The sequence below is a fragment of the Bubalus bubalis genome, chromosome 16 (genome assembly GCF_019923935.1).
Source record: "Bubalus bubalis isolate 160015118507 breed Murrah chromosome 16, NDDB_SH_1, whole genome shotgun sequence".
NCBI classification, from domain to species: Eukaryota; Metazoa; Chordata; class Mammalia; order Artiodactyla; family Bovidae; genus Bubalus; species Bubalus bubalis.
The window spans coordinates 56,814,442-56,885,621 of NC_059172.1; the positions used below are offsets into that span (position 1 = coordinate 56,814,442).

At 48.4% G+C, this 71,180-nt stretch overlaps 1 protein-coding gene across 2 annotated transcripts; it reads left to right on the plus strand.

Moving 5' to 3' along the window:
- Positions 1 to 16,403: 16,403 nt before the first annotated feature.
- TMPRSS13 (transmembrane serine protease 13) lies at positions 16,404 to 49,146 on the plus strand. 2 transcript variants are annotated; one of them, XM_006044715.4, is made up of 14 exons: positions 16,404 to 16,572; positions 27,976 to 28,210; positions 29,281 to 29,385; positions 32,057 to 32,095; positions 32,201 to 32,323; positions 33,239 to 33,368; positions 35,204 to 35,296; positions 36,228 to 36,271; positions 37,318 to 37,480; positions 38,705 to 38,877; positions 44,151 to 44,249; positions 46,521 to 46,663; positions 46,815 to 46,967; positions 47,667 to 49,146. In XM_006044715.4, exons 1-14 carry the CDS (start codon positions 16,552 to 16,554, stop codon positions 47,691 to 47,693), a joined length of 1,548 nt encoding a protein of 515 aa, XP_006044777.1. In that variant the 5' UTR covers positions 16,404 to 16,551; the 3' UTR covers positions 47,694 to 49,146. The 2 variants fall into 2 exon arrangements, with proteins under 2 accessions (XP_006044777.1, XP_006044778.1); XM_006044716.4 differs by lacking the exon at positions 32,057 to 32,095 and having other exon boundaries at positions 16,406 to 16,572.
- Positions 49,147 to 71,180: the final 22,034 nt, after the last annotated feature.

The following is a 71,180-nucleotide window of genomic DNA, read 5'->3' on the forward strand; positions in this document are numbered from 1 at the left end:
CACTGAAACCACGTTGAAATATTATCATATACTCATTAGAATAGCTGAAATTTAAAAGACCAACAATAGCAAGCATGAGTGAGGACGCAGAGCAGCTAAAACTGTCATATGTTGCTGGTGGGGATGCAAAAATGGTACAACCACTTTGGAAAGCAATTTAGTTTTTCTTACAAAGCTAAGCATAAACTTACCATATACCCAGAAATTCCACTCCTAAATATTTTATACTCAAGAGAAATGAAAACATGTCCATACAAAGAGGTACATGAATATTCATAGAAGCTTTATTTATAATCTCCAAATTGGAAGCAATCCAAATGTCAACCAACTTGTAAAGGGCCAAGTTATATGGATTGCAATTATATGGATTGCAGTATATCCATATAATGGAATAGCACTAGCAGTAAAAACAAACAAACAAACAAAAAACAGACTACGCTATATGCCAAAACATGATGTTGACTGGAAGAAGTCACACATTTAAAGAGTGCATACTTATGATTACAATTTATATGACATTCTAAAAAGGCACAAAAAAGTGAATCCGTGGTTGTCAGGGCCTGGGAGTGTGGACAGAGGATTGATTGAGAAAAAGCATAAGAGAAACTTTTGGAAAGATGGAAATAATTGTTTATTTTGAATGCAGTAGCAGCTATGCAACTGTAATATTTTTCAAACTCATCAAATTTCAAACTTTAGAAAGTTGAAGTTTATGGTACATAAATTACACTTCATGATATCTGTTTTTAAAAAAACGAATCAGATCATGCCACTACACTCCCCCTACCCACTCCACTTACTTAAAAGAACATGATGGCTTTTCATTCTTCTTGAAATAAAATTTAGACCCCTGTCTGGACTAGATCTGACAGACAGAGTGCCTGATGGACTATGGATGGAGGTTCCTGACATTGTACAGGAGACAGGAATCAAGACCATCCCCAAGAAAAAGAAATTCAAAAAAACAAAACAACTGTCTGAGGAGGCCTTACAAATAGCTGTGAAAACAAGAGAAATGAAAAGCAAAGGAGAAAAGGAAAGATACACCTATTTGAATGCAGAGTTCCAAAGAATAGCAAGGAGAGATAAGAAAGCCTCCCTCAGTGATCAATGGAGAGAAATAGAGGAAAACAATAGAATGGGAAAGACTAGAGATCTCTTCAAGATAATCAGAGATGCCAAGGGAATATTTCATGCAAAGATGGGCTCAATAAAGGACAGAAATGGTATGGACCTAACAGAAGCAGAAGATATTAAGAAGAGGTGGTGAGAATACACAGAAGAACTGTACAAAAGAGATTTTCATGACCCAGATAATCACGATGGTGTGATCACTCACCTAGACCCAGACATCCTGGAATGTGAAGTCAAGTGGGCCTTAGAAATCATCACTATGAACAAAGCTAGTGGAGGTGATGGAATTCCAGTTGAGCTACTTCAAATCCTGGAAGATGATGCTGTGAAAGTGCTCCACTCTATATGCCAGCAAATTTGGAAAACTCAGCAGTGGCCACAGGACTGGAAAATGTCAGTTTTCATTCCAATCCCAAAGAAAGGCAATGCCAAAAAATGCTCAAACTACTGCACAATTGCACTCATCTCACACACTAGTAAAATCATGCTCAAAATTCTCCAAGCCAGGCTTCAGCAATACGTGAACCATGAACTTCCAGATGTTCAAGCTGGTTTTAGAAAAGGCAGAGGAACCAGAGATCGAATTGCCAACATCTGCTGGATCATTGAAAAAACAGGAGAGTTCCAGAAAACATCTATTTCTGCTTTACTGACTATGCCACAGTCTTTGACTGTGTGGATCACAATAAACTGTGGAAAATTCTGAAAGAGATGGGAATACCAGATCACCTGACCTGCCTCTTGAGAAACCTGTATGCAGGTCAGGAAGCAACAGTTAGAACTGGACATGGAACAACAAACTGGTTTCAAGTAGGAAAAGGAGTCTGTCAAGGCTGTATATTGTCACCCTGCTTGTTTAACTTATATGCAGAGTACATCATGAGAAATACTGGGCTGGAAGAAGCACAAGCTGGAATCAAGATTGCAGGGAGAAACATCAATAACCTCAGATATGCCGATGACACCACTCTTAAGGCAGAAAGTGAAGAAGAACTAAAGAGCCTCTTGATGAAAGTGAAAGAGGAGAGTGAAAAAGTTGGCTTAAAGCTCAACATTCAGAAAACTAAGATCATGGCATCCAGTCCCATCACTTCATGGCAAATAGATGGGGAAACAGTGGAAACAGTAGCTGACTTTATTTTTCCAGGCTCCAAAATCACTGCAGATGGTGACTGCAGCCATGAAATTAAAAGATGCTTACTCCTTGGAAGGAAAGTTATGACCAACCTAGACAGCATATTAAAAAGCAGAGACATTACTTTGCCAACAAACGTCCATCTAGTCAAGGCTATGGTTTTTCCAGAGGTCATGTATGGATATGAGAGTTGGACTGTGAAGAAAGCTGAGAGCCAAAGAATTGATGCTTTTGAACTGTGGTGTTGGAGAAGACTCATGAGAGTCCCTTGGACTTCAAAGAGATCCAACCAGTCCATCCTAAAGGAGATCAGTCCTGGGTGTTCATTGGTAGGACTGATTTTGAAGCTGAAAATCCAATACTTTGGCCATCTGATGCAAAGAGTTGACTCATTGGAAAAGGCCCTGATACTGGGAAAGATTGAGGGCAGGAGGAGAAGAGGATGACAGAGGATGAAATGGTTGGATGGCATCACCAACTCAATGGACATGGGTTTGGGTAGACTCCGGGAGTTGGTGATGGACAGGGAGGCCTGGCGTGCTGCGATTCATGGGGTCGCAAAGAGTCGGACACGACTGAGCGACTGAACTGAACTGAACTGTGGCCTATGGGACTCCAGGACCACTCTTTCCCTTGTTCTTTCTGCTTCCACGATGCTGCTCTCTTTTCCACGAAGCTCTTCCTTCTACCTAGAGTACCGCCTCCGATTCTTTCTCATTATCCAGGACCTTCCCTGACTCCATCGCCCAAAGCAACCCCTTCATTCTGCTCCATTTTATCAATTTTCTTTCCATTGCTACATGAAATGATTGTGCTTGTTTACTTTTTCTTGCTTACTGTTTGTCTTCCTTTTTAGAACTTGAGCTCCATAAGGACAAGAACCTCATTTGTTTTCTTCACTAGAATTTGTTCAGATTTTTTCACCAGATTTGTTCAGAATCCTCAGTACCCAGCCCAGGCCTAACACACAGGAAGCTCTCAAAATTATTTGTGAAAAAGTTTTTTTTTAAGGTTAAACACAGAGTTATCATATGACTCACCAATTCCAATCTTGGGTATATACCTGAGAGAATTGTAAACATGTGTCCGCACAAAACCTTGTACGTAAATGTTTGTAGTAGCATTATTCATAATAGCCACAAAGTAAAAATAACCCAAAAGCCCATCAACTGATGAATGGATCATTGAAAGGTGAAATAAACATGCAACAGAATATTGCACGTGTGCATGCTAAGTAGCTTCAGTCATGTCCAACCCTTTGCAATCCTATGGATTGTAGCCCACTGGGCTCCTCTGTCCATGGGATTCTCCAGATAAGAATACTGGAGTGGGTTGCCATGCCTCCTCCAGGGGATCTTCCCAACCCAGGGATCGAATCTGCATCTCCTGTGGTCCTGCATTGCAGGCGAATTCTTAGCCTCTAAGCCACTGGGGAAGCCCTGCAACTGAATATCATTTCACAAGAAAAAGGAATGAAGTACTGATACAAGCTACAGCATGAATGAACCTTGAAAATATTATGATGAATGAAAGAAGCCAGTCACAGAAGATCACATCCTCTGTGATTCCGTTTATATGAAAAGTCCAGAACAGATAAATCTGTTGAGACAGAAAGGAGATTAGTGGTTGCCTATGGGGTTGCAAGAGGTAAGCTGAGGAGAAATAGAGAGTGACTGCTAATGAGGGGCGATGAGTGTTCTGAATTCACTGTGGTGATAGTTGCATAACTCTACACACTGTAAGCAGGCAAATTATTAGGGATGTGAATTCTATCTCAAAGCTGCAATCTTGTGTGTGGGGGAGGGGTCAGGGGGATGAATTCATGAATCTGCTTCTTCTGATCACTTCCTGGCTCTTAGGGGAGACAAATCAAGTAAGACATGCCCCCATGAGCTGGTCTGTGTGCTAAGAGCTGGTCTGTGTGTGCTAAGTCACTTCAGTCATGTCCGACTTTTTGCAATCGTATTGACTGTAGCCCACTTGGCTCCTTTGTCCATGGGATTCTCCAGGCAATAATACTGGAGTGGGTTGTGGTCCCTCCTCCAGAGGAACTTCCTGACCCAGGAATCAAACCCGTGTCTCTTATATCTCCTGCAATGGCAGGCGGGTTCTTTACCCGCACCACCTGGGAAGCCCATGAGCTGGTCTACCCTGCTCTATTCTGGACATTCACAGTGATGCAAGAAACGTGCACACACATGTCCCGTTCCCCTCTGGGATTCCATCCCCATGGAGCATCCCTGGATGCTACGGGACACCTCTTGGAAAGGGTGTCCTGGAGGGCCGCACAGGATCCAGGCCCAGATGAGACTGCTGGAATTTTCTCTCCAGGTCTCTGTGCTAGAGCAAAGCATTCTCTTAGTCACTGGGCTCCGTCACCCCGCCCGGGGTTAATTGCCCCTCAACCTCTGCGTGTGTGTCATCCACACATGTGGATGATTACGCTAAACTTGGGGCTGATGACTTGGCCCACGTTGCATCACACCAGTCTTGGCCCAGTGAAGACTGGGAGAACTGGCTCTCCCAGGTGCTCGGGGTGAGTGGAAAGCCAGGGCACTCAGCACTGAGAGGGAGAGGGGACAGTGGTGGCACACAGGGCTCTCTGGTCTTCCTCACTCCTCACCCCAAAACTGGAACCCACAGTGGGTGGAGCCGTGGTGGCTCAGGCCAGAGCTCAGGATGGCTGGCTGGTTGGCCTTGTATTTGGCCTTGAAGCATTGAACTTAGTATAGGAAGGTCTATGGTTTGAACCAAAGAAGCCTTGGGCAGCCTTCAGGCTCCAAGATGTGGGCAGAGGCCTGGGAAGAAAGGTAAGGACAGGAAGTAGGTCTTTAGAATCCTGGCCTCTCAAAGCTCTGCCATAAGATGTCAGAGAGTTACCCTGCAGTAGTTTAAGAGAATGATTCAGAAAAGAGGATCCCTGAGGTTCTTTCAGTTCGGACATTCTGAAAGCCTGATGGTGAACGCCCACTGAGCACTTAGTCTGTGCCGTGGCCGTTTATGTCCTGTCTTAATTCATCTTCACATAACCCTATGAGGTGTAGCCTAGTCACAGTAATTTTTCTTTGTGATAGGGAGATCAGTGGAGGAAATTTAGTTATTAAGCAACTCCTGATAGACACATAGTAGAGAGTCAATAAGGACTTGTTGAGACTTCCAGAACAAACTTATGGTTGCTGGGGGAAAAGGACAGGGGGAAGGGAGTTAGGGGGTTGGGATGGATATGTACACATTGCTGTATTTAAAATGCATAACCATCAAGGATCTACTGTTTAGCACGGGGAATTCTGCTCAATGCTACATGGCAGTCTGGATGGAAGGGGGTTTGGGGGAGAACGGATACATGTATATGGGTGGCTGAGTCCCTTCGCTGTCCACCTGAAACTATCACAACATTGTTTGTTAATTAGCTATATCCCAATACAAAATCTGGAGAAGGAAATGGCAACCCACTCCAGTATTCTTGCCTGAAGAATTCCATGGACAGAGGAGCCAGGCGGGCTCCAGTCCATGGGGTCACAAAGAGTCGGACACGACTGAGTGACTCTCACTCAATACAAAATAAAAAGTTTTCTTTAAAAAATAAAGACTTGTTGACTGACTGGTTGCTTAGATTTATCCTAGACATTGTGAGGTGATGCAAAAGAATTACATGTCAATTAGTGAGTACTAATTGTGTGTATTCTTCTGGAAAATATTGTCCAGTCTTGGAAGAGAGACCAAACTTCTACAGGTTTTTTAATGTTGGCAATTAATTCAGGTAAAAGTAATAGTGTCCAAATTCAAGAAAATATATTGTGAAATAAGAAGAAATATATATATTGGTCTCTGCTCCCTCCAATTCCTGTCACAGGGCTCCTGCATCCCTTGTAAATAGAATGCTAGGAGAATCTTTTGTTTTAGTGTTTTAGTCTTTGACCTTGGTTCTTGACCCAGAGTTCCTAAAGTTCTTTTAATCTCCTGGGTGATACGAGTGTCTTTTGTTCTAATGAGGCAACTCTGGGTGGACTCTTGAGCCTTCCTGGATGGGGGCTGGCCACCAGAAAGACCGAGTCATGATGAGAAGCTTAGACATTTCGGCCCCACCCCCTCATTCCCTAGAAAGGGCAGAGAGGCTGGAAACAGGGTTGACAATTGATCGTGCCTACCTAAGACAGCCACCATAAAATCCCAATAGTCTGGGGCACGGGGAGCTTCCAGGTTGGTGAGCGCTGGGAGGGTGAACGTGGAGACAGAAACTCCTGCCCTTCCAGACCTCACCTGTGTATCTCTTCATCCGACTGCTCATCTGTGTCCTTTACCATACCCTTTAATAAAAGGTAAGTGTGAGTAAACATTTCCCTGAGTTTGGTGACTTGTTTTAGTCAGTAACTGAATCCAAGGGGGAGGAGGTCATGAGATCCTCCAGTTTGCAGTTTAAGTTGAACAAAAGTTGTAGGTAAGCGGAGACCTTATTGCTTGCAATGGTATCTGAAGTTGGGAGCAGTCTTATGGGACAGAGCCCTTAACCCGTGGGATGTGTCAGAACTGAGTTAAATCATAGCACATTCATCTCATGTCACAAATTGCTTGGTGTGGGGAAAAAACCCACCTTCTGGTGTCAGTGTTGTGGGTAAGGTAGGAATGGGGAAACACAAGATGAACACCAAGTTTTTCCCATCACAAACACCTTAATCCAACTAGAGAGAAGCTAGTTTTCAATATTTGTTTTAGATTTTCTAAAGATGGTGAAAAGTTCCAATATTTAAGGTTATTGAAAAAGTTGTGCTTAAGAGGAATGTTGTATGATATAATATACTACCATTGTATTGAGTGTTGTCTCATTTAATCTTTGAAACTCCATGGGATAGTAATAGGGTATCATTATTCTCTTTTGCAGATAGAGAAACTGAGATCCAGATAGTAAACTTGTAAGTAATATAACCTGAATTTCACTTTAGGATATATATATTTTAAGCCATAGTCTAATTTACATCCTTAACCATTATAGATAAAATAGTAGCCTCACTCAGAAAACCAACCATAGAGAAAATTGGAAACTTCTCTATACAAAGAATTGTCAAGTCACAGTTGTTTTCAGACACGTTTCCAGCACTTACTAGCTATGTGTTCTTGGGCAAATTACTTATCCTTTTTGAGCCTTGATTGCATCTTCGTCTGTAAAATGGGGATAAAAGTATCCATTCGTAAGTTTGATGTGGCAATCGACGGAGACACTGCCCATAAAGAGGATTCAATACACATTAGCTACTCTTCCGGCAGCAAAGTCCTGAGATGGGGAGTGTGAGGATGGAAGAGAATGAGGCTTCCATGAAAGGGCAAGTGTCATGAGGACAGGCACCATGCTGGGCTGCTCCTGCTGTTTTAGTGGCCAGAGAAGTATTTGGTACATGATAGGTGCACAGAAAATTATTGTTTACCAATGTAAAATAGTTAAGCAAGATTTCAGGGGCTGAGTGGTAAATGGAAGGGAACATATTTCAGCAATATGATCCAGGCACTGGGATCAAACCAGGCCATCCTAAAGGAAATCAACCCTGAATATTCATTGGAAGGACTGACGCTGAAGCTGAAGTTCCAATACGTTGGCCACCTGATGCGAAGAGCCAACTCATTGAAAAAGACCCTGATGCTGGGAAAGGTTGACATTAGGAGGAGAAGAGGGCAACAGAGGATGAGACGGTTGGATGGCATCATCTATTCAACGGACATGAGTTTGAGCAAACTCCGGGAGATTGTGAAGGATAGGGAAGCCTGGTGTAGTCCATGGGGTGGCAAAGAGTAGGACACAACGTAGCAACTGAACAGCAACAACAGCAACAACTACCTTTAACGTAGTGGGTCCTGAGCCTTCTGCTCTGACTCAAGAAAGGGAACCAAAAGGTGCTACAAATAGTTTTGGATACTGCCTACTAGAGGGTGGTTCAGAGGGTAGTCACAGCTCCGAAGGTCCATGGAATCTGGATGTTTTGGGGGAGAATTTTGGAAACTAGCTGGAAATCTGGTCTTGTTCTGTGTAATGCCCACCATTCAGTGCTTCAAGGGTCTCCATCAGGAACCCCTAAGCCCCTTTAGTTTTCCCTCATTGTAGGAAAATTAAAGCTAAAAAGAAAACCCCAATATGAACTTATAAATCTTGGAAGGCTGAACTGAATTCTGGGCACATTTTAGCACTCAAAAGCATTGAGTGAAGACAAATTGTAGGCAGATGTGTTTATACATAGTTTCAAGCTGATGGGAATAACGTCTTATGCCCTAAAAGTTTACTTCAGTGTTTCCCATGAGCCATCTCACACTATTACTTGATCTCAAAGGGGAGGGCAGAGAAGACCTTATCTTTGCTAGGTCACAGCTGAGAGAACTCAAGTGGAGTGATCTGGCCACATTTCCACTTCTGGGGAAGGAACTGAGCCAGGGCTGGACCTGGGTCAAGGTGTATTGTCCCTAAGCAGTGTTCTAGGTTGGATATACAGACAGTTTCAAGGGAAGTTTTGCCTTCATGAACTTTTATGTTGATCACAGTTATTAGGGGCATAAGTGTGAAGTGCACAGTCTCTCAGGCACTTTGGCTGCAGCTGGGCTCAGCCAAGCCACCAGCCTGGGGACCTAGAGACCCTCTGGGCTTTCCTGAGATTGTTACCTGTCCTGTTCATGTAGGAGTGCTGTCCTAAGGGCTAGAGGAGATAAACAAAGAGAAAGGGCTTTGCAAATGTGTTTTTTAATGTGTTAATATCCATGAGGAATAATATCTATAATAATATCCATAAAGGAAAAAACTCATATTCCTATAGATTAATTTGATCTAAACTGAGAAATCTTTTGAAAGCCAAAAAAGCAGAAAGGCTCATGCTTTCTTTCCAAACTCTGAATAACCTATTGGAGAAAAGGAATAACATAGTTGCGTGCTTGAATATCTAAATTTCCTCAAAGACAGAGATAACAAATTTATGTTTACAAAAGGGGGAAGGAAGGGAGGGGATAGTTAAATTAGGAGTTTGGGATTAGCAGATACAAACTACTATGTATAATAGATAAACAATGAAGATTTACTGTGTAGCACAGAGAACTGTTTTTAATATCTTGTAATAAACTATAATGGAAAAAAATCGGAAAATATATATATACACATATATATAAAACTTCCTCATTTTCTATATACCAGAAGCTAACACAACATTGTAAATTAACTATACCCCCCCCTCAAAATATCTAAAGTTTCTCATGTTGTCTAGATTTAAAGTCTGGATAACTTTGTATCTTTTTAAAAATAATTCATATTAGAAAAGCCAAAAGTTCAAAATGCACACTGTTTCCCTTTCACTGGGGAAACAATATAAATGTCTATCTTTTGGTGACAGTTGGCAAAACGCAGCATGATTAATCTGGGGACCTGCAGGGCTTCACCTTCAACGACTTCGCACTTTTCATCTGCTGTGATAAAAACACATCTGAAGCAGCTGAAAAAACGAAGCTAGGAAAAGAGTTATTTACATCCAAATGAAGTCGTCCTTTTAAAATACTCTGAGTTGTAAAGAATAAAGGTTCTAACAAGCATGTACATATTTAATTCTTTAAACTTTATTATCAAAATAGCATATTGATACTTAAGAAAATTTAAAAATATGATGACCCATTACACTGGTCTATTACAACCAACACCATCATGGTAAGAACATAGATGTAAGGCAGAAAATCTGGATTTGAGCATTAGCTCCATCCTGCATAAACTTTTGACAGTGGCAGGGTTATTGACTCTCTGCTTCCTTGTTGCAAAATGAGATTGTGTTCTGAGGACAGAATGAAATCATATTCATGCAAGTGCTTTGCAAATGAGAGTTATTATTTCTTGGTGCTCCTTTTATATTTAACCATGAAATATATATATGTGTGTGTGTATATATATATATATATATAATTTTCCCTTCAAATTCTTATTTACTGCACATTGCACCTGTTTTTCTTTCTTTCTGGGTTCTGACCACCCTTCTGTTCTTGTCTTTCTGGACAAACTTTGGCGGCATTTTCTTCTTTCTTGGACTGTGATTCTATTTCTCTCTGTGAGATTTTCTGTTCCTCAGCTCTTCTGCAACAATCTCCACATTGCCTGGTCCCCTTCATTGACTCCCTTCTCTTGTGCCCAATCTCTCTGCTTAGAGATTCGGTTCTCCAGAGTTGAAAAGGACCTCACTTTTTAGAGGTAAGGAAGCCGAGACCAGGGGCCCCTGGTAAGAAGTTGCTTAAGAGTAACAGAGCAGCAACAGAAGTCCAGTCCTGAGTCTTAGCCCAGGGCTTCCCTCCACCACACTTTCAGTAAGGATCCTTCTCTCTGGGCTTCGGATTCAAAGCATGGATCTTAACCCTCTCTATACCTGCTCAATGGAGAAGGAAATGGCAACCCACTCCAGTGTTCTTGCCTGGAGAATCCCATGGACGGAGAAGCCTGGTAGGCTGCAGTCCATGGGGTCGCATAGAGTTGGACACGACTGAAGCGACTTAGCAGGAGCAGCATACCTGCTCAAAGCAGTATTTGCTGTTCAACCAAATTTAGAAATGATATCACAATGGATACTATTTATTGGTGGGTACTATGTACCAAGGCCTGTGCCAAGTGTTTTATACAAATGATTTCAGTGAGTGGGCATAAATACTTTATTTGAGAGGAACTGTTATCCCCATCTGAGGAGACTGAGGCTCTGAGATGAGGAGTAACTTCCCCGAGGACACAGAGGTAGTACCCGAAGAGCTGAGATTCTATTTGCTGTTGTTCAGTCTCGAAGTTGTGTCTGACTCTTTGCAGCCCCATGGACTGTAGAACGCTGGGCTTCTCTGTCCTTCACTATCTCTTGGAGTTTGCTCAAATTCAAGTCCATTGAGTTGGTGATGCCATCCAACCATCTCATCCTCTGCATTCCCTTCTTCTGCCTTCAGTATTTCCCAGCATCAGGGGCTTTTCCAGTGAGTCGCCTCTTCACATTAAGTGGCCAAAGTATTGGAGCATCAGCTTCAGCATCAGTCCCTCCAATGAATATTCAGGTTTATTTTTTTTAGGATTGACTGGTTTGATCAAGGGACGCTCAAGAGCCTTCTCCAGCACCACGGCTTGAAAGCATCAATTCTTCGCTTCTATGCCAGATCTCAAAGCCTGTTGTACAAACCACTCAACACTCCCTGCTCTGAATGTTCCTTTAAGGCCTCTCACATTCCCCCTGGCAGCCCCAAGGTGCCAGCCTGTCTTCCTGCCTGTCTCTCACACCTCCTGGAATCTCACCTCCTCCTCCTTAAAGCCTTCTCAGATGGATCAGAGAGGAGTAGAGGCGTTGCTGCTGATGTGGGAGTCTCGTGGTCACAGCAGTGTCTCACTTGGTCTCACGCTCTGTAAGCATTGGACCAGCTGTGCCCAGGTGGACCCAGGTTGCCTCTGCAGGGCATACCCTCCACCTGCCTGTCAGCGCCACCAGTCTGTTTGAGATGCTTCAGTCCTGTGGAAAAATTAGCAGCAGTCGGTGGGTGGTCCTGGTGAACCACTGTGTGTGCTCAGCCGCCCAGTCACGTCCCACTCTTTCTGACCTCATGGACTGTAGCCCGCCAGGCTCCTCTGTCCATGGGATTCTCCAGGCAAGAATACTGGAGCGGGTAGCTATTCCCTTCCCCAGGGTATCTTCCTGATCCAGGCATCGAACCTGGGTCTCCTGCATTGCCGGTGGATTCTTTACCACCTGTACCACCTGATTTTTTCTCAAGGAGGAGCCCATGTAAATATGACTGTGGGGGCCCTGGCTCTGGGCCCACATTTCAGGGGGGCCAGAGCAGCCATGGGCCCGATTTTGGAGAAATTCGTGAAGGGAAGAAGACCTTGACATCCCTTCACACCAGGAGCAAGCGAAGGAACTGGGTGTGTTCAGGTGGGCAGAGTGCCGACTCAGAGGGTCACCAAACCATTCTGCCGAGTGTGAGAGGGGCTGTCGTGCTGAAGCGGGACTTGACTTCTGCTGGGAGGGGGACTGGGAATTCGGAGAGATGGGTGTGGGCGAATCATGAGGAGGAGCAGCTGCGCCAAATTCTTCTTTGGAAACAGGTGGCACCAAGGACTGGCTCCAGATGGTGCCTCTTCCGCTCCCATCTGGGCACAGCTGGGTGGCTTCCAGGGAAGGGCATCACAGAGGGTCCATCTGAGAGGGCTTGGCTGCTGTAGCCTGGGACATCCTGAGGACAGGCCTAGCCTTCCTCACTGCCCGCTGTTAGAGGGGGCGGGGGCCAGACTATGCCAAGGTAGCCCAGGGTTCTGCCAGAGGCTTCTTCCCTAGTTTATCCCATCTAATCGTGGATTTGGGGTGACGCTAACCACCCCAGACAGTGATGGCAGCTGTGATGGTCATGGGGAGAAGACCCGTGGCACCTCTCTGCCTCCTGTTGATCCTGCACCAGATCCAGGGGGTAGCAAACTCCACGACTAAGGGGAACACTGGCTCCTGGGTTGAGGGTTCCAGACCCTTTGAGGCACTCAGCTGTGGGGTCACTAGGTGGTCCTTTGGCCATGCTCAGGCTTCCTGCCCACCTTTCTTTTCTAGGTATGCCTGGCCTTCCTCCCTCTGCTCTCCCCATTACTCAAGCCAAGAGGCCCCTTATCTGTAGGACATGGGAAGCCTCAGCCATGCCCCACCAGCCAAGTCCCCTACCAGTCTTCCTCAGTCTTCTGGCCCCCGAGGGGCCAGCTGGGACCAGGAACATCATTTAGGCACATGGGTTATTTCTTCTCGGTTTGGAAAAAAGTACCACCACTCTACCCAGCCTCCCCTTATACTATCTGGGAACATCCTTAGCCAAGTACCTGGTGTTGATCCGGGCCAGTGGCCCTGCTGGTCTGGACTCAGGGATGGGGGATGGGGAGCAGGGGCTGAGGGGGGAAGTACAGACTCTGGGGTGGGACAGGTGTCTTGACCCAAGGGGTCTCTCCTGGTGACTTACTCCCTTGAGGGTGGGCTTGGTGTCTCCTCTCTGCCTGGCCTCTAAGTATGTGGTCTGTGTGTCCTGGCTTCCCTTAGACCTGAAGGGAAACCCCTCTGCAGAGCTCTGAGTGATGGAGAAGCCCAGAAGTGGGGTGCCTAGGAGGGAGGGCACTCAGAGTTTCCACAGAGGAAGCAAGGTAGAAATTCGGGAGTGAGGCTGCTGAAGGATTCAGGAGCCAGGACCATTGGCAACCAGGTGCAAATAGCATGGCTAAGAGCCTCGATTCCCAGACTGTAGCCCTAGGAAGGAGCGCACAAGGACCTGGGTAGTGGCAACTGGAGCAGCTGTGAAAGTGGAGTGCCAAGAGTTTAGTCTCAAAATAGTAGTGGGATTTCTGTCACTCTTCACGCTCTTGGGGTTGCCTTGAGGCACTTGCTTGCTTGCATGGATGATATATTTTATGTGAAACTCCCTCCACCCTGAAGGAAAATGACCCAGAGGCAGGAAAGGACGAGGTTACGGATGGTCTGGGGTCCCCACTGCAGCGGAGATGAATGGTAGAGCAAATGAACACCTGGGTCCATTGCACTGCTTGCCTCTGGGTGGGAAGTGGTCAAGGTCAGGTCCCTGGTCAGAGAGAACTGAGGACGGTGTGACCAGGTGTCTTCCTTCTATGGAGACAAGCAAGTGCAGAAGCCGAGGGCAGAGATAGGTCTTCCCCAAGGCCAGTTCTGTTGGGGGAGAGTCCAGACCTTAGGCCAGCCCAGCACCTACCCCTCTGGAAAGAGGAGAACTACCAGTGAAGAATTTCAAGCCTCAGTGTCCCTCAGCCCCATCTCGCAGGCCCAGCACATGTACTGCGTGTTCCCCTTGACCCCGGGCAGGGTCCCGCCCTTCTGTTCTTTGCCACCCACACCCCAGCAGCTACTGCGGGGCTTGATGTTGAGCCATCAGCACTGATTGAGCTGAACCAATGGCTGGTGGAGCTTTCCACGTGGATCCTAAGGCTTGGTCAGCAAGGACGCTGAGACAACCTGTGAGATGGACCCAAAGAACAGAGCAAGAAATACAATCAACACCTCTCCAGAGCCTCACAGTGCTGGGCGTATTCTCTAGGGGCGGACGTGTCACCACCGTCTTCCAGAGAGTGAATCTGAAGACCTCCAAGTTCACATAGCTGGCCTTTATCTCTGAGCTGGGGTTCCCATCCCCCCAGGCTGGCCCAGAACCCCAACTCTGAGCTCTTACCAGAGGCTGATGGGACCTTCAGGGAATGACATGAAGTTAAGGGTGACCCTGGGAGGCCAGTGGTCTGCCTGGGGGACAGAGTGGGGGTCCTCAAGTCTGGTGCATGGAAGGAAAGGCCCAATGCCAGTCTCCAGCCTTAGTCCCTGGTGGCCTGAGTGGGGGTGGGTGCCTCCCTAGGAAAGAGGGAAGACAAGGCCCAATTTGGCATCTCCTTGGGAATGGCATGCTGCGATTCATGGGGTCGCAAAGAGTCGGACATGACTGAGCGACTGAACTGAACTGGGAATGGATAATCACATGGGAGGAGTCCCTCTACCATGGCAGGCTGGTAGAGGGAGGAAGAAGGGGATGGGGCCAAAGCTGAGTTCTTTTGGAGAGCCAGGGCAGTGACACCCCAAATCACCCAAATCTGGAGATCCCTGGGGTCTCTGCCTGGGCCCTCCGGAATGCCTCTCCTCCATCCTTCTGCCTCTGAATTCGATTTCCCTCAAAGCACCTTTGGAGCCAATGGTTTCCAATCTGATCTAGAACTTTCCATTTTCCTATATGTAAATGGAGAGAATAGTAGTCACATCCATTGTTGTTGCTTGAGTGTCCCCTCAATGAGGCCCTCCCTGACCTTCTTGTTTCGAATTGTAATTTTGCCTCCCCAGCCCTCTCAGTCTCCTTCCCTGCCTGGTTTTGCTCTATGACCCTCTCCCTTTTCTAACACACTGTATCTTCTATCTATCACCATCATTATTATCTATCTGTTTATTTTTTTAATTATTTTTGTCTGTCCCACCCTCCAAATGCCAGTGCCATAGGGCAGGGGCCTTCACTTATTTTGTTTATGAGTCCCCAGCACTTAAAATGGTGCCAGGAACATAAGAAGCCCTTAACACGTATTTGTTCAATGCATGAGTGAAGGATGGGTGAATAGGATTGTTGCAGGGATTAAACGCATCACTGTATGTGAAGCATTTGGTAGGATACACAGCACCTTATTATTTCTGCTGTTGCTTTTGTTTGTTAGATGTGACTTGTACAGATTCCTCAGGCTCTTGGCTCTCTGGTTGTCCGTCTGTAAAGTGAGGAGATTGAATCACTAGATGAACTCTTGGCTTCCTTCAGGCTCTAAAAGATCTGCAGTTCTATGATCTTTGTGCTCCAAATACTCAGAGTCTGGAAGGTTCTTCCTGAAGCTCGCCTTCTGCTGTTCTCAGCAGCTCAGCTGGGTGTGGAGGTGCTAAGTAACCCTTTCCGGCTCCTCTTGCTGTTTCTTTAGACTCGACTTCTTTTGACAGTATAGGGCAGAGGTATGGAACCATGAGTCACCCTAGGATTTCTTGGAACCTTTTCCCTTCAAAACATTTGTATGTTTTATTTGCACTGGTTTTGATGTCTTGTTTCATAACATTTTATCATTTTCAATAGAGGCAATTCATTATGTGCATAATTAGAAGCCGTTTGATTTAATTTCCTTTAGCGTTTTTATAGAAATAAGCAAAAAAAAAAAATTCTTTTTGCCAGACCACATGTCCTGATTTGAGATGTGGACATGCGGTCCTTGCAGATGAAGGTTCACACTGTCCTGCCGTGGTGGGCCTCCGAGCTTGACCAATCCCCATGGGGACAGGATCATACCTCAGAGGGCTCAGAAGCACCTCTTTTAGGAGCCGAGGTTGGCAGGGCTAAGATCATCCTCACAGGTGCTGCGAGGACATTTTGGGCCATTATATCTCTCCAGAATCCCCTTCTGAAAGAGGCAATCTGGAACCCCTGTTCTCCCCCACAGCTGACTTTGTGGGGGCAGCTTTAGGAATAAAGGTAGCTTCATCCTCCGGGTATTTGGCATTTGCTGAGTAACTGGGGAGGCCTTGGAGGAGGGGCAGGGGACAGGTCTGGCTAGTTCTGCGCTGTTGTTCATACACGGGATTACTTCACATGTCCCAACCAGCTTCCCCACCCAGCTGCGGGGGGGGCGGGGTGGGGGGCGGCACTCAGTTCCAGCCCCCTTTTTCCCTACATGCCTGGGACGCCAGAGGCCAACATGGATCTTCCCTTCGACACCAGCTGAGTCCGGAGGCTTCAGCCCTTGGGAGACCATGGAAAGGGACAGCTGCCGGGTGAGTGCGTCTGGGGACCTCTGGCCGGAACCTCCTAGCACAGGAAAAGCAGGGAAGGTTCTGGCAGCTAGGTGTGGCATGGGCACCCGTGTGCGCCTTGGGTTTCAGAGGAAATTGAAGGTGCCTTTTCTAGGAGCTACTTGGCAGCTACTCGGGCAGCCTGCTTTATCACAATTCGTAGAAGGGGCCGCATGGGAGGAGAAGCTGATGGGATTTGGAAAGCGGTCAGGAAGCACCCCCCTGGGCTCTGTGGCTGGATCCCGGGTTCCCACTCTGTGGTCCCTGAGAACCCCAGCCAGTGTGTGTGCTCTTGGGAAGTCTTTGCTGGTTTGAGAATCACAAAAAAATTATTAATAGCATTCTAACCAAGCTTCAAGTTTATCTTGGGTAACTCCCTCACTAAACCATCCTGAAAAAGGTGACTTTCTATGTGCATTTAAGATCTTCAAGGGGCTTTTTCAACTTCCCTTGGTCATTATTTTGAGCCTCCATAATTGTCACGCTTGGAAAGTGTTCCTTATGTCTAACCATGATTCCTTCTGCTACAACCAAGGTGACTTTCCTCTTCTGCTTTTGGTGGTAGAGAGCAGCCAACTGTCCTCTGCGGAAAAGCCAGCCATGTACATCTGAAGGCTTCCAAAGCTTTGGTTCAACAATTCCTCAGCTCAGCTTTCTTTTCTTGAGGGACATTCCTCTTGTGCTCTAACTTCTCCTCGGGTCTTATTTTCTGCTCATCTCCACCTTCTGTTCTCTATTGATGTGGTGGAATCTAGGACTTGGGGAAGGATGGGCCACCTCTGGAACGGAAGCCTATGTTCTGGTCAACAGTGGGCTTGTGGTCCGTTCTGAACCCCAGAAGTGTTTCTGCACACTTTACCATCATCTCTCCCGTCATTTTTTTTCCAGCTCCTTCTTGACTTTTCTGTCCCAGGTTTTCTCTCCTGCCCTCTGCTCTGGACTTCTTGGCTCATGTCTCTGCCTCACCAAGGTCATTTGACCCTAGGCTTCTGGGGGTCATTGGAGCCTCTGGTGAGCAGTAAGGGTAATGCAGAGGGAGTTTTTGTCTGAAGTATGGGGAAAGTGAACCCGTGGTCTCAGCTGTGGGTCATGTTCCTTGATAACTTGCTGGGAACCTAAACCTCATGGCTCCTAGACAAGAGGGGTGAGAACAGAAGCTACCAGAAGGGTCAGTCCCTGGGACAGGGTGATGGGTGGGGGGTGATACCTGCTAGGAAGCTCACCTCTCCAGAGTTAGGGACCAACATGGAAGGTCACGGGAGGGGCATAGGATGGAGTGCAGGCTTTTCATTATTGATGGAATAAATGACACACGTATGGCAGGTGCCATGTTCACTCTGGGAGGCTGTCCTAACTTAACTTGGAATGAAAGAACTGAACAATTGCTTCCTTAATTAGGGTTCTTAGACTTGTCCCTTTATTTAAGGTGGAACTGCCAAGATTGTGAGCCTGAGGAGGGGACAGAGAGAGCTTCCTGAGGGTTTTAATCTTATCTGCAGTGGGTTTCTTAATACAAATGAAATTGAATAAGAGCAAAGTGGGAGTAATTGATCATCCAAGGCTGTGCCTTCTCCCTGAGGACTCCGTTGTAGAAAGATGCATTGTACTTTTTGACCATCAGCTTCATAGAGTAGTGAGAAAGATGGTGGCCAATGCACTTCGGCCTGATGAAGCTTCTCTGTGAGCTGGTTGGGACTTCAGGGGAATCTTGGAAAGAAGGCAGAGAAGACTCGGAGCTTCTTTGTATTCAAAGGAGAAGCTGTAGGGTGTGGTGGACAGAACACTGACTAGGTTCCTGGTCAGCTGTGACTTTGAACCAATTACTTAACCTTTCTGCACCTTAGTTTCTTCATCTGTGAAATGGAACCAATGTAGTATCTACTTCAAGAAGTCTTAGAACAGTGTCTTTCACCTAATAAGGCTCTTTGACGAGAATGTCTAGCATAGTTAGATACATATAGATATAGAGGTAGACATATATTCATAGCTAAGATTTATTGTCATCTTCATCATCATTGTCTAGGGTCTAGTCCTAGTTCCTCTAAATTTGGACAAATATCTTCTGTTCTCTGTTCTTCAGTTTCCCCACTTACAAAATGAGAGGGTTGGACACATTGCCCCAAAGCCCTTTCCTGGTTCCATGACAGTCTCTGGAATCACATAGAGTGGAATTACAAATGTGCCACAATGGAGATGCACATTTATTCTTAAAAAACAGTGTGTATTTTGTGTTTTTTCATAAGGCATCACATTCTTAATCCTTAAAGAAGTGTCACATTTATTAAAGAAAGACAGAAATAGACCCACTGATAAAGCAACAATTCTCTGTAGACTGGATTTTCCCCTCCTGGGTCTACTTAAAGTGGAGCAGGTTTTCCAAGACCACGGATGCAATGGACTTGAGAATGGCTGGAGATCCCAAGTCTGGTCCAGGATGAGGCAGCCTCTCTACAGAAGGCTTGTCAGGTTCCCAAGATGGCAGACAGTAGGCTTAGGTGACTCTGCCATTCCCTAGACCCTAAAGTGTGGGCACCCCCTAGGACCTCTGGCACCTGCCCTTCGTCCCTGCAGGTATGCAGCCCTCACCTGAGACCTCTGGGTTCCGTGTTGGCATTGGTGCTGAGCAGCCTTCCACCAAGCCCATCCTGCCTTGCCTCCCCCTGTGTTGTCCCTGTGATCTGGCAAATGTGAGCGTGAATGTTGGGGGGTGTGTGTACGGGGCTCCAGGCTGGGTGCTGGGCAGGAAGACTGAATGATGTAACAATAGCCACTTAGCTTAAGTGTCTTGGGTACGTGTTTTGGCAAAACAGCTTCCTCTTGGTACGGCAACAATGGGGGTGGATGGTGCCCACCCAGGCAGGGAGGGTGCTGAACTGGGGCATGAGAGAAGCTAGCACAGGGAACCCTGGGCTTTGTCAGCCAAGTGGAGGCCTTGGTAATGCCAGGTAGAGTCTGTGATAAGGTAGCAATACCCAGGACTGCCCACGGGGCTCCCATTCATACCAACCCTGAACTGTGTCAACACACTTGCATTGGCAGAGAGGGGACATAAGGAGAAACTGAGGAACCAAGTTCCTGGGAAACCAAACATTGTTTGCTTGGCAATAGGGAGTACTCAATACTCTTTGAACTATTTAATTAATGAATGAATAGGAAGGTGTTTTGATTTTGGCCTAATAGGGATCCCCAGCTTTTTCAAACGTTTAAGAGGCATCATAAACTAGAAGGAATTTTGGCTCCCAATCACGCTGGCAATTTTCAAGTTCTTTGTAGCAGCAGCCTCTTTCATTCAGATGAAATCTTATCTGGAACCCATTGTTTCAAACTGAAAAGTTAATCTGTTCTGTTTGAAGTGGGATAAAGGACTTGAAGACTTTTACTTACTAAGCTGGATTCCAAGGCGTCTCCACAGAACTTGGGATGCTCTGTAGAAACTTGTCTGAAAATGGCTGGTTGTTTTTTTTAATGTATTTTTAAATTTTTTATTTTGCATTGGGGTATACCAGCCCAGTAACAAACAACATTGTGATAGTTTCCGGTGAACAGAGAAGGGACTCAGCCATACATATACATGTATCCATTCTCCCCCAAACTGCCATCCCATCCAGGCTGCCACATAACATTGAGCAGAGTTCTCTGTGCTAGACAGTAGGTCCTTATTGGTTATCCATTTAAAATGTGGCAGTGTGTACATGTCCACCCCAAACTCCCTGAGTATCCCTTCCTGCCTTCCCCCTGCCCCACATGCCCCAGAAACCATAAGGTCAGTCTCAGAGGGTGAGTCTGTCTCTGGAAAACAGCTGATTGTTCAATCCCTTCATTGTGTAAAGTTGCCAGCTCCAGAAAGGAATGCCGTTATCCCTCAGGTCACAGAGCTGGTTCAGAGCAGAAGCAAGATTCCCTGGTGCCTTCGGTGCATGGGCCGAGGGGCGCCTCACAGCTCCGGCTCCTTGTTCTGGAGCCCAGTTTAATTCCAGGCTGCCTCAGGCCCAGGAGGCTAACATTTTTTGTGTGGGGCGGGGAGCAGGTGCTGGGAGCTGGGTGGGAGGAAATAGGGAATCTGCCTGTGTTCTGAGGGCCCTGTATTTGTGGGGTTTCTCCGGGTCCAGGGAAGGGAGGGGAGGAGTCAGCCCTGTGTACTGGAGATGCGATGAAGTCTGGCTTGGGCAGTGGGAATGGAAAGAACCCTGAACCTCTCTGATCCAGTCCAGTTCATGTTGGAGGGCGTTCAAGCTCCCCTGACGTGGCCCAGGGGCTCCCCAGGCTCCCAATAAGCCAGGGAGCTTTTTGGGTGTTGTTAAAGGGCTCCTGATCTTTCTTGGTATCCTGGCTTCTGCAGGGGTCTGGGACCATCTCTTCCTGCCTAGCCTGGAGTGCTGGGGTGCCCACCCCTCGAACCTCCCTGATGCTCAGGATCCCTGGAAGAGCAACACTGCCACAGGGGCCTAAAGCTAGTGAAGAGTCCTTCCTTTTCTGAACTTGTTAAGGGGCGGGCAGTTAGGGAGAGCCTGGAGGTGGTCAGCAGCCTGAGGACAGGAGTCAGAAGGTCCGGATTCTGATCCTGGCGCTGCCCCCACCGGCTGTGTGACCTTCGGCAAGTCACACTGCCTTTCTGGGCCTTAATGACCTCAGCAGTAGGAAAATGGGTTGGACTAGGGGGATTTCAAGATGCTTCTAGTCTGTAGGCAGCCTAGAGCACAGCCCAGGGCTAAGGAGGGAGGCTCAGTCAGTCCGGGCTGGACTTGAAGGGCCCTGATGGACCTGCCCTTGGCCCTGAAGACATGTTCAAGTTGCTGCAGGTGGACCTTTTTTTTTTTTAATAAAAATTAAATTTAGTTTTAAAAATTGGAGTATAATTGCTTCACAATGTTGTGTTATTGTCTGCTGTACAGCAATCTGAATTAGTTATATGTATACATATATCCCCCCTCCACCCGCCCCCGGCATGCTGCAGTGCATGGGGTCGCAAAGAGTCAGACATGACTGGGCAACTGAACAACAACAAATCCCCTCCCTCTAGGCCTCTCTGCCACCCCACCTCTCCAGGTCATCACAGATCACCTGGCTGAGCTCCCTGCGTTATGCACATGGCTGTGTATATATGCCACTGCTGCCCTCTCGGGGCTTCTCAGGTGGCACTAGTGGTAAAGAACCCGCTGCCAACCCAGGAGACGTGAGAGATGCAGGTCGGGAGGATCCTCTGGAGGAGGGCATGGCAACCCACTGCAGTATTCTTGCCTGAAGAATGCTATGGACAGAGGGGTCTATGGGCCACGGTCCATGAGGTCGCAAAGAGTCGGATACGACTGAAGCGACTTAGCACCAACCAGCACGACTCTCTCAGTTCGTCCCACCCTCTTCTTCCCCTCCTGTGCCCACAAGTCCGTTCTCCACGTCTGCATCTCTATTGCAGGCGGACATTCTTAAGTCTAGCGTGAGATGTTATTAAAGGGTACTTTTCCCTGTGCTGCCCGGGGCTCTGAGTGACGCACAGAGTGCAGGCTGTCGTCTGTGGGTAAATAACTGTCGCTGCAGAAAGCCCAGGGCACAGTCCACAGTGGCAGCCACATAACTGCTGAGATGAAGCAATCTGAGAGTGACTGTGACATCACTCAGCACGGCCAGAGGCCCCTGCCTCCCTGGCACCTCTGGCTGGGCCTGCAGGAGATGCAGAGAGGCCAAGGGTAGGACATACCCGGGGGCTTGTTAGCTCACTCCCATCCCCACCAGGTAAGGGGCCAGGGCAGAGCTGCGGCAGGAAACCCTAACCCTGACCCAGGAGCCATGGTGACTCTACCCCGGACGCAGTTGGTACAGAGGGCAGGTCTCTAGTTTTAGTCCCTGTTCTGCAATTAGACAAGACGTACCTGAGCAACTTTGAGCAAAGCATACAAATAATTAGGGCCTCTACTTTCTTGTCTGTAAAATGGGCATAATAATCCTCAGCAACTCCTGGCCAGGAAAGTGCTTGGAAAGAGCCCCAGGGCCCAGGGCTGGGCCTGCTCTTGTCAGCCCTCTCCCTGGCCCATCCCCACTGCCTTCCCGCGGACCCCGGCCCTGCCTCCCTCCTCCTGCCCCAGAACATCTTGAGGGGACTGGATGAGTTTTGAGTAGGGGTCCCTGGGAGCTGCAGAGACACAGGCAGTTGGCATCAGTGGCCACCTGGGATGTAGGCCTGGTCCATAAGATGGTGAGGGTTCATAGCTCTATTTACTGAGGGGGTAAACCCAGAGACCATGCCAGGGGTGGATAGGGTTAGATAGGAAGAAATGCCTTAGGATTGGCAATGCTAAGCCAGGGAAATGGCCCTGAGTCACCCAGGCTTCAGCTCTGCCCTGTCCCCCTCCCTCCCAGGGAAGGCAGAGGAGCCTCTGGTCCGCAGGTAGGTTGTAGAGAGCCTGGGCCTTGGTCCTCTAAGTTCCATTCCTGGGTCTGCTGCTCACGGGCCAAGGCCAGGAGTCAGGCCGGTTCAGGCCCGGGCTCTGCACCTTGTGTCCAGGACCGGGGGCAGGAAGTCTCCTCCCCGATCTGCCCTGAGGGTGAGGTCAGGCCTCCAGGAGGGATGCTGGAACCTCAGCAACTGCTCTCCAAGAATTGAGGAAAGGAAATGAGTTACTGCTCTAGTAGGCTAGACATCAGGAAGGACTTCCGGGAAGGTGGAGTGTCAGGCAGTCAGCGGCCATGGAACCTCCTGTTCTGGGGGTCCCAGAAAATGAGAATACCTAGCATGTCCTGTGATGTCTGGAGTCAGGAAGACGGAGTCAACGGCCTGTCTCTGACGCTGTGTTCCTCTGGTCTTGGGGTCGCACTTTCATCCTCTGTCCCTGCTAGGGGGACACACTTGGGTGGCTCCCCACATGGGCCGCTCTGTCTGGCACCTGGAGGTCCCTGGTCCGCGGACTCAGAAATTCTCCGCCTGCCTCCTACCCTGTCCGACATTAGAGCGCTTGTGCCCCTGGGGCCTCCAGCCCCTGCTGGGGTATCACTCTTTCTCCCCTTCCCCCAGCTTCTCCTCCACCCCCAGCTCCCATCTCCCAACCCTGGGAAGTCTTTGTGCTGGGCCACCAAGGCCCAGAGTCAACAGTTTGAAAGAGTCTGACTGGAGACGACTCACCCTTCCACATGGCTCCTTGGGCACCGAGCCCCTGGGGTTGGTTCCATCTTACAGGTCCCACCTCCCTCTAGACTCAGAGAAGAGGGACCCAGGTAGGTCTCCTGCCAGGACCCCAGGGCTCAGCTCATCTCTGCTTCCTGCTGGTCAAGGCCTAGGGTGGGCAAGTTGGGACTTACCTGTGAGTGAAGCCAGCATCGGGGACAGGGACCCTGCCTCCCATGGCTGCTCTCAGCCTGCTGCTCTGCCTCCCTGGCCCCTGTTCCCTCCAGCCTCCCCCAGGTCTACGCACCCCCATCTTCCTCTGGGCCTTCGCCACTGCAGGCCTCTCAGCCCTTTCTCTCTTATGCAGCCCCTGCCCATCATGATGGGGTAACAGGATCAGAAGCTTGTGATCAAATCCCAAGACCACTAATGCTTTTAGAGGTTTTAGGCATGCTCTTGAGTCCCTCTGAACCCCAGTTTCCTCATGTATAAACTGGAGATAAAAATTTCTGTCCAGCTTGTTAACTAAGAGCCTTGTTAAAAATGGAATAAAGGGTATAAAAGCTCTTTGCAAATTGTAAACCCTGAAGAAAAGCAGGAAGTTACTGTGGGCCTTATTGATATTCTGGGGCCAGATTCTACTTGCTCTGAGGGGGCCTGGTGAGAATCCAAGCCCATCAATTAACTGAGATGTGAATTTGGGCATATTCTCAACCACGTTGAAGCTCAGTTTTGAAATCTGTAAAATGGAGTTAATAATACCAACCACGAAAGCTGTTATGAGGTTGAAATGGGATCAAGTAAGACGTCTGATGGGCTGTTAAATTTGTTACAGTGATGAGCATTTATAAACCGGGCTCTGTCATGTTGATTCCTTGCTTATCTGGGGGAAGGAGACAAGATCAGTCCCATTTTGCACGTGGGGAGACAGATTCTGAAGGGTTAACTCACCTGCCCGAGCCAGTTAGGCATGGATGTCGTCATATTTGAACACAGATTTTTCCATCTGAAGCCCAGTATCTTTAACAAACAAACAGACACCTACCCACCTGCCATCACTAAGCGTGACGGTCACCAAGCGCTTACTCTACATTCATCACCCATCACTGCAATGCTATGAGGCAGGGTGACCAGCTCACTGTACAGATGAGGAAACCAAGATGTACAGAAGTTAAGTCACTTTCCCAGAATTACCACCTGGCTTCAAGAGTACTGGAGGGCTCCTGACTACCAGGTTCCACCCAAGATCCTGACAGACCACTGGGACCAACACTGTTTCCCACCAGAAAGTTCCACAAGGTCGAGATCCCTATAGAAACCCCTGGCTGCACCCCCAGATCCCCTCTGGTGCTCCCAGCCCTGCAAGGCCCCAGGCCCGATTCTCAGGCCACGTCACAGATGCAGAACAAGCAGCCCATGCACAGGGTTCAGAGAGAAGATGTGCCAGGAGCCTCCGGCTGATGACTCAAGGAGGCAGGGGACTCAGATGCACGCAGGTTTGTGGCAGTTCCGGACTATGGGGTTCTGGGCAATCTGTGCTCTGGGCCTTGGATTCCTCATCTACAAAATGGGCTTCTAAATGTGTCAACCTCCCAGGGATGGAGCGAGGACCCCAGGAGGCCACAGATACGCAGGTTTATTGTAAACCTTAAAGTACCACTCACTGGGAGCTATTATCATATTATTGTCTTGAGTTATGGGAATTTCCCCTGAGGTGGGGATAAACTTATATTATGAGCATCACAGACGGAGGCCTGGTAGGTCAGTGGGGATGCCGCCATGCCAAGGTCCCGAGCAGGTGCTGAGGCTTGGGTGACTGGTGGGAAGGAAGGACGGGACCCTGCCCAGCCTGAGCTTGTCCCTCTCATGGTAGGACCTTGGTCTGGTCTTTGTCCAGTTCCCTCTTTCTCCAAAGATGAGCTCACCCCACCTTGTAGCCCTCTGGTCATGCCCCAGGGCTGTTAAATCTCAGCATGGTGGGTGCTGGGTGCGCCAGTGCAAAGGGGGCGAGGAATGACCATTTCCTGCTGGACACAGGCCAGAGATTTCCTTATCTCATTGAATCCTCAGGATGATTAGACCTATTCTACAAATTAAGAAAAAGGAAAGTTGAGGGACTTGTCCAAAGTCGCACCTCGGGTGAGACCTAGGACTGGGGCCCAGGTCTGCCTGACACCAAAGCCAGTGCTGCGAACAGAGGCTTGTGCATTTACACACATTCTCCCCTCCTCTCCCTGCTCCAACTCCTGTCCTGTTGTCCTTGAGGCTTCCGGGGGCATAACCTGTCTTTGTTCTGTGGAGCTCTAGCCTCTAGACAATGCGGGTAGGAGGGAAATTTGAGCTCTGGTTCACCTGGATCAGCAGCTGCTGCAGGTGCTCTTCACGTCCCTAAACACACACGCGTGTGTCGCTCTACTGGCTGGGGCATCTGGACCATGTGTATTTACCCACATCTGTCAGTGAACCCCAGTGACTAGTGACTCCTGGGATAGTCGCTCCTGGTCCCTGCCCCTGGCAAGCTGAGTACAGTCAGGGACGTGACATTCCTTCTTGGATTCATCTCACAGCCTCCAGAAAAACAAAGAAGTAACTAAATCCATTACCTCTGACTCTTAGAAGATGGAGTTTAAAAAAAACTAACCCTGTCTGGTAGGCTTGATAGTGTTGACTTGAGTCTGATGTTCTAATAAGCAGAACTTTTTAGTAACCGGGCTGCTTACTAATAATGTCAAATGCATTTAAGCACAGTGGTAGGTGAAAGATGAAAAGGAGGTGCCTGAGGTCCAGAGCCCATCCCCTCCTCACAGCCCTGCTGACTGTACCCCCAGCGCAGGGACCCTGAGCACAGGTCCCAGCTCCCCCACTTCCTGCTGCTCCCCCATTGCCCTCCTTGGTGTTCAGTTAACGTTCAGCAAAAATGAGAATGAGAGGCAGACGTGACCCCCTAGGCCAGGCTAGCCCCCAGCTCCGCCTGCTGTGCTGGGGACTCCTACACGGGCTTAGAAGGCAGAGGTGGTGCGAGGGAAGGCAGAGACCTCTGTAAGGGGCCAGGGAGAGGAGAGAGGAGGCCTAATCTGGTGATAGGGCCTGGGCGTTCTACAGACCAGGGCGTGGCTGCCACCAGAGCCTGCTCGAAGACTTTCCATCAGTCCTGGCTGCTCACCAACTCCCAGTCCCAAACTGAGTGCACCCAAAGTCTTAGGCTCTCCACGGAGGAACAGCGCTGGTGTTCGTGGATCACCTGCTCTGGCCGCAGCTGCTTTAATGCTCACCTCCCTCCTGAGAGAGGCTGCAAAGCCTCCTGGTTGAACATGACCTTCAGAGCCCAACTTTCTGGGCTCACATCCTGGCTCTGGCTCTCAAACACATGAGAGTTTGATCAAGTTTTATCAATCTCTCTGCTTCTGTTTCCCTGGCTGCACAATAGGGATAATCAGAGTTCTCTCCTCATAGGGTTGTTTCTCAAGATCGAGTGAGTAAATACATGTAAAGCGTGTTAAGTCCTCTGAAACTACAGATTAAAGTGCTAAATCTAAATGAATGAATCACTTCTCCTATAGCTGAATAAGGTTAAGGACCTTGGTCACCTTCTTCCCCTGCATTCTACCTCTCCTGTTGTATTGTTGTGTGTGTGTATGTGTGTTTGTGTGTGTGAGTGCGCACGAGTTCCCTTGTTACTGAGAAAAGGGGAGAACAAGGCAGGTCAGGGCTTTTCTTAAGCAGTGCTTCTCACACTTTTTGATGACAGCTCAAAGTAAGAATGATGTTTTATAATCTAAGGATGGGGTGCCGGGGAGTGAAGAGGAAAGAAAGGGTGGTAACTCCTAGCTCAGAGTGAGGTCTGGTCCAGCAGCCTCTTTTTTGAGGGTCCCTAGACACATGTCGCCCCTGGAGGAGGGCATGGCAACTCACTCCAGTATTCTTGTCTGGAGAATCCCATGGACAGAGCAGCCTGGCGGGCTACAGTCCATAGGATCACACAGAGTTGGACTGAAGTGACTTAGCACAGCACAGCACAGACACATACAGCCAAAGCAGATGCCCCATGCTCTAGGCAGATGGCCCAGTGCTCTCTCCCCACCTCTCTGTAAGGGGAGAGACCACAGGGAGTTGGGGACAGCAGGCTCTGAGCTTTCATTCCATCCTCAGACACTCTCTTCCCTGTTTGGGGGCTCTGCTCACCTCTTAGACACCTGCCCCAGGACCTCTGTCTCCTGGGTCAGCAGGGCTGACTGCTGGATGAGTTAATAGAGGAGCAGCCTGAGGGACAGCCTTCGATCTGCTTTCAGAATGCCTCCCCGGCAAGGACACCTCCACCCCGGGCATCCCCGGGCCGAGCACCCGCAGCCCGGGCATCACTTTCCAGGTCATCGTCTGGCAGGTCCTCGTCTACCATGTCACCACTCACGACATCATCTCCAACTCGAGTGTACCTTGTCAAAGCCACACCAGTGGGGACTGTCCCTGTCCATGCATCTCCTGCCGGGCCCACACCAGCCGCCAGGGCCGCCAGGGAGAGCCCAGGTAAGGGGACTCCTGCAGAGAAGGCAAGAGGGACAGGGAAGCCACCCAAAGGCGGAGCGGGTGTGGTGCGGGTGAATCTCCAAGTTGGGCCCTCTCTGCTTCTCCTCTGTTCTTGGATGACAATGTCTGGGAAGGAGGGGGAATGGTCTGGATGGGCAGTGGGGGACCTGGGAGGTGGGGGCAGAAAGGAACCATGACACACAAACCCAAGACAGTGGGAAATTGGGGTGAATGTGGTAAAGCATAAGAAATCAGGACCAACAAAGCAGGTATGACTTTGGAGGCTGCACATACTGGGTCAAGGTGCAGATTTTGAGAACCCGAGCTCCTGGTTAGAAACCAGGCCTCTTTCCTACAGCTGCCCTGGAGGGTCTGCCAGGGAAGCTGGGGTCAACATGGGAGTACAGCGATGATCAAGGGCCTATCTGTGGGTGGAGGAACAAAGGGAAAGATTCTGATCAGGCAGGCACTCCCCACCCCCAACTTCCCAAGCTGGCCATTATGATTCAGCCCATACGGGGATATGCCAAATGGACCTCAGGGACTGGCTCTGCCCTTAATGAAGCAGCCCTTTTGCCCCCATCCCAACTTTGCCCTCCTCTTGCCCTCGAGTTCAGTCTGCCCCAGTACAAACAGGCCTGGAGAAGGATCTCAGATCTGGGGCTCATCTTGCCCTCTGAAGAGTCAATGAGGCACTTTGGTGTAGAGACCTTTGGCATCAAACACATTTCATTTGAATCCCTGTTCTGACACTCACTAACCAAGTAACCCTGAGCAAGTCATTTAACTTCCTTGAACCTCAGCTTCCCCATCTATAAAATGAGTATAATAATGCCCAGTTCACACAGTTGCTGTCAGAATTAAATAAGATACCACACACAAATGCCTAACGGGCCCATAATAGATGCTAAGTAAAAGGGAACTTGGTATCAGGCAGGGATGTACCATATGCTGGGTGGAGAGGGCCCAACTGGGTCCTCCTGGACCAGCCTTCTTTCCCTACCCCGTCTCTTCTCTGCCGGACTCCCCTCTCACAGTCTCACCCTCCCCTGCTGCTGGCCTGCTCCTAGGTATCACCTTGCCCAAGTTCACCTGGCAGGAGGGCCAGAAGCGGCTGCTGCTCATCGGATGTGTCCTTCTTCTCATCGCCCTCGTGGTGTCGCTCATCATCCTATGTGAGTTTAACAGAGGGAGCAAGGCTGGCCCCTGGTCCTCGCAGGGTGGAGAGGGGTTGGGGGATGCATGCACTCAGCAGGGAGACAAGAGTGGGGAACATACACTGGCTGCTGTGTCCACAGAGGGACCCTCCTACAAGTGGCCTTGAACCCTGGCACCTCCAGGCCCCCTGGAGGTGGGTGGGTTGAGAGGGTGGGAAGTCAGAGGAACTGGGAGTGGGCCCCTTCTGTAGTAGTTCACCAGTCTGAGCTCAGTTTCTATGTCTTCAAATGGGATTAAATCCATTCATTCATTCAAGTTAACATGTGCTTAGTAAAATATCCTGAAGATTTCACTGGGTTATGAGGAATAAATGAGCTAATGGCACAGTGCCTGACACAAAATCCCACTCTAAAAATGTGAGTTATTTAAAAAACAAGCATTTAAAACTTTGATGAGGTAAAGGCCCCTTGGGCATTTTTGGTCAATGAGATCAAGTGTTCAGGGGTCCAATCTCCCTGAAATCCACACCCTCTTCTGGAAAAGACACTCAGGACCTGTGCCAGGGCTCCCTGCGGGGGTGTCTGCTCTAAGCCCAGCACAGTGGCAAACCTTAGCGGGAAGCAAAGGGGAGTACCCACTGTACCCCCCAGTCCTCGGGGCGAGTACAGTCCCCTGGGGGACAGAGATGGAAATTATTAAGGCCAAGTGGATTTGAGTATTACCATCAGGAAGAGAGGACAGCTGTGTGGGTATGGAGGCAGGGGACAGCTCCTGAAGGCTGGGGGCCAGATGAGGCCCCAGAAGATGGCAGGGAGGGGAGGATCTCCTGGGCAGGACATCTAAGCGGGATGAGCAGCTGCAGGAAGTGTGTGTGGGGGCAAATGAGCAAGTTGGCATGGGGAGGGACCCGATTCACCAGGGTGAATACTCATCTGGGGACCTGCAGGCTGTCCTTGGGTTGGGCACGGCTGGGCCACATTGTAGAGAGCTTGAAGTGCCAGGCGGAGGGGTGAGGATTCTGTTACAGAGGCTGCACAGTGCGGTGAAGGGCGGGCTGGGTGACTGCAGGGAAACACCCAGCTGGCAGGGCTGTTTGAGGAAGAGAATCATGGGAAAGAAGTAGCTGGTTACAAGTACAGCTTTAGGACTAGATAGACCTGCTGCAGCATCCCGGCTCAGCCACTTAAGTTAATGAACTTCCTGAGCCTCAGTTTCCCCACCTGCCTGACAATGCCCATGAAGGTGTCAGCACAGAGCCTGCCTCGTGGCCTCCATGTGAGCCTCCCACCAGGATGCTCGACCCTGTTCCCTCCCTTCCCCACACAGGGCACACGCTCCAGGGGAGGACCCTGGCAGTGCACAGAGAGCAGCAGGAAATAATCCTGGGGGAGGTGAGAGGGCAAGCTGGGCAGGGGGGCTCTCAACATGATTTCACAGCATTTCCTGAAGTCCCCTGACCTCTGGACTTCCCGGGGAGGTGGTCACTGAGCAGCTTGGCAATGTGGTCAGGACTAGAGCCCCCGCCTCCTGAGAGCTCTCTGCTACACATCAAGGCGATCCCAGGAGCCTCCGTGTCCGGGGTGAGCATGGGTAGAAAGACCAGGGCACAGGAGGAGGGGAAGTCCAGCAGGTTAGGGGGACTGGTGTCTGAACCAGGGAGGAGCAGTCACACAGGGTGACCTCCAGCTGGCGTGACAGCACAGTGGGGCCAGCGACAGAGGCGGGGGTCAGGGCTGAGAAACAGGTTGCAGACAAGAGGCAGGGTAAGGGGTCAGACCCTGGGCTTCCTCAGGCATCCAAGGTGAGGAGTTTCCAGGCAGGAGGCATGACAACTCCCAGTATGGAAAGAGCTCTTAGGAAGTTGCGGAGCTGATGCTCACATATGGTTTGTAAAGCTGTCGGCTTTTCAACCCAACTTGTGCATTCGGGAATCAGCCACCTAGAGTTGCTTGCTGAGTGGGAAGACACTTTTTTATTTATTTTTGGCTGCACTGGGTCTTCATTTCCGTGTGTGGGCTTTCTCTAGTTGTGACAAGCGGCGGGCTACTCTCTTTGGCTGCGGTACACAGGCGTCTCATTGCCGTGGCTTCTCTTGGTCTGGAGCACGGGCTCTAGGGTGTGCAGGCTCAGTAGTTGTGGCTCGCAGGCTTAGTTACCCTGAGGCAGGTGGGATCTTCCTGGACCAGGGATCGAACCTGTGTCCCTGCATTGGCAGGTGGATTCCCAAGCGCTGGACCACCAGGGAAGTCCCTGGGAAGACAGTTAAAGGCCTTGAGACAAGCAGTGGGGCAAGAACTGAGCCTAGGGGATAGCTCTTGCTTAGAGAAGAGGGAGGTGGAAGAAAATCTAGGAGCTTTTGAGGCTGGAAGGACAACTTCTGAGAAGATGGGACAGGCAGTGGCTGCAGATGTGTGTGCCTCGACCTGCAGCGCATAGAGATGGTGGGGATGCTGGATGGGGTCTGAGAAGGGGCCTCCGGGATACTGAAAAGGAGGATTTCTCTGAACACTCTGGGCAGCACGTAGGGCAGGAGAGCTTCTGGAGTACTATCCATCTCCATACCTCCCTCCCTTACTCTCTCTCTCTCTCTCTGAGTGGCTGCTTTTGAGTTTGCCTGGTGCTGTCCTGCTTGCAGGAGCTTTCTGGAACATTCCAGAGCATTCCTGAGCAGCCTTTCTCTCCATACAGATGGGGGACGAGAACCCCAGAGCCCAAGAGGGATTGCAGGTCGGTGTCTCAGAACCCCCAGGGCCTTGGGCTGCATTGTGTCATGTCTCTCTGGGGCTAGCAATGACCCAGCTTCTGCTTCATGTCTTTTTTTTTTTTTTTCAGTTTACTTCTGGCGGGGCCACACAGAGGTCAATTACAAAGAGCCAAGAGAGAGCTGTCCTAGTCACGCTGTGCGCTGTGATGGAGTCGAGGACTGTAAGCTGAAGAGTGATGAGCTGGGCTGTGGTAAGGAGGTTGGATGTGTGCGTGTGTTCGTGCGTGCACTCTGGGGCTGCAAACTGGGTTTCAGCTCAAATGGGAGGTGATGGACAGAGACCTAGAGGATCTAGGTTCTAGTCATAATAGACTGGGTTCTGGAACCTGGCTTTGAGTGTGACTTGGGCGAATCACTTACCTTCTCTGGGCTTCAGTTTCTTAATTTGCAAAATGTGTGGATTGGACAAGATAAGTGCTTCTCAAATAAAATCTGACAGCTCCCAGCAAAGCAGAGCTGCTCTGCAGCTGGAGACAAGTGTGGGGTCCAAAGCCCTGTCCATGTACCCCTTCTCTTTGCCCAGCAGGTAACCTCTGACCTGCCACATCTGTGGTTTCATGAAGGTCAGTTTGTAAATGAAGCCGCAGATGAGACAAAGACCTCTTTAAGTGGTGTTTTTACAAGCGTCGTCTATGTACAGCATTGATGTGGGTGTCTGTGGGTACATAACCTGCCCCTTCCACCCGTGTGCATACGTGTGTCCTTGCCCATGACCACATCCATCTGTGACTGCGCAGGTCTAGTGAGCACTCAGTTGGATCAAGGTTCCCCTTGTCACACTCTTATTTGGGCACGTCACTGCCCTCTTGGGGTGATGCCTCCTGGCAGTGCTCACCCCTTCTCCCAGCAAAGGCTCCTGGGTCCTGTTGGACAGAGAGCTCTCTGCTCTGCTCCAACCCCTTGCCTTGGCTCTGCCCTCACCGAGCATCTTGGGCTCTGAGCACTGGCTGATGGCTATCCTGTCCCCGGCCAAGATCCCAGATGTTTGCAAGGCCTCAGCAAGAAGCCTGGGGAAGGAGCATCTCAGAGCCTCACTCGGTTCATTCCTCAAGAACTTGGAGCCTCCTGGTGTTGAGGACCCACCTTGCCCTTTTCTTGACCGGCAGTGAGGTTTGACTGGGACAAGTCTCTGCTTAAAGTCTACTCTGGATCCTCCCATCAGTGGCTTCCCGTCTGCAGTGACAGCTGGAATGACTCCTATTCGCAGAAGACCTGCCAGCAGCTGGGTTTCGAGAGGTACACCTTCCCCACCAGTCCCCGCTTCAGGGACGTCTCAGACTTTTCACACGGGCATCTCAGGCTCATTGAGGGTCACTCATACCAAGAAGACTCTTGGGGACCAGGGCTGAGGTCACGAGCTCATAGTGCCCTCGAGTTATTCAAAGGAACAGTAGCCTGGGGAGCCCAGGTCTGGGGGCAAGCTGTTTACAGGAGGCCAAAGTAGTTATTTGCAGATATGCAGCAGGATGGCACTCCTATACGGTTCTTTGCATCAAAGCACCCTCATGCCCATGAGCACATTCAATGGTCGCGGTGGCCTTGTGAGGTGGGTGTGCATTTGGGCAGGTCTTGTCTTCTCACATCTGATAACTAGCAGCTCAGGCTGGGCAAACCCTTCACTGGACTCTGAGCAGCTGCAGCTTGAGCTAGGACTCATCAAATGAAGAGTGAGATGGGCAGATGTGGCCAGGTAAAGTCCTTGGCATCTTTGGCTCTAAAGATCTGAAACAGGAAGCTGGTACCAGTAGGGGGAGTAGGGAATGGGGTTTACCATGACCTTCCAGCTTGAAGGAGCCCTCCATTTCTGGCCACATAGTCACCTCCATACTCCCTCTTGGTCTGGGTTTCAAACCAAGTAGTTTGAGGGGTTCACTAATGTGTGTGAAGTTCTGGGGAAACGGTTTATTAAGGATCTCACTGTGGGTTCTCTGTAGAAGAAGCAGCTGGAAAACTAGGGCTTGGGGGCTAGGACTGAAAACCAGTTCTCTGCCCCCATCTCAGAGTTCCCATCTGTGAAAGACGACCTGGGTGATCTAGTTGGAAGATGACAGACATGGTTTATCATTGAGTTGTGTGACCTTATGCAAATGTGAACTTCCCTTGGACTTCCATAGATAGCGTCATTTATGCAAAGAATATTCATTGAGTTTTTATTATGTGCCAGACACCCAGACAAGATCCCTATTGTTGGACAATCTCTGGTATGGTGTGGGCAAGAGAGGCTTTAACCAATAATCACAGCGCTGTGTGATGTGTAATGGAAAGAATACGTGGAAAGCATTATGTACACACAGCAGAGAGGGTGCCTGACTGCATTTGGAGGTCAGCAGAGCAATGGAGGAAGGGCGCCCACAAAGGGAAGCTTGCATGTACGGGTGTCCCATGTCCTAGAAACGCACCAAAGTGCCACACAGATAGCAGTCCATGGATCACGCAGAGCAGAATCACCTGGGGTGCTTGTTAAAATACACCCTGAAATCAAAATCTCTGGAATTAGGATTTCAAACCCTTAACAACACCCCAGGGTGGTTCTTAGGCACACTCTGGTCTAAGGAGCCAAATGGTTCTAAGGCTTTAATGTGCAAACCCATAACATGGAGATCATTAAAATGAAGAGCATGGCTCAGCAGGTCGGGGGCGGGCGTGGGGCGTGGGGTGGGGATGCTGCTGCTGTGGGTCCATGGATCACAGTCCGGATAGGAAAGGGCTCAGTCCGTGTTTCTCAAACTCCAGAGTGCAGCGGGATCACCTGGAGAGCCTATTAAAACTGAGAACCAGAACTGTTGATTCAGCAGGTCTGAGACAGGGCCCCCAGATTTGCATTTGTAACAAATTCTCAGGCAGTGCTAACATTGTCCCCAGAGATGGGACCATATTTTCAAAACGACTAGGCTAGAGTATAAGGCTAGTAGGGGGAGTAGTGGAATATGTGGGTGGGGTCTGAGATCATTGGATTTTAACTGCCTCTGGCCCCTGCAGCAGGGCAGGCTGGGACTCTCATGCAGGCCCGGGGACCAGGAGTGGGTGCTTTCTCAATGTGGTTCATTCATCTCCCCTCTCCTCCCTTGCAGTGCTTACTGGACAACCAAAGTGGACAATAGGAATGTTGACAGCAGTTTCTCAGTCTCCGAATTTAACTCCACCATCCAGCAGAGCACCTACAGGTACGTGGGGTGGGCATGGCTGTCTGCTGCCTCCAGGAGTCTTTCGTGAATGTCCAGAGCATCTCAGAAACAGCTCTTGTTCACTAACTGCCTCCTGACTTGGAAGTCATTAAAACTTGGTGCACAGAGCACCTCGAAGTCAGGGGCGCCCAAAGAATTTACCTGGTTGCCAAAGACAGTAAATAAACCTTGGGGCCACTGATCAGCCTGATGTTGGGACTGAAAGCCACTGCAGGGAGGGCGCTCGGGGTGGAGAGGGAGAAGCATCACTGGGGTGGCAGTGGGGAGGGGGAGTGCCAGATGCAGGGAGTCAGGGGCAGGGAGGCCCATCTGGGGAGCATCGCCCTCTCTCCCCCCCGGGCCTCGCCATCTGTCACTCTGCACTGCAGCTGCTCTCGTCCCGATGCCACTGGGTGGAGGGGGCTGGGGGGGTGTTGCTCCACCAGCTAGCAGTGTTTACCCTGGGGAGAGGAGAGAAGAAACCAGGCTGTGAGAGAAAAAGGCGTGGGGAGGGAAGGAAGGCAAATGAGCTGCCTCCTGGATTCCTGCTTTGTGCTGGGTGGTTCACGTGCTGCATTGCTGGTAGAGCATTGAGCAAGTGTCAGAGGAGAGTTGGGCCACATGTTTAGCTGCAGAAAATGCTGAGACAGTGAACTCATGAGTTCAGAAGACATGACCTAGCCCGTATGTGCAACCTGCCACAGAAAAACTGGGAGGTGGGGAGAAGGGTGGGGCTGGTTTGATCTAAGCCATCCCTGTCTCTAGAGAAAGCACGGGAAGGGTCTGTCCTACTGGGAGGGAGAAAAGTCAGAATCTCCATCTTCTTGTGCAAAGGGGATAGGATAGAACTTAGCAGGAGCCAATCATGGAAGGCTTCCTGGAGGCGGTGGCTAATGTGCCCTTTTCTCAACTTTTGTATCTCCTCCTGCAGGTCTGATTGCCCTTCCCAGCAGTATGTCGCTCTACAGTGTTCCCGTAAGAAGATGCTCTTCCTCCTGGATTGTGACCTGTGTGGGGTGGGAGTCAGGGGACAGAGGGATGTAGTCCCTGTTAGGAAGAGGGTCAACCCTGGGGATCAGAGCCAGGAAGAGGGACTTGAGCAGCAGGCCTGTTTCAGGGCCAGAGTGCCTGTAAGTCATCTGGATAGACACTCTCAAGGCAGCATTTCCTTCTGACTCTGCTCGGCCCAGCAACCTCACCATTCAAGTGTCCTGGATTCTGGGCAGGGGGCAGAGGATTGAGAGAGCATGTCAGAGCTCATGGTAGGTGGAGAGCTGGTATTGAATCTTGGGTCTGTCCACAGGGCCCAAACCGTTAACCAGTCCACGAGGTGCTGTGTTCTCATGATGACCAGTGGGGTGCCCCCCTGAGCAAGTGGGCACAGTGCTATGGACAGAGTCCCCTCAGACCACCGCTGGCTCTACACTCTCACCTCCTTCAAAGGAGAAAGGAAACTCTGTGCATGATTTCAGGGGATGACTCACTCTGGAACATGTTTGGAAATGTTCCCCTGGGGCACAGGGCCCCCAACAGCACTAAATGATCCCCTGAGAAACCACGTGAGCACCAACTACTTGTGCATCATGGGAAGGACTTTTCTCCTTCATTCTGAAATGATCCAAATCACATTGCTCATCAATTCAGGGTTGTGTTAGACTTGGTCTGCTTTCCAAAGCTCTTGACAGCAGCCCTCAGGTTCACCATTGTGACCCTAACGCCTGGCACATCACCCAAAGCAGGGGGTACTTAGGAAGCATTTGTTGAATTATTGGAACAATAAATGAGTGGGAGGAAAGAGGATTTCCTAGGATCAGACTTTCTACTGGATGATCCCGAAAGCCAACCTACCATGTGGGAGCTCTGTGTTGGCGGGAAATAGCTGTGCCGAATCAGATTAAGTGGGCAAAGCGGCCTCCGTGGGTGGGTGGTGCCCTCATGCGTGAGCTTCTCTAGGCCTAGGAGCATGATAGCAGCTCTAAGAAAAGCAGACTTCATAGTTCATCTCTTCTGCTTCTCTCCAGACTGTGGACTGAGGGCCATGACCGGGCGGATCGTGGGAGGGGCGCTGGCCCCAGAAAGCAAGTGGCCATGGCAAGTTAGCCTGCAGTTCTCCCGTACCCACATTTGTGGGGGCACGCTGATCGATGCCCAGTGGATTCTCACTGCCGCCCACTGTTTCTTTATGTAAGTGCCCGAAGGCGCCGTGATGCGACGCCGCTGAGGGTCTGGACACCAGGAAGGGCTGAGGGCAGACTGACTTCTCTCTGTGGAGGAGGACTTTGGTTGTAAGCCTGGCCCCGAGGACTGGGAGGCACATGTGTGGTGAGGACCATGATTCGGTCCTGGGAGTGTGAGTTGGGGTTACTTATCCTAAGCCAGTGCAGAGTGAGAAGATACCATTGCTGGCTTCAGGGGAGAGAGAGGGGAAGGTAGACGGGAGGAATTGGGAGCCTGCCCTAAAGAACAGGGTGAAATAAAGAGGTTTGGGGCTTGTGGCTGCTTTCATAACCTGGACGTTACAGGAGAGGAGCTGGAGACATCGGGAATGCTGTCCCAGGAACTGAGGGACTGGGGCTGTGGGCAGGGCAGTGCAGTCAGCTTTCAACAGTCACTAGCCAGGCTTGTCCTTCGAGTTGGTGGACAGGAAAGGGCTGGGAGATGAGGCCTCAAGGGCACCGGCTTCCCCAGCAGTGAGTCTTTAGTGGGTCACTTTGTCCTGTCGAAAGCCCCATTTCTGCTGAGAATACTACCACTGAGATGTGTCCCGTCCACTTCATTGGATCCTTGGTGGCATCCAGAGGAGACAGTGGGGCCAGTGGTCCCAGAAGTCTTACTCATCTCCTCCCATTTTCTATTTTTAAAATTTTATCTATTTATTCATTTATGGCTCTGCTGGGTCTTCATTGCTGCATGTGGGCTTTCTCTAGTTTCCACAAGTCGGGGCTACTCTCTAGTTGTGATGCATGGGCTTCTCATTGAGGTGGCTTCTCTTGTTGAGGAGCAATGTTGGGGCTTCAATAATTGTGGTGCGTGGAGTTGTGGTTCCCAGGCTCTAAAGCACAGGCTCAACAGATATGGCACATGGGCTTAATTGTTCCTCAGCATGTGGGATCTTCCCGGACCAGGGATTGAACCTGTGTCTCCTGCATTGGTGGCTTTACCACTGAGCCACCAAGGAAGCCCTCATTTTCTATTGTAAGATACAGAACCACCAGTTCAGAGCAGCTTTTTGAAAGTAGAGGATTGTTCTAAACCCCTGGGCTAAGATAGAGTGCCCCCTCCAGAGGTCATTTCATCCATCCTCCTGCCTCCAAGCTGGTGCTCTGGTTGAAGCTCCTTGTGTGCAGCAGATGTTGCCAAGACCTCTGCCAGATGGTAACTGGCCCATGCTCTCTCTGGCTTTGGCAGTACTCGGGAGAAGATCCTGGAGGGCTGGAAGGTGTACGTGGGCACCAACGACCTGCACCACCTGCCTGAGTCAGCCTCCATCGCCCAGATCATCATCAACAGCAACTATTCAGATGACCAGGACGACTATGACATCGCCCTCATGCGGCTCTCCAAGCCCCTGACCCTGTCCGGTGAGTGAGCCCCCTGCTCAGCCAGCACCCCTCGGCGCCGAACCTTTGCACTTAGTAGCATCCACAAACCCATCCCAGGGTCCAGAGCTTCAGCATGGCAGATGTCAGTCTTCGAGATCATTCGGTGGAACTCTATCTTATAATTGGGGGAACTGAGACCCGGAGATTGGAAATAAACTTGCCCCAGTGACTCCTCTTCTATTGCAAGTTGGTGACAGAGCCAGGGTTTAGGTTCTGGGCTTCATTAAGATAAACAAATCGAATTGTTTCACTGGTACAGCCAGCACCTGACAGAGGCCAGACACCTTGGCAAGTGTTTTACATCTACAATTTCATATAGTCTTCACTACCAGATCCTGTGAAGCAGGTACTATTATTAGCTTCATTTTCCCTTTGAGGAGAAGACCTTTAGAGAAAGATAATTCCCTGAGGCCATGAAGTAATAAGGAGCAGCTTCAGGACTGGGTCCAGGTGGGTCTGCCTCGCAGGCAACGTTCTTCCCACGATGCTCTGTACTGGCAAATTGCCAACACCGAAGTTGCGAACACAAGCAACATACCTATGCAACCAAACAGCCAACTGCTGCAAGGTTGGAGCTGAGACCTTGAGAACTAAATGGGGCTACAGAAAGGAAATGCTACCGAAATTCTCAGGAGGAGATCAGTTTTCATTCATTACTTCATCCGCCCATTTGTTCACGTATCAAATACAGTGTATCTACTACCTAACGGCTCTGCAGCTCCCCAGCAAAGAGAACAAGACTGATGGCACGCACAAACAGCCGCTTAGAAGCTAGTGATGTGATGTCAGGGGCCACCGGGGGAGAGGGGCACGATTGCACAGATGTGAGCACCTAATCAGTCTTGGCAGGCTAGACAGACTTTCAGAAGCCTTGGAGGGCTTCCTGGTTAGTCCAGCCTTTCTGGCGCTCTGGGCCTGTGAGCTGGCCTTTCCTGGCACATTAATTGCGGAGGCGGGGTTGGTCCTGAGTCAGAGCAGTTAGCTCATCAGAGTGGTGTGGGGAGGAGGAGTCCAATCCCCAACGCAAGATTCGGTTGGGTGGGGCCAACCCAGAGCCACGCCCACCTCCGGCCACGCCCACACTGCGAGCCCTCTCTGTGAGCGGAGGGGTGCCCTACTGCCCGTGCCTTGCCCCTTATGCACACAAAAAAGGGGGTAGGCATTCTGCAGGACCAAAATAGGCCTTCCCAACCTTGTCAAACACAGACTCCATTTGGATAGCCGTCCGGACCTCGCTTGCCATCAACCCAAACCCCTATTAATATTATCTGATATTCCAAATCCAATTAAATAACTTGTAAAATGAAATTTAAGTTATTATAGCATTACATGTGCTTTTCAGACTACAGCAGTCCCTCCCTAGACTCTGATAGCCACCCCTCCCTGCTCCCCACTTCTGGTCAAGAAGCATCTTTGTAGCATCATAAATCACAGCTAGGGTTTATGTCGGAGAAGGCAATGGCACCCCACCCCAGTACTCTTGCCTGGAAAATCCCATGGACCGAGGAGCCTGGTAGGCTGCAGTCCATGGGGTCGCACAGAGTGGGACACGACTGAAGCAACTTAGCAGCAGCAGCAGCAGCAGAGGCAGCAACAGGGTTTATGAAGTCCTGTGGTCAGACCATGTGCCCTGATTTTTGGTTTAGAAATCAGAGCAGATTTTCTTAAACTGCCTGGTAGGCTGAGCACTTTGAAGTCACTGTACTAGCTGAGAAAGCTTGTGAAAATTCACTAATAAATTTAATTACCCCTTAAAAAACTCAAGTAGATATATACTAGTGTTACATGTTTTTAAGGCTGTATGTTTCAAAAATAGGTATAGACTAATTTTTTTTTGCAATACAGTAGGTTCTTGTTTATTTTTTTAATTAATTTATTTTTTTATTGAAGGATAATTGCTTTACAGAATTTTGTTGTTTTCTGTCAAACCTCAACGTGAATCAGCTATAGGTATACATATATCCCCTTTCTTTTGCACTTCCCTTCCATCTCCCTCCCCATCCCACCCCTCTAGGTTGTTACAGAGCCCCTGTTTGAGTTTCCCGAGCCATACAGCAAATCCCTGTTGGCTATCTATTTTATATATGGTAGTAAGTTTCCATGTTACTCTCTCCATGCATCTCACCCTCTCCTTCCCTCTCCCCATGTCCATAAGTCTATTCTCTATGTCTGTTTCTCCATTGCTGCCCTGTAAGTAAATTCTTGAGTACCATTTTTCTAGATTCCGTATATATGTGTTAGAACACGATATTTCTCTTTCTCTTTCTGACTCACTTCACTCTGTATAATAGGTTCTAGGTTCATCCACCTCATCAGAACTGACTCAAAGGCATTCCTTTTTATGGCTGAGTAATATTCTATTGTGTATATGTACCACAACTTCTTTATCCATTCATCTGTTGATGGTCATCTAGGCTGCTTCCATGTTCTAGCTATTGTAAATAGTGCTGCAATGAACAATGGGATACATGTGTCTTTTTCAATTTTGGTTTCCTCAGGGTATATGTCTAGGAGTGGAATTGTTGGCTCATATGGTGGTTTTATTCCTAGTTTTTTAAGGAATCTCCATACTGTCTTCCATAGTGGCTGTATCAATTTACATTCCCACCAACAGTGCAAGAGCATTCCCTTTTCTCCACACCCTCTCCAGCATTTACTATTTGTAGACTTTTTGATGATGGCCATTCTGACCAGTGTGAGGTGGTATCTCATTGCAGTTTTGATTTGCATTTCTCTAATAATGAGTGATGTTGAGCATCTTTTCCTGTGTTTGTTACCCATCTGTATTTTTTCTTTGGAGAAATGTCTGTTTAGGTTTTTTTCCCACTTTGTTTTTCTGGCGTTTAGTTGTATGAGCTGCTTGTATATTTTGGAAATTAACCCTTTGTCAGTTGTTTCATTTGCTATTATTTTCTCCCATTCTGAGGGTTGTCTTTTCACCTTGCTTATAGTTTCCTTTGCTGTGCAAAAGCTTTTAAGTTAATCAGGTCCCACTTGTTTATTTTTGTTTTTATTACTCTAGGAGGTGGGTCATAGAGGATCTTGCTTTGATTTATGTCATTGAGTGCTCTGCCTATGTTTTCCTTTAAGAGTTTTATAGTTTCTGGTCTTACATTTAGGTCTTTAATCCACTTTGAATTTATTTTTGTATATGGTATTAGGAAGTGTTCTAATTTCATTCTTTTACATGTAGCTGTCCAGTTTTCCCAGCACCATTTATTGAAGAGGCTGTCTTTGCCCCATTGTATATTCTTGCCTCCTTTATAAAAAATAAGGTTCCCATAGGTGCATGGGTTTATTTATGGGCTTCCTATCTTGTTCCATTGGTCTATATTTCTGTTTTTGTGCCAGTTCCATACTGTCTTGATGACTGTAGCTTTGTAGTATAATCTGAAGTCAGGAAGTTTGATTCCTCCAGCTCCATTCTTCTTTCTTTCTCTTCTTTCTCAAGACTGCCTTGGCTATTCAGGGTCTTTTGTGTTTCCATTTGAATTGTGAATTTTTTTTTCTAGTTCTGTGAAAAATATCATTGGTAATTTGATAGGGATTGCATTGAATCTGTAGATTGCATTTGGTAGTATAGTCATTTTCACAATATTGATTCTTCCTACCCAGGAACATGGTATATCTCTCCATCTGTTTATGTCATCTTTGATTTCTTTCATTAGTGTCTTGTAATTTTATGTGTACAGTTCTTTCATCTTCTTAGGTAAGTTTATTCCTAGATATTTAATTCTCTTTGTTGCAATGGTGAATGGGGCGGACTCATTAATTTCTCTTTCTGATTTTTCATTGTTAGTATACAGAAATGCAAGTGATTTCTGTGTATTGATTTTGTATCCTGCAACTTTGCTAAATTCACTGATTAGCTCTAGTAATTTTCTGATACTATCTTTAGAGTTTTCTATGTACAGTATCATGTCATCTGCAAACAGTGAGAGATTTACTTTTTATTTTTGATCTGGGTTCCTTTTATTTCTTTTCCTTCTCTGATTGCTATAGCTAGGACTTCCAGAACTATGTTGAATAATAGTGGGGAAAGTGGACACCCTTGTCTTGTTCCTGATCTGAGGGGGAATGCTTTCAGAGGCATAGACTATTTTAAGTCATATTTCATGGTTTTGGTTAGTAATTGGTGTCATGCCTTCATTTACTTTTTGTCTACACTCTAGCAGATAAATGTGTTAGACTCCCAGTTTATAGGAAAAAAATTTTACATTTATCCCCCCTCCCTCCCTCTCTACCCCCCTCCCTCCCTTCCTTCTTCCCTCCTTCTCTTCCTTTCTTCCTAGGAGCACTTTATATGTATCAGGCACAATTCTAGGTACAGGAAGCTGCAGCACACATAACACTGCGAATATCCTCTCTAGGGCTTCCCCAGTGGCTCAGGGGTAAAGAATCTGCCTGTAATGCAGGGGACTTAGGTTTGATCCCTGGGTCGGGAAAATCCCCTAGAGAAGGAAATGGCAACCCACTCCAGTATTCTTGTTTGGGAAATCACTTGGACAGAGGACCCTGGCGGGCTACAGTCCACATGGTCGCAAAAGAGTCAGACTAAGCAACTAAACAACAACAGCAAATATCCTTTCTATTAACTCTTTTCCACTTGCAAACTGGTCAGTTCTCTAGTCCACAGGGGAACATTAGTCCTCATAGGGAACTTATGAACTGATGCACAATAGCACCTTCTATACGATTCTGAGTGTGGGAGCGAATGAGCAGCAGTTTAGTGGGCTGTGCCTCTAGGGATTTGCTCTTCGCACTTGGTGAGGTTGTCTCACCCTGGAGGGAGAGCCTCGGGCCCTGGCCAACCAGGGGTGCCCTCTCCAGACCAAGCAGGACCCACCACTGAGACATCATGGCAATAATACCAGGCATTTAGCCGGCACTGCTCCTTGCTCTGGGGGACAGGTGTGGAAGATACTCAGTGAGGACAGCCACTCTTGGAGTGGAGACACCCTCAGCCACCCAGTATCAGCTTGGCACAGGGAAGCTCCAAGGCACATGCATATGTCCACATGGCACCACTGAAAAATCAGAATGTCTGGGGTACTCTGAGAGTATTCTGATGACTGGAGGGTCAAGATAAAGTGATTGAATTTCTTGCCTGGTCAATTGAAGGCCTTGAAAGATTCAGGAGCACTCTAGGGGGAAGGAGAATGTCCTAGGATGTTGGTACTCCTGTCCCTCCTCACACCCCTCCAAAACCTCCAGCCTCTTCCCTTCACTGATGTCTTGAGGTCTTGTCGCAGCTCATGTCCACCCTGCCTGCCTCCCCATGCACGGACAGACCTTCGGCCTCAATGAGATCTGCTGGATCACAGGCTTTGGCAAGACCAAGGAGACAGATGGTGAGAGGCAGATGCTAGACTCTGTGTGTGTGTGTATGTTTGACTGTATACATGTGTTTCTTTTCTTTTTTCTTTTACTTGTATTTTTTTGTGGCATTTATTTTCAGGCCATTTTTGTTTCTTCAGTATCTTCTGGGGTATCTTTTTCTTCTGTGCAACCTCCTCTTCTGGTTTAGGAAAATCTGCGCTTTTTTAGTAAGGATCATCTCCACGTGGCAGGGAGAGCGCATGTATGGGTTGATTCGACCATGAGCTCTGTAAGTCCTGTGCTCCATCTTGAGGGCTTTGCTCACTTGGGTGTGCTCAATGACCAGAGAATCTGTATCTAAGCCCTTAAGTTCATCATTACTCTCTGTATTTTTGAGCACGTGCTGTAAAAACTCAGCACTCTTCTTGGCCGACTGATCTTTTCCAGCCCCACTGTTTGACCTGAGCACACGTATCAGCTCCATTATTGTGACAACGGAATGGAACACACTGCTTCTTCAAAGTGACACCCTTCAGATACTTGGTGGCTTTTCAGATATGCATACCCTTAATGGCCTGGGCAGTTTTGTTAGTGTTCTTAGAGTGAACATGAAGATTTGAACCTCTCGGTTTGCACAATTTTGTGGCATCTTCTGGATCAAGTGAATAGTGAACCATTTTTAGAGGTCACCTCAGGTTGCTTATCAGAAAAACTATACATGTGCTTCTGTATATGTGGTGATCTGTAGGGGTATTGAGATGAGGGTCTACCTAGATGAGGATTTGGGTATATAGATTCATGGGCCTGGATATGAATGTGTGTATATATACACCTACATATACATCAAAGCCAGGTTTCCCTGGTGGTTCAGTGGTAAAGAGTCTTCTGGCAATGCAGCACACACAGGTTCAATCCCTGGGTTGGGAACATCCCCTGGAGGAGGGCACGGCAACCCACTCCAGTATTCTTGCTGGGAATTCTTGCATGGACAGAGGAGCCTGGTGGGCTATAGTCCATAGGGTTGCAAAGAGTTGGGCATGACTGAAGTGGTAGCATGCATGCAAGTGTGCTATAGGGTGAGCACCGGGCTGGGCATTTTTGCCTAATTTGGGGTCCGGAAGCCTGCTGGTGATGATCAGGGGGGCTTTTGGCAATGGTTACAATGGGACTTAATCAGTTTTGGAGGTGGCCTTGGTTCTGGGCTCTATGTCTGTGGCCTTGGTGCAAAGCCTCTCACCTGTGATCTTGGGAGAGCACTCCACAGATATCTTACTAACTTCATCTAGAAAGAGTCCATAGACTGAGCCTAAAGCTATAGTTGGTGAAGAAATGAAGAAGCAGCAGCCGCTCATTCTGGCTGGAAGAGGGGGCCCTTTGGTCCTTTTGCGATATGACCTGCCTTGTTTTCGTCTGGGCTGAAACAAGGTTAGAAAGTGGTTTGGTCTTCCCTCACTTCATCGTGATGACTGGGCGGCCTTGTCTGGTGTCAGTTCTGTCGGACTGTGGATCCTGGGCAGGAAAGCACAGCAGTCAGCTGGCCTTGCCATGAGACTCATGAGACTGGCAGGTGTCAAGACCTTGCTCATGGGATTGAGTGACTGGCTGGGAGCAGCCTTGTTCTGACCTTAGCTCTCTAACTGACTAGCAGGGTGACTGTGCGTGCCTGCTCAGTCGCTTCAGTCGTGTCTGACTCTCTGCAACCCTATGGACTGTAGCCCACCAGGCTCCTCTGTCCATGGGATTCTCTAGGCAAGGATACTGGAGTGGGTAGCCACGCACTCCTCCAGGGGATCTTCCCAACCCAGGGATCAAACCTGCGTCTCTTATGCCTCCTGCATGGTCAGGTGGGTTCTTTACCACTAGTGCCACCTGTGACTGTGGGCAAGTCCTTCTTCAGCCCTAAATTTCTCCTTCTGTAAGTGGGTTCATCACACCTGCTCTCCTTAAAGCACATCATTACCAAAAGCAAATGAAGTGATCTATTGTGTTGACTGAAAAGTTCTTTCGGGTTTTCCCTTCTATCTTTTCTGTTTTGAATGCAGAAAAGCATTGTGTGCGTGTCAGACAGCCTTGTGGGTTTGTCTCTGCATGCGTGTCTCTGTTCTGTGTAGTGATTTGTGTCTGGTGTGAGGCTGGTGGTGTAACCTCCTCTGTGTCCTCGGTGACCCACCATGGGCATGGTGCCCTCCATGCCTGGGAGGTTGCCAGTCTGGGGCCTGGAGTGGGCAGCTGGAAGGCCTCAAAGCCGCCCGGAGTCTCACTCCCTTCCCACCCTCTCTCTCCTCCACCCCACCGCGCTGAAGAGAGGACTTCTCCTTTTCTCCGGGAGGTGCAGGTCAACCTCATTGATTTCAAGAAGTGCAATGACTACTTGGTCTACGACAGCTACCTTACCCCGAGGATGATGTGTGCGGGGGACCTGCGAGGAGGCAGAGACTCCTGCCAGGTGGGCTTGCTTCTGCGTGGGGCTCAGTCCTGGGACCCAGAGGGAAGGGAGGAATGTTGGGGTGCTGTAGTCGGAGGGAGAGTCGGGGGCCCACTGTTTCCTGCTCAAGGGCCACCTTTCCCACCCTGCTGATGGGCGTGCTCCCTCGCAGGGAGACAGCGGGGGTCCTCTGGTCTGCGAGCAGAACGGCCGCTGGTACCTGGCAGGAGTCACCAGCTGGGGCACGGGCTGCGGTCAGAGGAACAAACCTGGCGTGTACACCAAGGTGACGGAAGTGCTCCCCTGGATATACAGCAAGATGGAGGTGAGAGCCCTGCTGGAGGCGTGTTCCCAGCAGGCGGGGATCCCCCAAAGTGGGGTGCCTGGAAGCAGGCCTGGCCTTTCCCCAGGGTCTTGGCCAGGTCTCCGCACCCCTCTGCTGTTGGGTGTGTTCAGAAGTTGCCAGGACAGGACAGGACAGGTGTCAAATGTTGGCCAACCCCAGCTGCCTGGACTTCTTCCCCTCCTTTTCCTCCTGCAAAACAGAGCTCAGAGGGTTGGAAAGGGGTGGGGACCAGGCTGGGGGCCGGGCCCCAGGATCCCTCTCCTCTCCCCAGCAATGGCCAGTTGTGAATTCACACATGGAGTTGGGGAGGCCTCCCCTCCTTGGCAGGAGGTTGGTCTCCCAGGAAACTGGGCAGTGGGAAGGGGAGGTCTACCCCACCACCTCTGCTGACCCAGTCCAGCCCCTGCCTCCCCTGGACCCCCATCCTTCCTGTAGCTGTCCCGGCCCTTCCCTTCTCCACCCAGGCAGAGAGAACTCGGGTAGGGGTGGGGAAAGCTGCTCTGCAAATCCAGGGTGGCGGGTCTCTCAGAAACCGCTTCCATCTTGTCCCCTTGGCTGCCCCTCTTCTCTGAGGGACAGTGCCCGGTGGCAGCTGGGCTGAATTTTAGGCTCTGAGCCCGCATCCCAACCTGTGCACACCCAGCCCAGGTTCACTCTGTTCTCTCTTTTCGTCCTCAGAGGGAGATGCGCTTCCGGAAATCGTAAGCAGCTGTCCTGCGCCATCTCACAGAGTCCTCCGTGAAGACTCTGGCCAAAGGGACGGAGCCATTTGCAACCTCCTCTGGGCTAAAGGCCACCAGACACCATCGTTACTGCCACCTCCACTGTCTGCTGCCTCTGTGAATACACACGTGTGTGTGCATGTGTGTGTTTACATGTGTGTGTCACTGCTCTCCCACGGTCCTCAGAAATCAGGAGAGCTGTCAGCTCTTCCCAAACCCCCGGCTGGAAATCACCTGAAGACAGCCGTTTGGGCCCCAGGAGGGGTTCCCCGACACGGAAGTGTCCATCACGGATGGAGGAGGCGGAGCCCAAGGATGGTCTGGAAGGCCATGTCAGGAATTCTTGTTTCCCCACCCTCACTGGAGACTAGTCCAGAACAGGCAGCCCCCTGTGACCCAGCCATCACCGCTAGCAGGGGACAGTATCAGATTTCACGGAGTGCCTGGACCGCCTCTAGTGGGAAGATATTCCTGTTGACCTTCGGCCCATCCCGCCCCTTCTCAGCCATCGCGCTGGATGCGGAGAGGGGCCGCGCAGTGGCTGTGCACGCTGACCACTCAGGACAGGGCTTACTGTCTTCATTCGGTCACAGGCTGTTGGAGGCAAACTTCACTTCATTTTTATATTCAAGTAACAGAAATAAATGTATTATTTAAAGGTTCTCCCAAAATTCCAGGAGCCAAGAGAGCTAGCCACTCAATCGCCCCAAGAACTCTGAGGGACTCCTCGCAGCTGTGTCCCCCTGGCATCCTGTGGAATGCTCTTGGCCTCAAGGGGCCAGATGAAGGGGCCTTTTGAGATACTCAGGGAAGCAAATCCATCACCAAGACGGCCACAGTGCTGCTGTATCCGAGGGCTGTATCCGAAGGAACCGATGCTGCTTCTCTGTTGGCCCCAGAGCCTGGGACAATCCAGGCGGACCGGCATCTCTGGTACACAGGGATGTCCTGGAACTTTGGAATTTCTTCTCAGCTTTCCTCATCTTTCACCTTCTCAGGGACACAGTGTTGCCATGAAAACTGCCTCAGAGAGAAAGCTGACTCTGTCCCCAGGCTGCCTCCAAACTGCTTTTCTGAAGAATATGAGTTGCCGCTCCGGCTGGGCATCAGTGAGTTTGGCCTCTGAGTCAGCTGAAGTCCCGGATCTTCTGCATCCTTTTCTCTGGGGCACTTGGTCCTCCCGCTGTCTCCTGTCTCCCTTGGGCCTATCTGGTGGTGCTCCGACTCCCAGAAGTGGGGTCCAAGCAGATCAGCCCAGCCCAGCTCAGGAAGGTGGCTGCTTGGGGAATAGACTGTTCTAGAAGAGCAGCTGGGATTGGGTAGCATGGCTCGGAAGGTTCTGAGGGAGCTGGTGATGTGTTATCAAGGCTGGGGCTGGGAACAGCATGTTCATGTCCACAGCACCCCAGCAGATCTTCAACAATAAAAATTATGTGACCTGAAAAATTTATCATTGGATGTTTCAGTGGTACCGTGAGTAGAAAACTGAGGCTGTCTACCCAGATGCTCAGGCATCCTCAGTTTGGTTCTTAGTTTTGGTTCCTCAGCTTTGGGTTCTGCTCATTTAATCATGATTCATTTATTTATTCATTTACCCACCATACTGGTGCCTGCCCTGTACCAGGAACTTGTACCAGGCCCAGGAGGTACAAAAACAACAGCGGTCCTCAGGAACTCAAGGGCATGACCCAGTGTGATGGAAGCTGTGATTCAGTGTGGACACTGTGCCTGGAGCACAGCGGGCAGCCTCACCTAGAGAGGTCAGGGAAGGCTTCCCAGAGGAGGTGAGGTTTGAAATGAATCATAAAGAGTACATGAGTCTTCACCAAGCAGATGGGTGGGGGAAGAGCAGTCCAGCAGTCCTTTTTGCCTCCTTCCTCTTTCTCTGCCTCTGACTCTGCCAGCTCAGCAAAAGGCGTGTTTACGAAGAAGCCCCAATGCTTACTCAACTGTTTCCAAGAGAAGTGGATGGGTGGTTCCGTTGGCCTCTTCTAAAAGATCTAGTCCTTCTTACTCCATACTGACTTTTCCTGCATTTCATATATTGACCTCTTTTATATTATTGACCTCATTTAATATTACGTTCCCACAATGAATGCCCAGCACCCACACCACCCCCACTACACACACTTGTGCCTCTAGCCATGAGCACAGAATTCTCCAGGCCTGCCCGCATAGGCCTGGCCTTTGGACACCTCCAGAGTGTTTAATTCCCCGCACCAGTGCCAGGGCAAATCCTTCCTCCAATCATTTTCTCGTTCCATCTGCATGACAAAGCATGAGGTGGGGGCATGTGCCAGGCCCACTGGATGAGCAATAGGGCTAACAGAACTGCTGTCACAGATCCCACAACTTCCCACGATCTCAGTGGCTTGACGCAATCAAAGCTTATGTCTCATGACCCACTCCAGCGTTCTTGCCTGGAGAATCCCACGGACGGGAAGCCTGGTTGGCTGCCGTCTATGGAGTCGCACAGAGTCGGACACGACTGAAGCGACACAGCAGCAGCAGCCAATGGGAGCCTTGCTGTCACGTGATTTTTCAGGGACTCAGATTTTTTCAGCCTAGTTGACTTTGTCATCTGCTTCCAGTGAGAGGACAGAGGAAAGAAAACGTGAAGAAGGCAGATCCATTTCTTAAACGCTCTGACTCAGAAGTGATCCATAGCACTTCACTCATATTTTATGGCTGTCCACACGTCACGTGGCACCAACTAGATCAAGTGGGAAAGGCCCTAAGAAAAGCGGTCCTGGGCAGTTCCCAGGCAGGAGCGAACACTTGTTTTGGAGGATAACCAGCCATCTCTGTCTCCCAGAGGAAGCTGGTCAGATCAAAAAAGCCAGGCCTTGGGGCAGAGAGTTAGAGCTTAGGCCATTTCTGTTCCTGTTTCCTAAGGAACCAGACCCTTTCCTTCCTCTCTTGGCTTCCTAGGGCAGAAATTGATTTGCAGGGGTGCAGGTGTATGCAGTCCATGGGGTCGCACAGAGTCGGACACAACTGAAACGAGTTAGCAGCAGCAGCAGTAGCAGCGTATGTGAAAAGACCCTGATGCTGGGTTGAAAACAGCATGAGATTGAGGGCAGGAAGAGAAGGGGACGACAAAGGACGAGATGGTTGGATGGCATCACCGACTCAATGGACATGAGTTTGAGCAAGCTCTGGGAGCTGGTGATGGACAGAGAAGTCTGGCATGCTGCAGTGCATGGGGTCACAAAGAATTGGACACGACTGAGCAACTGAACAAGGCATGTGCATGTTTGGGGGAGGTAAGAGAAAAAGCAATCTCTAGAAAAAATAAAAGTATTCCTTAGGCCCAGGGCATCTATAGAGGCTATAAAAATCATAAGGACTTCCCCTGTGGTGCAGTGGATAGGAATTCGCCTGCCAATGCAGGGGACACAGGTTTGATCCCTGGTCCAGGAAGATTCCACATGCTGCAGAGCAACTAAGCCCTGGCACCACAACTGCTGAGCCCAAGTGCTACAACTACTGAAGCCCTCTAGCCTAGAGCCTGTGTTCTGCACCAAGAGAAGCCACCGCAAAGAGAAGCCCACGCACTGCAACACGGAGGAGCCCCCGCTCACTGCAACTAGAGAAAACCCATGTGCAGCAACGGAGCCCCAGTGCAACAAAAAATAAAAATAAATAATTAAGGAAGAGGCTGGGAGAATCTCAGAATTTCCCAGCTAGACTAAGATACCTTAGCCATGTCGTGCTGTGTGCTAAGTCGCTTCAGTTGTGTCCGACTCTTTGCGACCCCATGGACTGGAGCTCTCCAGACTCCTCTGTTGATGGAATTTTCCAGGCAAGAACACTGGAGTGGGTTGCCGTGCCCTCCTCCCAGGGGATCTTCCCAACCCAAGGACTGAACCCATGTCTCTTAAATCTCCTGCATTGGCAGGTTCTTTACCACTAGTGCCACCTGGGAAGCCAAAATACCTTAGAGATATATTAAAAAACAACAACAAACAAACAGAAAGAAAAAACTCATGGAGGGTGGGTGGTGGGACTTCCCAAATTGATCCAGACTCTCCAGGGAGATGGGTGTGTGTACTGAGGGGAGGGTTTGCTGGTGACACTGTCCTGTGTTCGCTGGGTCCCAGGCGTTCTCCAGGCACCAGTAAAACTCTCTGGCTTTGTCAGCTCTGTTGACGGCTGAATTTCCCTGCGGAGAGGGGCAGGGTCAAGTGAATGCGTCAGGAACGGGGCAGATGAAGATGACCCTTTGGAGGAGGAGCCAGTTACAGCCTCGCTGCCCATCCAGCTGCCTCTGGGGTTTGGTGAGGTTCCCAAGAGCTATTGTTGCCCATAATTGCTCAGCCAATGTTCTGATGAAATTGGAAGGATGTTGGGAGCTGCACATGGAGAGCTCCTCGTAATGATAATGATGAGGATAATGACAATAACAGCTAGCCTCTGCTGTATGCCAGCTGCTGTGCAACACTCGATGTGTATTATCTCCTGTGAGCTTGGAGTACGCATTTTATGGCCTCTGGTTTCGGATGAGGAAACAGGGCCAAGAGAAGTGAAATAAGCTTCCCCCAAACTAACAGCTACTAAGGGGCAGAGCTGGACTTTGAAACCAGGCTGTCTGATGTTAAAAGCTGTTTTAAAAAACAGGTGGAGTCTTCCTAGCTGCCCCCTCCTGGGGTCTGCCATCTGGCTCTGCGGATCTTTCCGTTCTCCACCAGGCTTCCGCTGTGCGAGGGGCAGGGTGGGCAACATCCCAGGAGGATGGGCATATCCCTCAGAGCGTCACCTGACCTGAACTTAGAGCAGGCAGTTTCTAGAACCCGGGACAAATGATTCATGGATGGGAGGAGGCCTCCTGGCACCTCCCACACCCCCAACCCCCAAGTGGGTGGTTTCCCTCCCATGCCATGACACGCCACGGCTCCAGGACGCCTCCACGTCTCCTCGATGTGTGTAGGTGACTCCAAGAAGCGCGTGCCACTCATTCCGTACCTCCTCTGCTCTGGCTCAGGCTTCCTGTTCCCTGACACTGCCACCCATCCAGGGAGCAAGCTCCATACTGGTCCTACAGTGGGCCCACCCAGGGAACATGGAGGGCCATGCTCTGGATATAAGCAGCTGGGACGGCCCAGGCAGGAGGCTTTATTAGATGAGTCCTTTGAGAAGGGAGGAGCATGGCTTGGCCTTTGGTCCTCCAAGCTCAGTTCCTGTCAGCGAAATCAGTGGCTATGACAAATCATCTCTTCTGTCTAAGCCCCAAGTCCCAGAAGTTCTTCACTTTTATTATGAGGAAGGAGCCGGGAATCCTCTTTGAATGTTGTTGCTGTTGTTGTTTAGTCGCTAAGTCGTGTCTCACTCTTTTGCCACCCCATAGAGTGTAGCCTGCCAGGCTCCTCTGTCCATGGGATTTCTCAGGCAAGAACACTGGAGTGGGTTGCTATTTCCTCCTCCAGGGGATCCTCCCAACCCAGAGATCGAACCCACGTCTCCTACATTGGCAGGAGGATTCTTTACCACTGAGCCACCAGGGAAGCCCCTTCTTGGAATAATTCCTCCTAATTATGCTATGTTGCAGTGGAGAGAATCTTGGAGCTGCAAACCAAGTACCTGGAGGTACAAATTCCTCCAGGTACCTCCAGGCTTGGCCGCTTGTGAGGCTCTCTGGTCTTGGGCAAGCCGATCTCTCTTTCCTCATATGTGAGATGGGTGTATCTGGCCCATACTTTGGTGCAGGATGAAGTGGGAGGACGCATGTAAACACACAGGGCAAAGTGATTGGCCATATTATGATGTCTCAACAAACATCAAATTTGAAACAAAAAGGATAGATCTTTCACCTCCATATCCCTTCACCCAACAAGTGTCATAGGAGAGGGAAATTTGACTATTATCTTCAGGGTTTAGGAACTTTCCTCTTAGTCTCCTAGCAATGGGCTGATCTTCCAAGCAGATGGCACTACCACCTGGGGTAGATGCTCTCCCCTACTGGTGGCTTCTCTAAGCCATGGCAAAGCACTGAATTGAGCTCACTCAGCTCTCTCATTCACTGATGGGACCAGGATGGCTTCCTGTCCCTGGCCCTGCTCTGGTGGCATCTGACTGCTCAGTCAAAGAAGCTGACAATTCAGGGCTGTGAGGGCACACACATCTTTGTTCCTGGTGGACTCGTCCATCCACGGCCATCTGGCTCCTACCCCGTCACGTCTGTGAATCGCCACGTTGTCAAATCTGATGGAAACTTTTTCAGTCCTCATCTTACTGGAACTCAAACTGCAGCATTTCACTCTCGAGTACTTCCTACTTTGTAAAATTGCTGCAGCTTCTGTGGCATCAAGCTCTCCCGGTTCTCCTCCTGACCCTCTGGCTGCTCCTTCTGTCTTCCATAAACTCTATTAAAGGTGTCCCTAGGACACCAACTCTCTTCTCAGGGTATATACTCACCCTGAACCATCTCATCCAGCCCTGGATTTTCTAACCAATATCAGTGGAGCCAGTAGGAATTTGCTCTACATCATTAAAGTACAAGAAATGTCATCTTTCTTTTTAAAACCAGATAAAAATCTGACTTTGAACTGCCTCATCCTGGCTGGAAAACATCTCTCTTCATGTTCTTCCCCTGGAAACTCAGCCCCAGGAGAGCCTGTCCACCGTGCTCCTGGTGGGGTGCTCAGTCTGCAGCCATCACAGATCCCCTTAGGGGGTTACAGGTAAAAGGAGTAGCTCACAAACCTGCTGCTCTCTGTACCCCTAGTCTCGGGAACCCCACTCTCCCTGGGTCAATCTCAGGCTGCTCTCCACTCTTCAACCCCCAAAGCCCTTCTCTCCTTGCAGACAACTCAGACCTGTCTCTGTCATTTAAAAAAAAAAAAAAAAATCACTCATCTGTTGGTTTTGGGCTGTGCTGGACGGGCTTTCTTTAGTTATGATGAGTGGACTGCTCTCCAGTTGCGGTGCCCGGGCTTCTCACTGCTGTGGCTCCTCTTGCTGCGGAGCTCAGGCTCTAGACACAGCCTTCAGTATTTGCGGCACACAGACTCTAGAGCACAGTCTCAGAAGTTGTGGTGCATGGGCTTTGTTGCCCCAAGGCCTGTGGGATCTTCCTGGACCCGGAATCGAACTCATGTTCCCTGCATTGGCAGGCAGATTCTTAACCACCAGACCACAAGGGAAGTCCAGGCCTGTCTCTTTTATGTACACTACCAGTGTGTTGGAATTTTTTGACCTATGACAAAGGCAAATAATTTCTCTCTAGGGGAAAAGCTATTCTTTCTTGATGAGATCATGGCAGAAATCAAGATCACCATAGATCTCAATGACTGTATACAGATTATCATGAGAACCTAAGTTTTCATTCTTCTAGGATAAATTACCCCAGGTGACATCATGGTTGCGTGCATGCATACCAAGTCGCTTCAGTCATGTCTGACTCTTTGCGACCTTATGGATTGTAGCCTGCCAGGCTCCTCTGTCCATGGAATTCTCCAGGCAAGAATACTGGATTAGGTGGCCTTGCCTTCCTCCAGGAGATCTTCCTGAACCAGGGATCAAACTCGCATCTCTTATGTCTCCTGCATTGGCAGGCGGGTTCTTTACCACGAGCGCCACCTGGGAAGCCTGACATTACGGTTATCATATGTTTAACTCTGTAAGAAACTGCCAGGCTGTTTTCAAAGGGGCTGTACCTTTTTACATTCCCACCTGCTGCGTAAGAGTTCTAGTTGCTCCATGTATAAAATAGGTAACTAATGAGAATCTACTGTATAACACAGGGAAATCTACCCAATGCTCTGCGGTGACCTAAATGGGAGGGAAATCCAAGGAAGAAGAGATATATGCATATATGTGGTTCCTTCACTTCATTGTACAGCCAAAACTAACACAACACTGTAAAGCAATTATACTCCAATAAAAAAGAAAGCGTTCTAGTTTCTCTGTATCCATTCCAGTTCTTGGTATAGTCAGTACTTTTTATTGCAGCCCTGCTAATAGATGTGCAATGGCATCTCATTGTGGTTTTAACTTGCATTTCTCTGATGACTAATGATACTGAGCATCTTTTTATGTGCTGTTTGTCATATACCTATCGTCTTCAGTGAAATTCCTGTTCAGATCCTTTGCCTGTTTGTTGGTTTGTTTCTTATTGTTGAGTTTTGAGAGTTCTTTTCAAAAATTTATTTATTTACCTTTATTTTTTGGCCATGCCAGGCAGCATGTGGGATCTTAGTTCCCTGACCAGGGATCAAACCTGCATCCCCTGGACAGGCAGCTCAGAGTCTTAAGCATTGGACCACTAGGGAAGTCCTGAGCATTTTTTACATAGTTCAAATACTAGTGTTTGTTGAATATATGATCTGTAAATATTTTCTCCGCATATGACCAGCCTTTTTGTTCTCTTAATTGTGTCCTTACCGAATAAGTTTTTAATTTGGTGAATTCCAATTTATCAGGTTTCTTTTTTTCGGATTGTGCTAAGAACTCTGCCAAATCCAAGTGCAAGAAGATCTTTTTCTGATATTTTCTCTTAAGAATTTTATTGTTTGAAGTTTTACACTTGAACCCAAGAAGCATTTGGAGTTACTTTTTGGATACCATTGAGTTATAGATTGAGGTCTATTTTTTTGTTTGTTTCTTTGTTTGCAAATGGATGCCAGGTTGTTCTAGCACCTTTTGTTGAAAAGACTGCAACTTTTCCTATCCAATTGTCTTTACATTTTGTCAAAAATCATTTGAGCATGTTTGCGCAGGTATATTTGTAGATTCTATTCTGTTCCACTGATCTATGTGTTTGAAAGTGAAAGTCACTCAGTCGTGTCCGACTCTCTGCGACCCCATGGACAATACCATCCAAGCAATTCTCCAGGCCAGAATACTGGAGTGGGGAGCCTTTCCTGTCTCCAGGGGATCTTCCCAACCCAGGGACTGAACCCAGGTTTCCCACATTGCAGGCAGATTCTTTACCAGCTGAGCCACAAGGAAAGCCCAAGAATACTGGAGTGGGTAGCCTATCCCTTCTCCAGTGAGTCTTCCTGACCTAGGAATTGAACCAGGGTCTCCTGCATTGCAGGCGGATTCCTTACCAACTGAGCTATCAGGGAAGCCCTGATCTATGTGTCTGCTGCTGCTGCTAAGTCGCTTCAGTCTTGTCCGACTCTGTGTGACCCCATGGGCTGCAGCCCGCCAGGCTCCTCCATCCATGGGATTTTCCAGGCAAGAGTATTGGAGTGGGGTCCCATTGCCTCCTCCGATCTATGTGTCTATCCTTGACCAGTGCCACCCTGTCTTATAGTATGTCTTTGGCTTCCCAGGTGGCTCAGTGGTAAGGAATCTGCCTGTTACTGCAGGAGACATGGGTTGGATCCCTGGGTCAGGAAGACCCCCTGGAGAAGGAAATGGCAATCCACTCCAGTATTCTTGCCTGGAAAATCCCATGGACTGGCTGGCTACAGTCCATGGGATCACAAAAGAGTCAGACACAACTTAGTGACTAAACAACAGGAACATAGTATATATTAAAGTTGGCAGGGTGAGTCCTCCAAGTCTGTTCTTTTTCAGCATCATTTTGGTTATTCTAGCTCTTTACATTTCTATAGAAATTTTAGAACCAGTTTGCTTAATCTATAAAGAAACCTGTTGGAATTTCGACTGTGATTGTGTAAATCTACAATCAATTGGGAGAGAATTAACGTATTAACCATTGAGTCTTCCAAACCATGAACATGAAGTGTCTATCCATTTATTTAGATTTTCCTTGATTTCCTTCATCTAGATTTTGTAGTTTTTAGCATATAGATCCTGTTCCCATGTCATTATAACTAAGCAATTAAAAATTAATGAAAATAATGTTTTTATTGAAATAATATTTTTAAACAAAAGAGAGGGAGATGAATGGCATTGTTTTATATTTTTGCAACTGTCTTTAATGTCTGGCTTAATGAAAGAGCTGGATTCTCATTCTTCAGTGTTCAGTCTGTTGTGATACACTGTTTTGGTTGAAATACACAAAGAAAATTCAACATTATACAAATATAAGAATTGGAAAGTGGAAATATATTTTATTAGCCTTTCAGATAATTATGAATACTTTTTTTGATACTTAATGTACTCAGACTTGACAAGCTGCAATTTCTTAAAGGTCAAGTGCAATGTGGAATCGAAAACCTGCCAATGAATTTTTTTACTCAGTTACTTCAAAATCTCTGGTCTATGTTGCACTCTGAATGGGTCTTTTCTTGTTGTTGTTTAGTCACTCAGTTGTGTCCAACTCTTTGTGACCCCATGGACTGTAGCCCACCAGGCTCCTCTCTTCATGTAATTCTCCAGGCAAGAATACTGGAATGGATTGCCATTTCCTTCTCCAGGGGATCTTCCTGACCCAGGGATTGAACCCACGTTTCCTGCTTTGCAGGTGCATTCTTTAACACTGAACCACCTGGGAAGCCCTGAATGGATGGGTCTTTGGCCCATATCTAATTTTGTAACATAATGAATTTGTCATTTGGAAAATATTGATTCTGAGTTATGAACATCTTCCAAATGCTGACATATTTCATTATACAGTACCAAAAATAATTTGTGTTAACATCACTACTGCTCTCGTTAGAAGAGTATTTAAGGATTGGAAATCAGTCAAGCCCCATGGGGAAGGATGCACATTTTCCAAAATTCTAATTTTCAGTTGAGAGTTTAAGTTTTGTCCCTAGCAACAAATATTGTCTGTATTGTCTGTTCTTTTCCTTGCTGTGACAAGCTCATTTTGTTCATTTTTGAGAAAATGATTGCCAACTATCAAGTCTGAATAGCCATTTGTCTGTTCATTTTCATTCAAGGAAAAATGGTATTTCATGAAAAAAGTGGCTAGTTCAGCTTGCAGCTCAAAAATGCAAGTGTTTTTCCTCAAGACATCTTAGCACTTTGGGATGCAACCAAAGTGCCTTGTTCACACTTACCATTTTTCACTGAGTACTAAAAAGACATGTATTCAGGATTGAGACTAAATAATGAATACTTTTCAATAATTAATTATTTCTACCACTTCATTGAGGGGCTTCCCTGGTGGCTCAGTGGTAAGGAATCCGCCTGCCAATGCAGAAGATAGAAGAGACACTGGCTCAGTTCCGGGGTTGGGAAGATCCCCTGGAGAAGGAAATGGCAACCCACTCCAGTATTCTTGCCTGGACTTGGAGAATCCCACGGACAGAGGAACTTGGTGGGCTCCAGGCCATGGGGTCGTAAAGAGTCGGGCGTGACTCAACAGGAACACTACTACTACAACTTCATCAAAGACGCTCTTAAAATCTGGCAAGTGTGTGCTGGTGAGGGACACAGTGACTGCACACAGTTTGTTGCTGTGGCCTCAATTCGTGGTTCTGTTCAGTTCAGTCGCTCAGTCGTGTCCAATTCTTTGCGACCCCATGAATCGCAGCACACCAGGCCTCCCTGTCCATCACCAACTCCCGGAGTCCACTCAAACTCACGTCCATTGAGTCAGTGATGCCATCCAGCCATCTCATCCTCTGTCATCCATTTCTCCTCCTGCCCCCAATCCCTCCCAGTATCAGGGTCTTTTCCAATGAGTCAACTCTTCGCATGAGGTGGCCAAAGTACTGGAGTTTCAGCTTTAGCATCAGTCCTTCCAATGAACACTCAGCACTGATCTCCTTCAGAATGGACTGGTTGGATCTCCTTGCAGTCCAAGGGACTCTCAAGTGTCTTCTCCAACACCACAGTTCAAAATCATCAGTTCTTCGGCGCTCAGCTTTCTTCACAGTCCAACTTTCACATCCATACATGACCACTGGAAAAACCATAGCCTTGACTAGATGGACCTTTGTTGGCAAAGTAACGTCTCTGCTTTTGAATATGCTGTCTAGGTTGGTCATAGCCTTCCTTCCAAGGAGTAAGCGTCTTTTAATTTCATGGCTGCAGTCACCATCTGCAGTGATTTTGGAGCCCCCCAAAATAAAATCTGACACTGTTCCAACTGTTTCCCCATCTATTTCCCATAAAGTGATGCAACCAGATGCCATGATTTTCGTTTTCTGAATGTTGAGCTTTAAGCCAACTTTTTCACTCTCCACTTTCACTTTCATCAAGAGGCTTTTGAGTTCCTCTTCACTTTCTGCCATAAGGGTGGTGTCATCTGCATATCTGAGGTTATTGAGATTTCTCCTGCAATCTTGATTCCACCTTGTGCTTCTTCCAGCCCAGTGTTTCTCATTATGTACTCTGCATAGAAGTTAAATAAGCAGGGTGACAATATACAGCCTTGACAGACTCCTTTTCCTATTTGGGACCAGTCTGTTGTTCCATGTCCAGTTCTAACTGTTGCTTCCTGACCTGCATATAGGTTTCTCAAGAGGCTGGTCAGATGGTCTGGTATTCCCATCTCTTTGAGAATTTTCCACAGTTTATTGTGATCCACACAGTCAAAGACTGTGGCATAGTCAATAAAGCAGAAATAGATGTTTTTCTGGAACCCTCTTGCTTTTTTGATGATCCAGCAGATGTTGGCAATTTGATCTCTGGTTCCTCTGCCTTTTCTAAAACCAGCTTGAACATCTGGAAGTTCACGGTTCACGTATTGCTGAAGCCTGGCTTGGAGAATTTTGAGCATGACTTCACTAGCGTGCGAGATGAGTGCAATTGTGTGGTAGTTTGAGCATTCTTTGGCATTGCCTTTCTTTGGGATTGGAATGAAAACTGACCTTTTCCAGTCCTGTGACCACTGCTGAGTTTTCCAAATTTGCTGGCATATTGAGTACAACACTTTCACAGCATCATCTTTCAGATTTGAAATAGCTCCACTGGAATTCCATCACCTCCACTAGCTTTGTTCATAGTGATGCTTCCTAAGGCCCACTTGACTTCATATTCCAGGATGTCTGGCTCTAGGTGAGTGATCACACCATCGTGATTATCTTGGCCATGAAGATCTTTTTTGTATAGTTCTTCTGTGTATTCTTGCCACCTCTTCTTAATATCTTCTGCTTCTGTTAGGACCATGCAGTAGCGTGGCCAGGAGGAGCTACCCCTCACCCAGGGTCAGGGGCTGTGACTGAGAGCACCAGGCTGAGACAGCGCAGGAGCGGCCAAGAGGAGCTACCCCACGTCTGAAGTCAGGGGCAGTGGCCAAGAGGAGCTACCCCACGTCCAAGGAGCAGTGGCTGTGCGGGCCCAGGAGGGCTCGGAGGAGCTACTCCACGTTCAAGGTCAGGAGGGGCGGCCGTGAGGAGATACCCCTCATCCAAGGTAAGAGAAACCCAAGTAAGATGGTAGGTGTTGCCAGAGGGGATCAGAGAGCAGACACACTGAAACCATAATCACAGAAAACTAGCCAATCTGATCACAGGGACCACAGCCTTGTCTAACTCAATGAAACTAAGCCATGCCCTGTGGGGCCACCCAAGACGGACAGGTCATGGTGGAGAGATCTGACAGAATGTGGTCCACTGGAGAAGGGAATGGCAAACCACTTCAGTATTCTTGTCTTGAGAACCGCATGAACCGTATGAAAAGGCAAAATGATGGGATACTGAAAGAGGAACTCCCCAGGTCAGTAGGTGCCCAATATGCTACTGGAGATCAGTGGAGAAATAACCCCAGAAAGAATGAAGGGATGGAGCCAAAGCAAAAACAATACCCAGTTGTGGATGTGACTGGTGATAGAAGCAAGGTCTGATGCTGTAAAGAGCAATATTGCATAGGAACCTGGAATGTCAGGTCCATGAATCAAGGCAAATTGGAAGTGGTCAAACAGGAGATGGCAAGAGTGAACATTGACATTTTGGGAATCAGCGAACTAAAATGGACTGGAATGGGTGAATATAACTCAGATGACCATTATATCTATTACTGTGGGCAGGAATCCCTTAGAAGAAATGGAGTAGCCATGTTGGTCAACAAAAGGGTCCAAAATGCAGTACTTGGATGCAATCTCAAAAACAACAGAATGATCTCTGTTCATTTCCAAGGCAAACCATTCAATATCACGGTAATCCAAGCCTATGCCCCAAAACACTGAAGAAGCTGAAATTGAATGGTACTATGAAGACCTACAAGACCTTTTAGAACTAACACCCCAAAAAGATGTCCTTTTCATTATAGGGGACTGGAATGCAAAAGTAGGAGGTCAAGAAACACCTGGAGTAACAGGCAAATTTGGCCTTGGAATATGGAATGAAGCAGGGCAAAGACTAATAGTTTTGCCAAGAGAACGCATTGGTCATAGCAAACACTCTCTTCCAACAACACAAGAGAAGACTCTACACATGGACATCACCAGATGGTCAACACTGAAATCAGATTGATTATATTCTTTGCAGCCAAAGATGGAGAAGCTCTATACAGTCAGCAAAAACAAGACCAGGAGCTGACTATGGCTCAGATCATGAACTCCTTATTGCCAAATTCAGACTTAAATTGAAGAAAGTAGGGAAAACCACTAGGCCTTCCAGGTATGACCTAAATCAAATCCCTTATGATTATACAGTGGAAGTGAGAAATAGATTTAAGGGACTAGATCTGATAGACAGAGTGCCTGATGAACTATGGAATGAGGTTTGTGACATTGTACAGGAGACAGGGATCAAGACCATCCCCATGGAAAAGAAATGCAAAAAAGCAAAATGGCTGTCTGGGGAGGCCTTACAAATAGCTGTGAAAAGAAGAGAAGCAAAAAGCAAAGGAGAAAAGGAAAGATATAAGCAGCTGAATGCAGAGTTCCAAAGGATAGCAAGGAAAGATAAGAAAGCCTTCCTCAGCGATCAATGCAAAGAAATAAAGGAAACAACAGAATGGGAAAGACTAGAGATCTCTTCATGAAAATTAGAGATACCAAGGGAACATTTCGTGCAAAGATGGGCTCAATTTGTGGTAAGCAGCCTTAATTTGTGATAGTTTTGCGTACCATTACTTTTGTTATCATTGGTGCAAAAGTCGACACAGTGAAAAAGGCAAATGACCTCACAGCATTATTATGAAAATAGTTTTGACTCTGCTGATCCCCTGAAAAGTCTCAGGACACCTTCTGGGGTCCTCAGCAACCACACTTTGAGGACAGCTGCATTAGACCATGGGACTTCCTAGGAGGCGCTAGTGGTTAAGAACCTGCCTAGCTAGGAATGCAGGACACACAGGAGATGGGGGTTTGATCCCTGGTTCAGGAAGGTCCCCTAGAGGTGCGCATGGCAATCTACTGCAGTATTCTTACCTAGGGAATCCCATGGACACAGGAGCCTGGCGGGCTACAGACCAGGTGGTTGCAGAGTCGGACACAACTGAAGTGACTTAGCTCACGTGCACATATTAGACCACACAACAAGACAAAAAAGGGAAAGCCACAGGTATTGATTTTGGATAGGCACTTTCTGGAAATTCTACCGGAACCATATCTTGATCTCACCCGCCCTGCTCACTCTCAGCAAAAAGTGAACAATCACACCTGTGTAGAGGGCTAAGGCTGTCAGCTTTATGTGGTGATGCTGGGTCTTGTTGAAGAAGAGGGCTGCTTATTTAATTGCAGTTTAATGAAGAGCTCAGTGGGTGGGAGAAAGAGTGATTGGGAATTTGCATTTCTTAACGTCCTGGGCTTGATGTATCCCCAGCCAGCGCTCTACTTCTCGTAAGAAACACTTCGATCATTCTGCCTGGGATTGGGGAAGCATGGCCAAGAGTTTCAATATTAGAGATGAAATCTGGGTGGGGTCTGCTCTGAGGTTGGGACTAGAGATCAGAACGCCATCAGGTTCTTCTCTGATAATCCTCCTAACAGGATGAATAGATGCCCCAAATTCTGCTGGATTCAACACACTGTCACCAGCACTCACTAGTCTGGGACTGCATTGAGTGCTGGGAGCAGGACTGTGGTTGGGGTGGGGGACACACACCCACATCATGGCATCCCCTCCCTGCCCCTTTCTACTCTGGCCTTTTTCTTTTAAAGCTTGATTGTGTTTGTAATTTTGTAATTTAATTCTCACTGTGTGTTGTGCTGTGCTTAGTCGCTCAGTCGTGTCTGACTCTTTGAGACCCCATGGACTGCAGCCCTCCAGGCTCTGTCCATGGGGATTCTCCAGACAAGAATACTGGAGAGGTTCGCCATGCCCTCCTACAGGGATTTCTCACTATAGGAGCATTTTTTTAAAAATCCAAACAATCCTAAAAACTATAAGATAATATACATAAAAGGTACTATTTGTCAAGCATAAACTTTCCATATCATCAGTTTATGATCTCATTTAATTACTCAACAACTAGTATAATAGTAGGTACTACTGCAAAGAAGAAAGTAAAAATCACTTTAAATCCCACCATCCAGAAGTATATATTATTGGCACTTTGGTAAAATCTTTCTAGAACACTCTCTATGCATTCATAGAGAGAGGTCTACAATTTTATATGAGTGGGGTCATATTTTACAGATTATTTTGTATCTTGTTTCCTTTTTTCCTCAACAATAAGAGACATACATCTTCCCCAAGGGGGTGGATATTATCATATTTAATAATTGTAGAATACTCCATAGAATGTATGTATGTGTGTGTGCTTAGTCGTGTCTGACTGTTTGCACATGGACTGTAGCCTTCCAGACCCCTTTGGCAATGGAATTATCCAGGCAAGAATACTGGAGTGGAGTTTCCAGGCCCTCCTCCAGGGGATCTTCCCAACCCAGGGATTGAATCCAAGTCTCTTATGTCTCCTGCTTGGCAGATGGGTTCTTTACCACTACTGCCTCCTGGGAAGCCCCCATAGTATCCATGTACCAATTTAATTAGGTGATGTTTTAAAAGGATAGTTAGTTTTCAGATTTTGATATTACAAACACTTATGTCATAAATTTCTTTGTACATGTTTCATTCTAAAGCAATGATCTCCTAAATGTACATTCCTGTAAGTAGGATTGTCTATATATTTATTGAAAATGCTCCGCTGTTTTTCAGAAGAGTTTAACTTCTACACCTCCACAGTGTCTAAGTCTGTTACCCCAGAACTTCAGCAATTTTCTCTGTATGGAAAGATGCAAGAGTCTAGCTTAATGAAATCGTTCCTTCGGGGATATACCCGGTGGTCTAGTGGTTAAGACTCTGTGCTTCCACTGCAGAGGGGATGGGTTCCATTCCTGGTCAGGGAACTAATATCCCACATGCTGAAGATCCTGCATGCCAAGCAGCAAAAAGAAAAAAATCATTCCTTTGATATGTACCTCAATTATATAGGGTCAGTATCCTGTTCTTTTCCATCCTGAATCCCCTCAGAGTCAGCTGGGGGCAGCTAGAGGCTGATGGCTCGACGGCAGGCAGCCTGTTTGTCTCCATCCTGAGTTCCCTCGGGGCACACCAGCAGGGTGGCTGCAGTGGCTTCCTGGCCACAGCATCCTCTGTTTGCTGATAGGCAGGAAGCATCCTTTTTCTACACCTGCCCACACCACACAGGAGCATTTCTGCCTCGATTTGTTGCTCTCCTATCTCTTTTACCTCCTGAGGTAGGAGAAGCAGGACTTGAAGGATGCAGAGAAGGTTGGAGAAGCTGAAGCCCAAAGACTGAGGGGGAGAGTGGGGCCAGAGGATGCTGAAAATGTAGCAAGTTATGAGCAAGTTATGTCTGTGCATGTACATGCATTAGAACACACGTGTGGGTACCTCGGTGCCACCGGTACACGCACTGTTAGTGTGCTCGTTCTCAAAGTGCGGTCCCCTGGGGGTGGAGTGCAGTGCTCTGTTTTAACAAGTCCTCCTGCTGGTTGCAAAGCTTGCTTACACTCTCGAACCCCTCCTACAGGATGAGTTTATCTGAACACACCTGTGTGCACCAGGCTTTGGGATATTTGACTTGCAGGTGGAGATTTGCATGTAGATATCCTGGCAGCAGGAAGCTCACTCCATGTCTCTTGACTTTGTCCTCTCTGAGCACTCCCGAGTCTAGGGCAAGCACTCTGGGGCACTCAGCAGATCTCAAATGATGACGATAATGACAGCAGCCAGATGCATCTCCACCCAAGTGCCTTTTTCTTACCAGTCTCAGGATAGAACAGCCACAAGCCACCATTCTTTGATCACAGATAGAAATCTAATCTCAACAGTGTAGGAAGCGGGAAGTTCACAATGGGAGAGCCAGAGATGGCCTGTTTGGAGTGGGAAAAAGCCTCCCAGCACTTCCCCTAAACAGGTTTCTGGGACAAAGAAAGCAATCTCCTGCCTATCCCTGGCTAATGACTCAGCGTGCAGAGAGTGACAGAAAGAGCTGGGGGTGGGGGTAGGGGGGGGGGGTGGGGTGGGGCAGGGCCTCAGCCCAATACAGGGCAGGAGTCAGGTTGGGGGGTGGCTGGTGGTTGTGAGAAGGTGTCCTTCTGTCATGGATAATGCATTGTGGGAGACCTGGGGAGCTGGGGCTCCTCATGGGGAGAAGGGGCCAGGAGGGCAGAAGCCCTGAAGGCTATGAGCTAAGGTTGCATTTTCACCCAACAAACCCCAAACAAATATCTGCTTTGCACCTGGATTTGGGTCCTGGCTCTGCGACTGATCAACTGAGCAACTTTGGGAAGGTTGCTTCATTCTTTAGGTTCATGTTAGGTAATTAGCATAGGGAAAAGGAGTCCAGAATGGCCGTGGCTAAAAGATAAGGAAGAGAAAAGCCCGCAAAAATAGAACAAAGAAAGGTCCGAGGACCAGAGTAAGGACCTCAGGTAAAACAAACAACACTCCTGGCTGGCCCAATTTACACAGGACAGGCCCAGGAAGAGAAAAACATATAAAAAGAGGAGCCAAAGCTGGCTCGCTCGCACGCGCGCTCTCTCTTGCGCGCGCGTGCGCACTGGGGCGCTCTTCTCTTCGTGTTTCTGGGTCAACATGCCCTCATGCCTCGAAGATGGATTTTCCTGCTATTATCTAAATAAAATAGAGCTGTAACACTGACTTGTCTAAGAGCTATAACACGGTCCGCTCGAGACCTGAGAGCTATAACATGGTCTGTCCAAGACCCCAGAGCTGTGACACGCTGAGGGCTTTAAAGTCCGTCACTCCAAATCTTTGTTGTGAACGAGACAGAACCGAGGAGCATACACTCGCCTGACAGTTCAGTTTCCTTGTCTGAGAAACGGTGACAAAAATAGGATCTGTATTGCAAGGCTGTTGTGTGGATTATATGAGGGTGAGTGAGGAGAGAGATGGGCTCCAGGCTAGACATTTACAATAGCCCCCTGTTCACACTTCTTGAGGAAGAAAGAGATAGGCTCCAGGTTGGACCCTTACTACCCGCCTCCTGTTTACATTTCCTGAGGCAAGAGACAAGTGGGCTCCACGCTCCATATTTATGACCAGTCTCCTGGCTGCACTCCGCTACAAAAACAACCGGAATAGGCAAAATAGCCAGACACTGGACACTTTCTGGCAGGAACAGAAAGGGACTAAGCCCTGTTTAAAACATGTAGAGGTCACGTATTTCCCATCCTTGGGGCAAGAGACACTACACACGTGCAGAAAGACTCCATGGGGTCAAAAAGGCCAGGGGTGCCAGACCATAGTGAAGGAGGAAACAGACCGAGCTGGACTCCATCTTAGGCCAGGCTGCGAACATTAGGCTACACGCACGCTCACCCTCCCAATGGACTCTGAACTTTGTGCGCAGTGTCTATAGAAATGGCATACCAATAGAAAACCAGACACCCGGATAAAAGAGCTTCAGGACTTGTACTTGGACTCTCTGTTGCCTAAAAGAATATGCTAATCATCTCTGTAACAGAACAAAGTCGTAAATTCCATCATGTTTATCGGGATATGATCACAGGCCTGTTGATAAATGTCCACTGTTTAACTATCTAGGCTTATGACACATGAATCATGGGTTAACTTTGATTGTATTTCTCTTTTACCTTGTCCAGACTAGTTTCAAGGAATTTGGGAAGGTGGGTTTGAGCAAGTACACTTAGGGTATATAAGGTTTTCACAAAAACTGATCAGGGTCCTTGGCTAAGAGGAGACTCTGCCTTGGGCCCGCTGGTGTAATAAATTGCACTCCACTATCTGCATTGTCCTTCTGAGTGAGTTTGTTTCCCAGAACGCATGGCTACAACAATGATAAGTCTCGCCATCCTCCTCCACACACCCAGACGCCTTTGTACTGAAATCCATCTTCGCTGAGGATACGTGCACACCCAGGAGAGGGTCTTGAGACAAATTAGCTACGGGGTCAAAGAAAGACAGTTGGCCAAGAGGAAAACAAAGACCTGAAGACTGCCCTCTAATAAAGGATTTAAATTTCCCAAAGGTGTGACTCTCTTCACTGTCTTGCTGAGTTCGCCCGTGTGTCTTTCTGTATGTACTGTGCTTTTCTAATAAACACTTTCCTTTCCTTTATACTTTCTATATCCTTGTTACATTTTTCTTCTCAAGGCAGATGAGGACTGGGGATTTGGACTCTAACTGTTGGCCCCTGGTGTAGTGGTTAGGATTCTAGGTTTCCACCCAGGTGACCAAAGTTCAATTCCTGGTCAGGGAACTAAGGTCTCACTTTCAGCAGCCGCTCACCCCTGCGTGTGTCAGAAATGAAGAGGACGTATGGGAACTCATCAGTGCTGTGCTAGGCCTGTGGTAGAGGCTCATTTACCATTGGCTGTTGGTATTTGTATTACCTCCCGAAGGCTATCCAGAGACCAGAAAAAGGCATTCAGTTCTCTCGGTCACTCCCCAAACCAACTTGATGAGTTAAATTGGATGGATCAGTGGTCCTCAGGATAGGGGTGGGGTCATCCCTCCTGGAACACCCAGATTCCTGGCCATCTGCAGAAATCCACGGGTCAGAGCAGTGCGCGTCCCTCCGACCCTACAGTCACTGTTGTCTTGTGTCTTCGCACCTGCTAGGACTTTTTGCCTCAGTGATCTGCTACCGGGTAGAGTTCACTGCAAAGAGGGTCGGGGAAAATGGGGATCGGTAACCCCTGGCACCGAGGCTGTTGTGTGGGAAGGAGTAGGACGTGCCTAGTCACCTGCCTGGTACACCCCAGGTCCAAGAGAGGTGTCAGTTAAGGTTCTCTGTTAGAGCTGGTCGAAGTATACTTGGTCAGTACAGGAGAGTCAAGAAACAGATGTTTATTTAGCACTTGTCATCACCAGGCACTGCGGTAGGTATTTTATACATATTTTCCCTACCAATCTTCATAATAACCCCATAGAATAGAGACCATCAATAATATATCTTCAGGGACTTCTCCGGTGGTCCAATGGTTAAGACTTTGCCTCTCAATACAGGGGGTGTGGGCCTGATCCCTGGTTGGGAAGCTATGATCCCACATACCTTTGTGACCAAAAAACCATAACATAAAACTAAGTGATATGGTAACAAATTCAATAAAGATTTTAAAAATGATCCACATTAAAAAAAAAAAATCTTAAAAAAAAGACCCTCACAAGTGAGGAAATTGGTGCTCGGAGAAGTTAACGAGCTTGCTTAAGACTGATAAAAGCACTCAATTCTAATTAGTGATTATCCATGCTTATTTTTGGAAAACTCAGCAGTGGTCACAGGACTGGAAAAGGTCAGTTTTCATTCCAATCCCAAAGAAAGGCAATGCCAAAGAATGCTCAAACTACCACACAATTGCACATCTCACACACTAGGAAAGTAATGCTCAAAATTCTCCAAGCCAGGCTTCAGCAATACGTGAACCATGAACTTCCAGATGTTCAAGCTGGTTTTAGAAAAGGCAGAGGAACCAGAGATCAAATTGCCAACATCCACTGGATCATGGAAAAAGCAAGAGAGTTCCAGAAAAACATCTATTTCTGCTTTATTGACTATGCCAAAGCCTTTGACTGTGTGGATCACAATAAACTGTGGAAAATTCTCAAAGAGATGGGAATACCAGACCACCTGACCTGCCTCTTGAGAAACCTGTATGCAGGTCAGGAAGCAACAGTTAGAACTGGACATAGAACAACAGACTGGTTCCAAATAGGAAAAGGAGTACATCAAGGCTGTATATTGTCACCCTGCTTATTTAACTTCTATGCAGAGTACATCATGAGAAATGCTGGACTGGAAGAAACACAAGCTGGAATAAAGATTGCCGGGAGAAATCTCAATAACCTCAGATATGCAGATGACACCACCCTATAGCAGAAAGTGAAGAAGAACTCAAAAGCCTCTTGATGAAAGTGAAAGCGGAGAGTGAAAAAGTTGGCTTAAAGCTCAACATTCCGAAAACGAAGATCATGGCATCTGGTCCCATCACTTCATGGCAAATAGATGGGGAAACAGTGGAAATAGTGTCCGACTTTATTTTTTGGGTTCCAAAATCACTGCAGATGGTGACTGCAGCCATGAAATTAAAAGACACTTGCTCCTTGGAAGAAAAGTTATGACCAACCTAGATAGCATATTGAAAAGCAGAGACATTACTTTGCCAACAAAGATCTGTCTAGTCAAGGCTATGATTTTTCCTGTGGTCATGTATGGATGTGAGAGTTGGACTGTGAAGAAAGCTGAGCACCGAAGAATTGATGCTTTTGAACTGTGGTGTTGGAGAAGACTCCTGAGAGTCTCTTGGACTTGAAGGAGATCCAACCAGTCCATTCTAAAGGAGATTGGTCCTGGGTGTTCTTTGGAAGGAATGCTAAAGCTGAAACTCCAGTACTTTGGCCACCTCATGCAAAGAGTTGACTCATTGGAAAAGACTCTGATGCTGGGAGGGATTGGGGGCAGGAGGAAAAGGGGATGACAGAGGATGAGATGGCTGGATGGCATCACCAACTCAATGGATGTGAGTTTAAGTGAACTCCAGGAGTTGGTGATGGAGAGGGAGGCCTGGTGTGCTGCGATTCATGGGATCGCAAAGAGTTGGACATGTCCGAGCGACTGAACTGATGCTTATTCTGCAACCAGTTCATGGTCTTCCAGAAGAACTTGTTCTTTGGCATGGAACCTGCAGACAGCATTATGGATCTCCATGATGGAGTGGTTTGCCATGCCCTCCTCTAGGGGAATCTTCCCGACCCAGGGATTGAACCCAAGTCTCCTGCACTGCAGGGGGATTCTTTACCACTAGCTTCACCTGGAAAGCCCTGACCTGTCCTACTACAGGTAAAATCCCTTCTCTCATTAAATCCTGGCCAAAGGCAGTGGGGAACATTTAAATTGTGTGCTCCATGGCCAGCAGTTCTTAGGAAAGAATGGGAAATTGAAAAGAAACATCAGTTGGGTGGTGTCTCTGAGCCTCCCCTAATGATGAAGAGGAGGGCTAGACTTTCAGTGGAGAACGGGGCTGGAACCGGAAGCCTGACACCAAATTCAGAAGCCCTCAGCTTCACTGATTCAGCTCCTGGAGCTGGTCCTCTCCCAGGCCCTGCTCAATTTTATTATCAGCACAGCGGAGCTAGGCTGAGGGCTCAGAAAGTCTGTGTCCAGTCCTCCTGCTTGGGCACCAGCCAGTCAGTCCTCTCTCTCCTCTGCTGGTGGAGGAACCAGATAAGAAAAACAGGCTTCACATAGAAACTTACTAACCCGTGCC

Bases quoted from the DNA above. Each gene is read 5' to 3' on its own strand.
- TMPRSS13 (XM_006044715.4), top strand. From the start codon at position 16,552: ATGGAAAGGGACAGCTGCCGG. The intron at 33,369-35,203 runs GTACACCTTCCC...CCTCCCTTGCAG, and splicing joins CAGCAGCTGGGTTTCGAGAG to TGCTTACTGGACAACCAAAG. The intron at 36,272-37,317 runs GTAAGAAGATGC...GCTTCTCTCCAG, and splicing joins TGTCGCTCTACAGTGTTCCC to ACTGTGGACTGAGGGCCATG.